This window comes from Scaptodrosophila lebanonensis, unplaced genomic scaffold (assembly GCF_003285725.1).
Source record: "Scaptodrosophila lebanonensis strain 11010-0011.00,11010-0021.00 unplaced genomic scaffold, SlebRS2 tig00000122-arrow-arrow-pilon, whole genome shotgun sequence".
In the NCBI taxonomy this organism is placed as follows: domain Eukaryota; kingdom Metazoa; phylum Arthropoda; class Insecta; order Diptera; family Drosophilidae; genus Scaptodrosophila; species Scaptodrosophila lebanonensis.
The window spans coordinates 813296-885384 of NW_022060580.1; positions in this window are offsets into that span (position 1 = coordinate 813296).

Here is a 72089-nt window from a genome sequence, read left to right on the forward strand (position 1 = left end):
GCAGGGGGGACATTGCTCCCCTTAGAAAGAATTTCGCATTATGAATTACACCAGCACCATATGTATTACATACGTACATACATACATATGTACATACGTCTGTATGTATAGTATGTACATATGTACATCAATAAGTATGTATGTACGTACATACATTCTTATATACATATATAGGTTTGTATGTATGCAGTGGGCCATCGAACACTGTTATTTAATTGTAATAAATAGTGTTCTATGTTTTCAAATCAAAATTTTTAAAACAACAACAAGTTATTGGCTCGCAAATCTTCTTTCGTTTTGATAATTTACTGCTGTTAATTGCATACGCAAAATACCAAAAGTTTACAGTTACCGTACACATGCAAATACATTTGTATGTATTTATGTACATATGTGTACAGTGAATAGTCGAATACAGTATTATAATCAATAACTCTCAAACGTTTTTTTTCGTTGTATTTGTATTCGACATGTATTACGATATATCAACACAAGTATCGATATTTTCGATATATCGCACTTAATTTTATTATTGGGGTTTTTATATTTATTCACTTTTTCAAATGAATAGTTTGTGTTATACATTTTGTCCGATCGATTTCAAATTTGGGTAGTGTTATCAACATAACTATATCAACAAATTGGCATTCAACGATTAAAATATAGCAATATGTTTTTTACTTGCCATATGTATATCAAATATCAAATAGTTGGGGACATCCCATACACACAACAAGCAACAGTTCGTGTCTATGTGTGCCCATGCATATGTACATACATATGTACAAGCATATGTATCTATGCCTGTATATGTATGTAGCATGTACATACAAAACAACAACAACAACTTCAAGTTGTTGGCTCGCACATCTTTCGTTTTGACCATTTAATGTTAATTGCAAAGGCAAAACGCCAAAAGTTTACAGTTACCGTCGCTAGGCAACGACTGCGTAAGCGATAGTAAAGCAGAAACCGAATAACGGAGCTACGTATATTCTGCTTCGCATTGCGGTCAGATGTATGTATGTATGTATATGATTTGTTCTTATTGATGTCAATAAATAATTCGATTTTGTTATTTAAATATTCTGCTTATTGCATTCAAACTTCGATATTTTCATGGTATCGGGGGCTTCAACTATCGAAAGTTTTACTCTAGCAAATTAAGATGAGAATTGTTAGTGCTTTTTGATCGTGGCTCATCGCTGCACGGCATTGACACGAGTGCCGTGTTTCATATTCCGAGTTTGTGCGTGACCGTATTGACTCAATATGGCACAAAAGACTCAAATGTGAATTTAAAATTAGAATACCCTTATAATTATTCCCCTTTTTTGCACATAGTCTATCTTAAAACGTTGCGTTATCTCTATATATAAAACAGTTTGTCCTGACTAATTGGTGATCAACGCACAGCCCAAACGGTAAAATATGAAATTTGGACTCAAGTATCCTTTCATGGTATCCATCATAGTGTAGGAGCACACTAAGAAAGGCTTTTGGAAAATTCTAGCTCCAAAAGGAGGAAAACGAGCTTTAAAAAATATTAGTTATAGTGGTCATGTTCGTTGAACGAAATAGTTTGGCAAGAACAAAAATGTAACGGACTACTGAACAATTTTTTGTCAAGAACAGAATGTTCATTTAAATACCTTAAAAGCCTTCCTACTGGTAATTTATAAGGTGAAAACATATTGGTAGGTTATGCACACACAAAATAAATACAATTGGAAACATTATATTGAGCCGGGTTAAGACGGGCAATACCTGCTAGTACAAATATAAACGAACATAACTGAAAAATCGCTAGCTTTTTAGCGAAACGACAACAAGATTTAACTATTTATTAAATGAGACGCGGTGTTCTTTGATTATTAAAATGGCTTTTAATGGCTTGGTAATTGTGCAAAACGATGTTGAATATGCGAGAATTAGATAGCAAGTGATTTTGCCTGCTGCCGCTACAAGTCAGCGGGCCGGCATAAAAAAGGTAATGCACAAAGAGAGCGCAGTAGAGAGCGCAGTAAAGGGCGCGATAGAGAGCGCAAAGAAAAGGCTTAGAAGCTAAGTAGGGTGCTCCAACATTCCGGCCCCTTTGAAGGACTCCCGGTCTTTCAAATCCACACGGAGCACCGCCAACATCGTGGACTGGTCGCCTAGCAGCGCCGCTGCCTCCAACAATCCTCCTTGGCGGAGGTCGGGGAAGAATGAATCACCAATCGATTCGTCGCTCTGCCGCATAGTCCGTCAGGGCGTCCTTTCTCCGCTCGAAAGCCGACGGCATGTCCCTCAGCAAGCCGCTTGTTCCCGCGAAGTTCGTCACGTTGTCGCTAAAGACCATTTCCGGCAGGCCGCGCTTCCCGATGAACCTTGTAAAGACGTTAAGGACAGTATCAGTGGATAAATTAGCTACCAGTCCGAGGTGAACGGCCTTCGAGGCAAAACAAACGAATACCGCTACGTAATTTGTAACGGGCGGTCTTCCGCGTATGCGATAGCTACCATGGAATGGGCCGCAAAGTTCGAGTCCACAAACCCTGGAAGGTCGACCTTCTCGAATGCGATCACCTGGCAAATTTCTCATTATTTGCTCAACTAACTTGGGCTTGCATCGAATGCAGTTATGTAAAACTGCTGAGCAAAACCTACGAGTATTTATCACCCAAATATGTTGCTTTAGCAGCCCAACTAACCTCTTAAATTGCCACAGCTCTTGCCACAGAGTTTTGGCCGCTATGACGATGGGGCACAAAGGTCCAAGGTGCTCAGACAAACGAGATAATATATCCCGCTTTGTCGGCTTCAACGAAGTAAAGCTATCCTCATGCAGATGATAACGAAATACATCATTATGAGGAGCCAGCATGTCGTCAACATAAGAACAATTTTTAATGACATTTAACGCGACATGGTGACATCAAGCATAAATATTTGCCAATTCAAACAACAAGCGCACAGCAAAAAATGGCGCTGATGCAGTCCCGTATGTTACAGTGTTCAACTTAAAGGACTGTAGCTCATGAGAGGCGCTTTCTCGCCAGAGAATGAGCTGGTACTTTTTGTCTTTTTCAGACACGTTTATTTGCCTGTACATCTTGGAGATGTCGGCAGTAATTGCGTATTTATTCAACCGAAAATTTACAAATGTTGAACAAAGCTCCCTCTGAATAGTCGGCCCAACCATTAAAGTGTCATTTAATGATAGGGCCGTTGACGTTTTACTAGAAGCGTCAAACACCACACGCAATTTGGTTGTGGTGCTTTCAGGTCTCAGGACACACTGATGAGGAATGTAGTAGTGCTGTCCTGGAGGAGGAGATTCAAGAGCAGACATATGCCCAAATCACGATACTCTCTCATGAAGTCATGGTACATGTCATGGAGAGTTTTGTCTCTTGCGAGTTTGCGCTCAAGTTGCAAAAATCGTCTTTCAGCAGTTTGAAAGGAAAGCCCTAGTACAGCGGGATCGGATTTGAACGGAAGTTCGACTTGAAAACGTCCTGTAGACAGGCGCTGTACTGATTTGGTGAAGTGAGCTTCACAGGCCTTTTGTTCAGCTGTCTGGCGCACAGCCTTCGACTCATTTGGGCTCCGATCGAGTTCCCAAAAGCGTTGAACTAAGGTGTCGAGAGAACAATCATTAACTTGAGCGACAACGTTAACGCTGAATTGTTGAGGAGGTATTTGCCCTGTATATCTTCCAGCAACAACCGATCCCAGCAATGTCTTCTGCAACAATGGAAGACAAGAATTGAGCTCGATTTGCCCAACGCATAATAACTTGTAAAAAAGTTCAGCGCCTAGGAGAATATCAACCTTGGCTGGCTTATAGAATTCTGGGTCAGCCAACTCAAGGTTTGCGGGTATTTTCCAATTCGATGTGGGCACGAAGTTACCAGGCTGACAAGTAGATATGGATTTAAGAACCCAAAAATCAGTGCCAAAGCTGTGAGAATTCAAACGAGATTGAATATCAGCGCACACCTTGTGCCTACTACCAGTAGTGGTTCCACCTGCCATTACAATACTCACAGCTTTGTCTTTACGCTTTAATCGAAGGCGCTTCGCAAGATTCTCAGTCATGAGATTCAACTGTGAGCCGCCATCAAGTAACACACGAGCAGGATGGTAATGACCGAATCTATCTTTAATTTTTACAACTGCTGTGGCAAGAATTACTTGATCGGCACTTAAAACGTGACCTAAGTACGCTTCTGGAGGTGCGACTGCGTGTGGAGCGGGTGAATTTGGCACAGCTACAGAGTATCTGTGCAACAACGAATGGTGTGGTTTTGAACACACCCGACACTTGGAAGCCTCGCAGCTGGAAACTATATGGCCCACATTCAAACAATTGAGGCACATTTTTTGAGTCTTAGCAAACTCAAATCGCTGCATAACAGATATAGAACCGAAGGAAGGGCAAGAATAAATATTGTGATCCGCAGAACCACAATATGTGCACTTCGAAACCGGTTTTGAAGGCTTTGAAGGACCCTTTGTGCAAGAAAACGAAGCTTTACTATTTCTTGCAGGTTCTACTCGCGGTTTATTTGGAACCCGAGTTGTCTCTTCAGCCGCTAAATATTGGTAACGCCTGTTTAACTGCTTAGCGCAATCATCCCAAGAAGGCAACTTGTCATAATCGAGCTGTTCCTCAAAACGAGATTTGGTTGCATGATCAACTTTGGCCATAACCATATGTATGATCATTGCATTCGAAATGTCCTTTTCACTTCCCAACGAAGTTAAAGACGCATAAATGGCAGAAACAGTGTCAATGATGGACCGCAAAGTAGACGCATTAGGTTTGGTCATACTTGGGATGTCAAACAATTGCGAGATAGTGTCGAAAAATATCAAACATTTGTTGTCGTACACAGACTTGAGGCTAGCAATGGCTTTCGAGTAATTGCAGACCGTTAACTGAAACGGTTTCACAACTCCTAGAGCCTCACCTGACAAGCACGACACCAAATGATTAAACTTCTCGACGTTGGTCAACGAAGGATCGTCATGAACTAGGCTTTCAAATAAGCACAAAAAATTCTTAAATTCGGCATGCTTTTCACTGAATGTAGGCAGCCGCATTTTGGGTAACTGGGACCGTTGACTGGCCATCATAGAACAGTCATGAGAAGTCTGACTTTCAACTTTTTGTTTCGTTGCCTTCACATACAACGCCTTAGTTGAAATGCACAAATCCTCAAGTGGCCCTCTACTATCGTTACTTGGATTGAGACTATCCAAATCTGCCTGAAGCGCCATAGCTTTCTTTATGTAATCTTCTAACAGCTCGAGACGACACTCAAGTTCTGTTTGCTCAAACGAAATTGTCTTTAACTGAAATGCTGTTCTCATACGAGCAATATCAGCGCTAACCTTACCAAATTTCTGCAAGCATTGTACTAGTTTAGAACTAGATTTAGCTACTACTTGGTGCTTCTCAGATTCCGACATGGTAGAGTATAACCAAAATAACCTCTAAACAAGCTGCGAATCAAAGAAAATGAAAGCCGAACTTTCCTAACAGCCCTCGCAAATAACAACGCGCTAAAACAGCAAGAGACAAACTGAAATGCACGCAGATTACGTACACACGCACTCAATACAGTATGCACGCAAGCAAAGTAGCAGTCCAAGCGACCGCACAAACAACAACGAAATCTGCAAGCAGTCTCAGCTGTACTCAGAAAATAGGCGTTGATTACCGCAAGCACGCTTGTAGGCAACGCTAATCCAAACGGGTAGCGGGGGGAAGTTCGTTGGCCCAGCGACAAGTGTAGCCGAAAAAGGGCGCGCACAAAGGAGAGAGCGACAAAATTCTTTTGCTACGCTAGCGGCGCAAGCAACAACAAAGCTATGGTTGTATGTGTGCAGCTGATGCAACAAATCTTCACCAAAAAACCAACACAATAGAAACAAAATAACTTTAAAATATTTGTTTATGTTAAAAATCATCTTAGTAGCCCTTTTTTAATTGTTGTGGTTTGTTTTGCCTCGAGGTTTTGTTAGTAGTTATGTTTATGAGGGTGTATAATTATGTTAATTTATGCAAGGTGTGGTGTATGTGTGTATATGTATGTATATAATATAATTATATATGTATTATATACTAGCAGGTATTGCCCGTCTTAACCCGGCTCAATATAATGTTTCCAATTGTATTTATTTTGTGTGTGCATAACCTACCCATATGTTTTCACCTTATAAGTTACCAGTAGGAAGGCATTTAAGGTATTTAAATGAACATTTTCTGTTCTTGACAAAAAATTGTTCAGTAGTCCGTTACATTTTTGTTCTTGTCAAACTATTTCTTTAAACGAACATGACCATTATAACTAATATTTTTTTAAACCTCCCCCCTTTGGAGTTAGAATTTTCCAAAAGCCTTTCTTAGTGTGCTCCTACACTATGATGGATACTATGAAAGGATACTTGAGTCCAAATTTCATCTTTTACCGTTTGGGCTGTGCGTTGATCACCAATTAGTCAGGACAAACTGTTTTATGTATAGAGATAACGCAACGTTTTAAGATAGACTATGTGCAAAAAAGGGGAATAATTATAAGGGTATATCCTAATTTTAAATTCACATTTGAGTCTTTTCGTGCCATATTGAGGCACGCACAAACTCGGAATATGAAAAACGGCACTCGTGTCAATGCCGTGCAGCGATGAGCCACGATCAAAAAGCACTGACAATTCTCATCTCAATTTGCTAGAGTAAAACTCTCGATAGTTGAAGCCACCGATACCATCAAAATATCGAAGTTTGAATGCAATAAGCAGAATATGTAAATAATAAAATCTAATTATTTATTGAGATCAATAAGAACAAATCATATACATACATACATCTGCCCGCAATGCGAAGCAGAATATGCGTAGCTCCGTTATTCGGTTTCTGCTTTACTATCGCATACGCAGTCGTTGCTTAGCGACGGTAACTGTAAACTTTTGGCGTTTTGCCTTTGCAATTAACATTAAATGGTCAAAACGAAAGAAGATGAGCGAGCCAACAACTTGAAGTTGTTGTTGTTGTTTTGTATTTACATGCTTCATACATATACAGGCATAGATACATATGCTTGTACATATGTATGTATGCATGGGCACACATAGACACGAAAGAAGATTTGCGAGCCAATAACTTGAAGTTGTTGTTGTTGTTTTAAAAATTTTGATTTGAAACCATAGAAAACTATTTTTTACAATTAAACAACAGTGTTCGATAGCCCACTGCATACTTGTACATACAAACCTATATATGTATATAGGAATGTATGAACGTACATACATACTTATTGATGTACATACATACATATGTACATGCTATACATACAGACGTATGTACGTATGTAATACATATGGTGCTGGCGTAATTCATAATGCGAAATTCTTTCTAAGGGGAGAAATGTCCCCCCTGCCCAACCTGTGTACGCCCTTGTAGTCCGTTGTCCTAAAAACCCCTTATGCCAAATGTACTAAACAAAGAAAAAATAGCATAAAAATGTTTATGTTATAATATTAATAATTTTTAATTAATTAACATTTCTTGCCCTGTCAGTGCAAGACGAATGTACTTTTGTACATACATATGTATGTATGTATGTACATACATGTGTACAAATGAACATTCACACATTAGTGTCTCACATTTTGCTTTGGCTACTTCAACCGTTTACACGCAACTACACGAACAGCTGCTTGTATGTATGTATGTGTGTGTGTGTGTATGTATACTTAGTTGTCCCCAACTGTTTGATATTTTGTATTGTTTATATTGTTTGTTCTAAATTTATAACACAAACTTTTCATTTGAAAAAATGAATAAATATTAAAACCCCAATAATTCAAGCTCCAACACAAACCGAGTATGCAGTTTTGTTTGTATTCTTTTATAGATTATAAAACCTAAATTTAAAGTTGATCGATTCAAAAATGCAGAATTTTCAAACAAACTTTGGAGCTACTTTTCCCCCCTTTGGAGCTCGAATTTTCCAAAATCCCTTCTTCGTGCGCATCTACACCATGATAGGATACTTGAGCCCAAATTTCAGTTTCCTAGCTTTTACCGTTTGGGCTGTGGGGTGTTGATTGTGTTTCAATTTTTCCACGGAAAACCCCCCTTTTTTCATGCCCCAGGAAAAATGGTGAAAAACCAAGTATACAGTTTTTCTTGTATTCTTTTTGAGAATATACAAACTAAGTTTGAAGTTAATCGGATAAAAATTGTAGATTTTTCATACAAACGTTGGAGCTCGTTTTCTCCCCTTTGGAGCTCGAATTTTCCGAAACCCCTTCTTAGTGCTCACTTTCACTATAAGAGGGATCTTGTGTCCAAATTTCAGCTTCCTAGCTCTTACCGTTTGGGCTGTGCGTTGATTGCCAATCAGTCAGTCAGTCAGTCAGGACAAACTGTTTTATTTATATAGAGATAATATATATATAATTTGTGTATGTAATGTTGTTGCACAAAATAAATCAAGTGCCAAAAATTGAGTCGGCAGCACACACGTACTATATGTACATACGTATGTATGTATGTAAATAGATTTTTCTCCACTTTGCACTTGCACGAATTGCAGCAATTAAACTTGTTAATGCTTTATGCTCAATTGTTGGCACAGAATACCTGCAAGCTCTCAAAAGAGTCCACCGAAACTTCCCTGGATTCCGAGCGACGATCACCCATTAGCCAAGCGAAACGATGCACAAGTAGGGCAGACAGCAGCTCCACAGTCCAAACGAATGTATGTATATGGTATCCAGATCCAAATCCAAATCAATTGTTTCACTATAAGCTAAGCTTTTCATTAGACTGAATACTTTCAAAAACTTATTGGGCTCCCCGAGTCGATTAGGCATTCTGTTGGGAAAATTGGTTTACTCTTTTCTATCAATTTTAATTCAAAGAATCTTACGTAGTCATTTGTTGGGTTCTTTCTTTCGGTGCAGGTTAAAATTTGGTGCTCCAAGCTTCCACAACCATAGCGGGCCCCACGATCACGCTTTGGTTTGCGACATTCTGCTACAAAATTGCCCATTGAGTTACAGTTGAAGCACCGCACTGGAGACTTCTTTTCTAGCCCTGCTAAACTCCATGGCTTCTGAGGTGCTGCCTCGCTAGCTAGGCGAATTTTCCCAATAGCTCGTAACAGATGTGATACCTCACCAAAACACTGCATATTTCTAGACCTATGCCTACTGACACTTCAATTTTCCCCCAAAGGAGGCAGATGCGCCTCCCCGCAATCGATGTCGGTAAAATTGACAATAGCGCAGGTATGAAACGAGAGCTGCTCACGCTCCATGCTCCATTTCAGCTGACCGGAAGCCAGGAAAAGCGATGCCCATGCCTGTGTTAATATGTCGAGGCCGATTAGTGAATAGCGATTCCACCTAGCGAACGCCCCCCAACGCCTTATGAGGGCGGATGAAATTTTTGGAGGCACCCGTGTCGATGTACCCAAAGGGTGAAAGGCTATACTAGTTTTGTGCGCATGTATGTAACACACAGATGGAGGCGTGGCAGACCCCACAAAGTATATATATTCTTGATCAGGATGAGAAGACGAGTCGATATAGCCATGTCCGTCTGTCCGTCTGTCTGTATGAGCGCAAGGATCTCAGTAAGTACAAGAGCTAGCGTTCTATCTTGTTTCTTCTGACGGCCTGTACGCTCGGTTGTCCACCACCGCGCTGATCCGAATGGACCTGCGCCCTATACAGCCTCTTAAAATGCGGGTTTTTTGCACCGCTTATTGAGTCTGTCTGCTGAGGGCTTTTGTCCCGCTGACGACCTTGAATCTTAATATTCGGCCTATGTTTCCTTTCCTCCTGGCTTCTTGCAAAAATGGCTGCAAAACTATGCCTTTCGTGGTTGGCCTCAACCTCCTGCGCCAATGCTAACGCTGACGGCAAGTCCTTTGGCTACGCCGAAAAAAGTACATCCGTGAGGCTGCCTTTCAGGCCGGATATGAAAACCCTTAACGGGTCATCACGGAATTTCTCACATAGGCCCTTTGCCATTGTTGGATTGTAAGACCAGTTGGCCTTGTTGGTCAATAATGTGAGATTTTTTTCTACTTCGTTGTAGTATTGTAAAAGGGTTAAGCTACCCTGTCTTAGAGTGCCCAACTCCTGTTCAATGACGTGCATCGGACGCTTGTCACTGTATGTAAAATCAAGGCGACTTATAATCGCGTCGAGGTTCAACACTGCCAAACGAGGCCAACACGGCATCTGCGGGACCGAATAATTATAACAGCCTGATAATGGCGTCAGCCAGCGTTGTGCCCCCGCAAATTCGCGTAAGCACTTGACGGCATCAACGGCTTGTCACAACGAACACCATCCCCAATTTCTATAGCTTGATATACCCTAATTCCCTGGGCCAGGTCCGCGGCCGGAGCAATGCGTACTGCGGCCACTTCGCTGGCCAACGTCTCAATTCATCCATGCCTCCGCTTATTGGGGGGTCTATATGTGTGCGTGTTGGTGTCGAAGTTCGAATGCGTTCGTTACCATCAGATTCTGAGTCGCTAGAGTATTGGTTAGCACTCCTATACTGAAAGAAGGGAGAGCTCTTTGGCAGCTGGTTTCAACTGCACAGAAAAACACATGCGTCAGAAGTCAAGATCCAAAACACCGCGTTAAAACAAAGCAAACAAAAAAATACCTAGACAAAGTCAGCAAAGACAGCAGGGCTCGTACTTCTCTGCAATGTTGAACGGGGCATCAAAAACAGCAAAAATAAATCAAATACAAAGTGAAACAATGTATACGCTACTGCATAACTATCAATGTAACAACAATATAATAATAATAAAAATAATAATACTATAAATTCCGCGGGATGTATAGTAAGGATAATAGTAGACCACCTAAATGCCTCTTTTCATCAGGCACTAAACAAAAACAAACTCCACTGAGATACCTTATCAATCAAATTCTGAATTTCACAGCCCGAAGCCTGAAGTTTCACTTATTAACATGTGCATTCTTACTATGGAGCTGCAGAAGGTAACCTCGCAGTGCACTGATTTCCCCCCCCCCCCCACTTCCCCACTATGGGGGTTTTCCCGATTTTCCATTCGTATAATCGCCTATATCTCGGAGACTATAAGACCTAGGAACACCAAATTTTAGTCCCAGATGCCTTGTGTGAATACGCAGAAAATGTATATTTTGGAATTTCCCTCCCTTCCCCCTCTCCCATGCAAATGCGATTTTCTCTAACTCCCGTAATTCTTGGAATTTCGAACTAAAATACCCCCAGTTGGTTATTATGTGTCCGTGTGTCAAGTTTCACTATGATAGACCGATTTAACAAGAAGTTATAGCCATAATTATATATTTGCTGCTGCAGCGCTGCCCAAGCGCTGCCTAACGTGTTGTTGATTTTGCTGTTTAGTTGACTGCGAAAATGCTTACACAGACACAAATAGACGCACATAAACATACATACACTCACCCTTTACGTGAGTTCGAATACCGAGAAAGGTAAAATCGATCAAATTTTTTTAAATTTTCTTATTTTTTTTTTCTATAATTATTGTAAACATATGTACAGAGTATTTCAAAGTCGGGACACGCGACTTTATCTTTTTTACGTGTTATATATAGGAAATTGTTCGAACACACAAACTTGAATATATTTTATACAGATCTTAATTTGTTTGGAAATGTTTAGTGAAAGGGCTCACTTACATGAATTCCATATTATTCTAAGACAAGATTCGCTGAAGAAGTACGTGGCAGTGGTGTGGTGGTGGTGCGGTAGTGACGTGGTAGCAGCGTAGTAGTTGTCCGCTGCTGATGATTAAATTGATGATTCTTTAACTCGCTCAACACTTAGTGCCGGGGCTTATTATTTATTTTTTTTACAGTTTTGTAAAGGCATTTCACTTAGTTTTAAGATAACTTAAGAGAAAAATAATGAAATTAACGCACTAGCCCTAAGAGAAAATTGTCATACACTGCAGCTGTCTACGAACAGCATAATTGCAAGCCGCTCTTTTGTTCGTGCTTACGGCGGCCGTTTGTCTGTAGCGTCGCGATAATTAAATCACTTGTAAAATCGAAGTCTAGCTGTGCATACGTTTGTTTCTTTGAGCTAATAAATCGTGCATAGGAAGACACCAGTTTTTCTTGATTCAAACTAAAATTCGTGAACCATTTTGCTTTTGCCATACCGGCAAGTTACCGGCTTAAAGCCGTAGATTTTGGCGCCCCCGGGTGGACTACTGGAGTCTACTCCCTCGTTGGACCTCACATCGGCTTTCGACTTGCGATTACCGTCATGGTGGTGTCTACTGGTCCTACTGGTATCTTCGATTTGCACGAGATTATTGGCGGTACTTTCCTGGACAATTGGACATTTGGCATACACTCCCAATCGATGAATTGCCACAATTTTCAGGGAAGTTTACATCAGGTAACGAGTGCGAAAAATAAATTGCGGCCGCAATCGTCGACTTGCGTGTATATTTAAACGCCAAGTTTGTACATACATACATACATACATACAAGTGCAATATATGTACACATATAAATGTGTGTAATTCACAAACTAACTTATAAGCACAAATTTATATGCAAATACTCATTTGTAAATTTAGCAAAGAGTGGACCGTGATTTATTTGGCAGTCGGCATCTTACTTAAAGAAAGTTACTAACGCATAGCTATTGGAGCTTTATACAATAAATAAAGTGAAAAACATACATACATATATTTGCGTAGACAATTGCATTTATTTATTTCTTGCTTTCTTGTACATACATACATCCATATGTACATGCTCGTACATATGTATAAATACTTACGCACATAACCAAACGTTGGTTAGAATTTGTCGCGCCAAATCAGTGTATGTAAAAGGTCACTGCACTGCGCTAAATCGCCGTTGCTTAATTTCTTCGTACTTGCTTTCTCACTGCACTGGTCAAGCCGTTGCTAGCGGCCGTTGTACATAGGTACATACAGGTACAAGTGCAGTAGGAAAACAAGATAGAACGCTACAGTCGAGCAAGCCCGACAGTAAAATAGCCTGTACTCTCCACAAAAAGGAAAAATTAAACAATAAAAAAAATTAAAAAAAAATTAAATTATTAAAAAAAATGAATGAATTAATTAATTAAAATAATTAATTAAATTAAATTAGAATACATGTTTATGTTCAGTTTAAGCAGCATACATTTACATCACGTACCTATGCGTGTTCATATGCGTGTATGTATGCAGCACAAAGTTGAACAAAAGCAGTAGCAACAACAACAGCTGCGGGCAGCGCTGCCGACAGAGCTGCAGGCAGCGCATGAGCAGCGATTTTACTTATGGCTATAACTTTCTTCAGAAATGACCTATCATGATGAAATTTGGCACACGGACACATTAGTACTAACTGGATGTACCTACCAAATTGATTTTAAAATTCCGAGAATTACGGAAGTTATAAGAAAAAATACGAATTGCGGGGGAGTGGTGGGGTGTATCAGAAAAAATAAACAAACTCGTTCTGCCTAGGGCTTATAGGAACCTTGATACCAATTTTGGTTATCCTAGCTCTTGTACTTACTGAGATCCTTGCGCTCATACAGACAGACGGACATGGCTATATCGACTCGTCTTCTCATCCTGATCAAGAATATATATACTTTGTGGGGTCTGCCACGCCTCCTTCTGTGTGTTACATACATGCGCACAAAACTAGTATAGCCTTTCACCCTTTGTGTACAGGCTATAATTACAGTTGTATGTACATATATAAGCAACAGGCGAGACTGCGTTTGCGTGCACTGATTTAGGCAGTTTTGGTTTGCCTTTCCGTTCTGCTAATTTGTTCGTTTCTTTATTATTGTTGTGCTGCTGTCACACTGCAGCAGCGTTGGCTCGTCCGCATATCGCTGATTCTCTCCCGCTCTCTTTGCTTCGGTGCCCATATCGTTGGTGCACTACTGGCTCCCTGCTATCGTGTAGCTTGCATTCGTCGTCGACTGCGCTGTCGGCGTTGGTAGAGATCAGCTGGACAGTTCGCTGTTTTGGTAACTTAAGCGTTTGGTACGCTATTTGTTTGTGCGCGCCAGCTGCAGTGTACACATAAACAACAACATAAACACTTTCGTTTAGCAGAACAGCAAAGGCTAGCAATATAGTACCACTGTACTACAATTGAAATACTTTCTTACAACCTTTTGCATACCTTTTATTTTTAAATATGCCTGGCAAAAGAAGCAAGCAAAACCGAAGCAGGGCATTAGATGACTCTGTCTCAAATAAATTTGACTGCTTGCTTCAGTCACATGCCAATGTCGTTCGCGATATCGAACGAATAAAAAGTTCTATTCAGGCAACTTCTGGTAGTATCGAGCCTTTTGAAGTTGAGTGCCGATTGGAAATTTTGTCCCGGTACATTGATAAAGCCTTTGACCTACAGGAAGAATTAGATAGAATTGATCCGGCCTTAGTCTCAAGGGCAGATTTGGAGATTCTCTGCGTCTCAACTAAGGCGCTTTTGATGAGCAAAGGCGGACGGCCAAAGCCTCATAGGGACAGCGTAATGAATTCCACAATATTTGGATCCTCGCATAGCAAACAGTTGCCTTCAATGAAGTTGCCACGGTTTGGTGGTAGCTATTCGGATTATAAGAATTTCATTGGGCTGTTTGAAAATTTAGTGGATAGTGACGCATCACTTTCAAATATTGAAAAGTTTAATCATTTGCTGTCATGCTTAGAGAAAGAAGCACTAGGAACGGTCAAGGCTTATCAAGTTACCGAGGAAAATTATCCAAAGGCACTGGCAGCTTTGAAGCGCGTTTACGATAACAGCTGTCTTATCGTATTTAATAGCATTGCCAAACTATTTGACCTTCCGAAAATGCAAGGCTCGTCTCCTAGTTCTTTGCGTTCGTTGATTGATAACGTTCGCGCTAGCTACGAGTCACTGCTCTCCTTAGGCAATGACAAACAAATTTCTAACGTCATGCTCATACACTTGGTCATGAGTAAAGTTGATCCCAATACTCGTTCAAAGTGGGAAGAGAGCCTCGACTATTGCAAACTTCCGTCTTGGGAAGATTGCGAGGCATCTCTCAACAAACGCTACCATCACTTATTTGCTGAGGAATCATCTTCTGGTCGCTCCCGGACTCAAAAACAAAATTTTGATGCGTCAAAGAAAGGTGGCAAAATAGCACTGGCAGTTGCACAAGCCAGTCCGCCACCGATTCCGAAGTGTTATTTCTGTCAAGCGATTGACCATTTTATACATTCGTGTACTCAATTCGCAGCACTTAACCGCGACGAACGATTTAAGTTCGTGAAAATGTGCCCTTTGTGCATAAACTACCTAAGGAAAGGTCACACAACAAAGGCATGCAAATCGACTACATGCAAAGTGTGTTCGAAACCACATCACACACTTTTGCATAAATATTCTGTCGACTCAGCGCAAGCTGCAACTGCCAGCCAATCATTTGTGGCGCAAGCTGAAACGCCAGTCCAAACTTCGGCTGTTAATCACGCCACGAGCGTTTCTGACCAACTCATACTGGCTACGGCAGTGGTCCGTGTAATGGATCAATCGGGCTCCTACCACTTTGCCAGGGCTTTACTCGACTCAGGGTCCCAAATTAATTTCATGACAGAGGAGCTAGGAGCCAAAACTTTGCAGCTTAAAAAGGAGCGCAAAGATATTAATTTGCTTGGCATTGGTAAACGCAAGTCTGCAGTGCGGCACATTGTGCAGACGTCAATTGCGTCTCGTAGTAGCAATTTTGATTTGATGACTGAGTTCGGTGTACTGAGCACTATTTCGTCATACCAGCCTGAAAAGGTAATTGTCAACGTTGACGTGCCAAAAGATCTGGAACTAGCAGATCCTCAGTTTCACAGGCCGCAACGCATTGATTTGCTTCTTGGCGCAGATGTATTCTTTGACCTATTAAGAGAAGGCCAAATTAAACGAACCAGTGAGTCGCCGACTTTGCAAGCTACAGCACTCAGCTGGATTGTAGCTGGGCGTTGTCGGTCTGCTGCCTCATCTGCTCTTTGTTCACTCATTAGTTTGAATCAAAGTGGTCCGCTTGATAATGAACAATGTTCCTTAGATGCATTAGTTCGCATGTTCTGGGAGTTGGAAGAAGTTCCAAATTTGTCTGAATCACATCTATATACTCCAGAACAAATGCTTTGCGAGAAGTCATTTGTGAACTCGATCACTCGCTTGCCCTCGGGCCGTCTTAGGGTATCGTTGCCGTTTAAGTCCAGTCCGCAGTCACTTGGCAGCTCCTATGAAACAGCTAAAAGGCGCTTTCTAGCCTTAGAAAGGAGATTGTCCAAGCAGCCAGACGTACATGCCATGTACAATTCATGACTGAATACATATCTTTGGGACATATGAACGCAATCGACAACACGGTCCCGAGAGAGCCGCACTATTTTATTCCGTATCAGTGCGTGCTAAGACCGCAAAGCACCTCAACAAAGTTGCGAGTTGTTTTCGACGCGTCGAGCAAGACGTCGTCCCAAGTGTCGTTAAATGACATACTCATGGTTGGACCGACTATCCAGCCATGTTTATATTCAACTTTGTTGAGGTTCCGACTTCGACCATTTGCTTTGTCCGCTGACATTGCCAAAATGTATCGGCAGGTAGAAGTCATGGAAGCACAACGCAACTTCCAATTGATTATTTGGAGAAAAGATACCACAGAGCCACTTAAAGTATACCGTCTAAATACGGTAACATATGGTACTGCTTCGGCACCGTTTTTGGCTATTTGATACCTTTAATACTTAAGTGAGCTGCACGCAGATTCGCATCCATTGGCTTCTAAGTCTCTGGCCAGCGATTTTTATGTGGATGACCTGCTGTCTGGTGCAGAAACTGTGGAGGAGTTGCAGTTGCTATATACTAAACTAAACTCAGTTTTAAAGCCATTTGGATTTATTCTCACTGTTGGATCAGGAGTTCCTAATTATAAGTTTAATTATAGATTGAATTGTTAGAAGGTAGTTATACTTATTGTAAACGTAATTTGTAAGCCAATGAATTTTAGTATAATAGTAAACGTAGTGCATAAGCTTAAGTTAACATTGTAGCGTAAGGCGCGCTGTTAGAATGTAAGAAAAGCTCGCATTGTCGTAGGCCTAAGCACATGAAAAAACGAATATAACTGGCACTCGTGAAGCAACATCGAAGTAAGCAGCACGAATTTGTCAAAAATAAATTTCGCCTTTTCGCCAGCAACCCAACTGTCTCATTACCGCGGTCGAACTAAAATTTCGTTTGTATGTACATAAACATTAAAAGTTTATGTATATAAAATTGCAAAAACGCTTGCAATTTTACATTGGCGCCCGAGCAGGGACTTCGGTTTTGAGTGTTTCTCGTTGTAATAATTAGTGCATTCGACACTTATTTTGCATATTTCGTTGTTGTTGGGTTTGCTGGTCGCGAGTGGTTGCTGTTTCAACGCCAAGCTTGCTGGAGTGGACGATTATCTGGAATTTCCACTAACCAAGACGATAGATGTCCCGTGTTGAGCCAAAGGCTAAGAGGGAAGTGTCGGAACAATCCATGGACAGTTCACAGGTATTTCGTACTAAAAATTGAATGTTTCCTCGAGCAAAAACGACAAACAAATACTTAGAAACAAAATAATTCAATTTTGGTACTGTGAATTTTGCATGGTCATTATCGCACATATATACATATGTATACGTTATATACGTGTATTATAATAAATTGAAAAGAGGTTTAAGCCTGACGTTGGCACACTAAACTGCTAGCCCCTTCACCCCCTTTTCTTTTCGCCGTTATATGCACGCATAATTGTCGGACGGCCGCTAAGTACATTGCCCTTACAGCTGTACTTGCCGTCGTTGTCATTTCGTTCTCTTTGCGCGAGTACCGTATGGTTAGCTGTTGGTGCTAAACGTTGGTAGTTGTAGTTGCCTTTATACATTGCGTACAAGAGAGTCGCGTTCAAACTACGTACGTACGTTTGAGAGCATAACCGCGCGCATTGCTATAGCTTGCACTTCTGGGCAGTTCTCTTTTTGCGTCGTCGTGGGTAGCTTAAGAGATCGATCAAGCGCTCTATTTTCGTTGCACTTGCAAATCTCTTTGGCTGCTAGCGCGCTGCATAAGGTTTAACTTAGAAAGCTGCAAACTAGATACATACGTGCCTAAACAAACATAATTGTATTTATTCTTGCTCTTAAATCAACGCATAGGCGCGTAATTATTCTTGCAATGCTAACTCACTGTTTTCTTCGTTGGTTGCCGGTACAGTGAAGGCAATATAAAGCGGTCAGTATGGATCCGTCAAAGGTTAATGCCAAACTCACGTTAGTAGTGCAAAGGTACGACAAGTCGTAAATAACATTAAAAATCTAAAAAATGGCTTTGAGCAGAAGACCATTTCATTTGATAAGGTTCAATTGAAGTGTCGTTTGGAAATTCTGACTGATTACATTGACAAAGCAATGGCAATTCAGGCATAGATAGATACGCTAGATCCCACCAATGATAGTAGGTGTGCACTTGAGGATATTTGCGTGACTACGAAAGCGTTGTTTCTTTCGGCAGTGCAGCACGATGAGTCACGCATCGAACACAATTGTTCGGCGAGCATTTCCCATGGCCACCATTCTCAGTTGCCAAAGATGCGCTTGCCCAAGTTCAGCGGCAAGCACGCTGATTTTAAAAGCTTCGTAAATTTATATGAAAATCTCGTGCACAGCGATCCGACGTTGACAAATATTGAAAAGTTCAACCATTTAGTTTCATGCCTTTCCGATGAAGCGTTAGGTACAATAAAGGCATTCCCAATAACAGACTGCAATTATGAAAAGGCTCTTGCATGTCTTAAATCAGTTTATGACAATAAATGTCTAATATTCTTCGACACAGTGTCCCAACTTTTCGAAATCTCTGCAATGGCCAAACCGTCGGCATCTGGATTAAGACACATTATCGATACAGTTTCAGCTGTATACGCGTCTCTATTGTCAATTGGCGACGATAAAGAAATCCTGAACGCAGTCTTAATCCATTTGGTGATGTCTAAAGTAGACCATACCACCAAATCACGGTTTGAGGAGCAGCTCGATTATAATAAGCTTCCATCTTGGGCTGATTGCGCAGCACAATTAAATAGGCGCTATCAGTATTTATCTGCAGAAGAAGCAACTAAGAGCAAAGGCAAGCCAAAGCCAGAATTAGTCAAGGGTCAAGCCAAATCGGCATTTTCTTGTGCAAAAAGTGAAACAAGATCTGCGCACAAGTGCAACTACTGCAACTCAGCAGACCACGACATAGCTGATTGTCAGCCTTTCGCAGCAATTCCTGTTGCAGAGCGATTCACTTTTATCAAAGCGCAAAAGTTGTGTATAAATTGCCTAAAAATCGGTCATGGTGTGTCGAAGTGTAAGGCTTCCAAGTGTCGAGTCTGTTCAAAGGCTCATCATACGCTGCTTCATCGGTATGAATGGCAAGGTGCCAATAATGCGGCAGCATCGCATCCGGCCAGTGAGGCGTATGTTAGCCATGTTCAAAGCAAGGATCAGGTAATCCTTGAACTGGCCAATCCTAGAACTGGCCAATTTCAAGTCGCTAGGGCATTGTTGGACTCTGAATCCCAAGTCAACTTCATGTCGGAGTCGCTGGCTCAACGCTTGCGCCTACGCCGAGAAAATGGTGCGCTAAACATTTTAACAGTTGGCCAGTCGAACACTTCAGTTCGGCATAAAGTCAATACTTGTGTTCAGTCACGCACCACGGCATACAACTTCGTGGCAGATTTTTGGGTACTAAGCTCAATATCTGCTTGTCAGCCAAGCGATGCCGTGCGTCTCGACCAGTGGAAGGTACCACCAAATGTCGAACTGGCTGATCCTGAGTTTTTCAGACCAGCTAAAATAGACCTGCTGCTGGGAGCTGAAACATATTTTGAGCTTTTGTGCGTTGGTCAAATAAAACTCGGTCCTCGCTTCCAATTGTACAAAAGGCGCTGTTAGGTTGGATTGTGTCTGGAATATGTCAATATGTAATATTGCCATCAAAAACAATGAATGTTCTCTCGATTCTCTGGTTGAACGTTTTTGGGAGTTAGAGAAAGTCCCAGAGATATCGAAGGCTGGGTTTTACTCAGCTGAACAGTTAGCCTGTGAGCAAAGCTTCGTTCAAACAGTCCGCAGGCTACCTTCTGGACGTTTCGAAGTAGAACTTCCTTTTAAACGAAACCCTGATTTGCTTGGTCATTCCTTTGAGACAGCAAAAAGGCGTTTCTTATCATTAGAGCGTAGGCTGCTTAAAGATTAAAGCTCGCATGACATGTACAACAATTTCATGAAGGAATATTTATATCTCGGTCACATGTCAGAGCTTGTTGGTACTCCTCCAGAACCACACTGTTATATTCCTCATCAGTGCGTTCTGAGGCCTGAAAGTAGCACCACTAAGCTGCGCGTAGTTTTCGACGCGTCTAGCAAAACTTCGTCACTAGTGTCGCTGAATGACATTCTTATGGTAGGTGCTACAATTCAGAGGGAACTATATGCCATTCTAATTAGTTTTCGGCTGCATGGATATGCAGTAAGTGCCGACATTTCTAAGATGTACCGGCAAGTCGAAGAAGTTGAATCAGATCGCAACTTTCAGCTGGTTCTCTAGCGACAGAATGCCTCTAAAGATCTGAAAACGTACCGTCTGAACACGATCACTTATGGAACTGCTTCGGCGCCATTTCAGGCAATTCGATGCCTTTTCGAACTGAGTGATCGGTACAGCAGCTCGCACCCAATTGGAGCGCACGTCATAAAGAACGACTTTTACGTCGATGACATGCTCACAGGAGCTGACACCTTGGCAGACCTAAAAGTCATCTGCAAACAAGTTTGGAATCCGGTGGTTTCCAGCTAGCCAAGTGGGCAACAAGTCACGCTGAGTTGCTTGCCAATGGTGGCGACGAAAAGCCGCTGCCGTTCGATATGTCAGAATCGGTAAAGGCATTAGGTATGAGATGGACGCCCCAACAAGATACTTTTTACTATTGTTCGGACAATACCTTTGAGTCGCTGAAACCCACTAAGCGCAATATTCTGTCAGTCGCGTCCCGTCTATTTGACCCGCTTGGGCTGCTTTGCCCAGTTGTTACAAAAGCGAAGATATTGTTGCAAGAGTTGTGGAGGCAGAAACTTGATTGGGATGAGGCAATCCCAATGAGCTTGCATACGCCTTGGGACACGTTCAAGTCAAATCTGCTTAAGCTCGACCAAATCGTTATACCCAGATATGTAGGTCTCGCCGGAAGTCGAACCATCCAAATACATGGCTTCGCAGATGCATCCAGCCACGCTTATGGCAGCTGCATCTACACTCGAACCGACAATGGCAGCAATGTGGTTTTTGTCTTGTTGACGTCAAAGTCTCGCGTTGCTTCTCTAAAAACGGTGACAATTCCACGCCTTGAATTATGCGCTGCGCACTTACTTGCTAAGTTGTGGGCTCAAGTGTCGCCTTTATTGTCACAATTTGATATAGAGAGCGTTAATTTTTGGTCAGACTCACAAGTTACGTTGTACTGGATCAAACGAGATCCGTCTTCACTGTCCACATTTGTCGCCAATAGGGTTGCGGATATACAGGCAACTGCAAGTCAAACGGTTTGGCGTCATGTACCGACCGAATGGAACCCCGCCGATTTAGTGTCTAGAGGCACTAATGTTGACGAGTTGGTATCGTCCATTTGGTTTAATGGTCCCGAATTTTTACTACAACCTGTTGACCATTGGCCAAGCTTACATCGGTTTGAGTTAGCACCAGATTTAAAGTCGTCTGAGGATAAAAAAAGTGTTTCGGCCTACACTGTCACTGAGACGAGCTTAAGCCCTATTGAGTCCCTAATTGAAAGGTGCTCAAATTTTAGAAAACTGGTTCGTATAGTGGCATACGTGAATCGGTTCTGTTTCAGTTCGAAATGCAATAGCAGAGGCTTGCTTACTGCAAGTGAGCTAAAGTTGGCCTTCCTGAAACTAGTAGAAGCAGTCCAATCAATAGAATTGCGCCAGGAGGTTGAAAATTTAAAGGAGTCCAAATTGCTTCAACCGAAATATCAGCGTTTAAATCCGTTCTTGCATCAGTACAAGCAAAACGGAGTTAACTTGTACGACACAAAATTTCCTTTGCTGATGCCACGAAATTCACGCTTTGTAATTCTTTTCGTTCGCGCCTTGCATTTTGAAAATCATCATGCAGGTGCCAAAGTCATGGTTGCTCTTCTAAGGCAACAAATATGGCTTATTAATGCTCGAGAGGCATGCACAAGGGCAGTAAAAAACTGCATGCATTGCTTCCGCTACAAACCAAAGTTGCTGAGTCAGATAATGGGCAACTTGCCAGCCGATCGCGTGAATCCTGAGCACGCGTTCGCGGTTTGTGGCGTTGATTATTTTGGTCCTTTCCACGTGAGCCTCAGAATTCGTGGAAGAGCCCCTTTAAAGTCTTATGTCGCAGTATTGTGTTTTACGTGTGTGTGTGTGTTTTACGTCAAAGGCAGTCCACCTCGAACCTGTTGAAGACCTGTCAACTGATTGTTTTTTTAATTCTTTTAAAAGGTTCATCGGCAGACGGGGTCTTCCACAACGCGTGTACAGCGACAACGCGACAAATTTCGTGGGAGCAAGCAACGCTCTGAAGGAGCTTCGGGCAGCATTCAGCGACCAGAAGGACAGGATGGTGTCGTACGCCGCACAGCGAGGGATAGACTGGGTGTTCATCACGCCGCGAGCACCCCACTTCGGAGGACTGTGGGAAGCAGCAGTGAAGGCCGCCAAGAGTCATCTTCTGCGAGGAGTCGGGAACGCCAATCTGACGCAGGCAGAGCTGAACACGCATCTGGTGGAAGTAGAGGCTCTACTCAACTCCAGGCCTATCGCCCCCCTCAGCAGCGATCCAAGCGACGGCGAGGCCCTCACTCCAGGCCACCTGCTAATAGGTCGGCCTCTACGTTCGCTGCCGCACGAATCCGAGCCAGGAAGGGCTGGCAGCAGGACCAGTTCCGGGTTGTTGAAACGGTGGCAGCAACTTTCGGCGCTCAAGCTGCAGTTTTGGCGCAGCTGGTCCAGGGACTACGTCCTCAGCCTACAGCAGCGAACTCGGTGGGACAAAGGAGAGCCCAACGTGGAAGTCGGCGCCCTCGTTCTCATGCACGAGGACAATCTTCCACCCCAAAAGTGGCTGACAGGGCGCGTGGTTCGCACAACCGTCGGGCAAGACGGTAAGGCGCGTGTGGCAGAAGTGCGCACAACAACAGGAGGAGTGAAACGGCCAATTCACAAGCTGGCCGTACTGCAAATATGTTAAAGCCTATCGCTTTAACGGGGCCGGAATGTTGGATCAGGAGTTCCTAATTATAAGTTTAATTATAGATTGAATTGTTAGAATGTAGTTATACTTATTGTAAACGTAATTTGTAAGCCAATGAATTTTAGTATAATAGTAAACGTAGTGCATAAGCTTAAGTTAACATTGTAGCGTAAGGCGCGCTGTTAGAATGTAAGAAAAGCTCGCATTGTCGTAGGCCTAAGCACATGAAAAAACGAATATAACTGGCACTCCTAAAGCAACATTGAAGTAAGCAGCACGAATTTGTCAAAAATAAATTTCGCCTTTTCGCCAGCAACCCAACTGTCTCATTACCGCGGTCGAACTAAAATTTCGTTGTATGTACATAAACATTACAAGTTTATGTATATAAAATTGCAAAAACGCTTGCAATTTTACACACCAAATGGTCATCAAATTGCGAACAGTTTCAAATTCAGCCTGCTGACGACCTTCTCATAGGCCATCAGGAGGATACCAAAACGCTAGGACTAGTTTGGAGTCCTCGTGATGATGCGTTTAGGTACTGTGTCGAACACCTTTCTGTTCAGATATCGCCTACTAAACGTTCGATACTTTCGTTTATTTCGAAACTATACGACCCACTTAGTCTGCTGTGCCCAATAATTACGCGAGCAAAAATTTTAATGCAGGAACTTTGGCTTCAAAAATTTTCTTGGGACAACCAAATTCCCAGTTTTCTATTAAAAGACTTAAATTCTATTACTAGTTCTTTTGATGCACTAGAGTCGATTCGCATACCCCGATACGTCGGCGTCTCCAAAAATAAAAAATGCCAAATCCATGGCTTTGCTGACGCCTCAACGAGAGCGTATGGGTGCTGTCTCTACGTGCGAGTAGAACAGGAGCAGAACGTAGCTGTTTATTTGTTGACAGCTAAGTCCAAAGTCGCGCTGTTAAAAACCAAGTAGGTTCCGCGATTGGAACTTTGTGCTGCACAGCTGCTAGCGACGCTGTGGGACAAAGTTAGGCAACTTCTGCATATGCCAATAGAGCGAGTCGTTTTTTAGTCCGATTCGGAAGTAGTTTTGCACTGGCTGCAAAAGCACCCGGCTCATTTGAATACTTTTGTGGCAAATAGAGTTGCAAATATTCAAGAGCTTACGTCTGACGCATTTTGGCGTCATGTTCCGACAGCAGATAACCCAGCAGATCTGGCTTCACGTGGCTGCACCACGGCCGAACTGACTGATTCGCACTGGTTTAAGGGTCCACGATTCTTAAAACTAGATTGTTCCCTTTGGTCTCGTAATTCTCATATCGAGCTGACCAAAGAGCAGTCAACGCTGGAGAAGTGGAAGAACGCGACGGCTCTCATCGTGGCCGATAAGTGCTCAAATCCCTTTATGGATCTTATTGAAAATTCGTCGTCGTCGTTGTCCACATTGTACAACACACAGCTTTTGCAGACGAGATCTCAAAGCTAAACAGGTGCTCGATCCTGCAGCCTTCGTACCAAAAATTATTTGTCCATTTCGAACGGGAAATCATCAGTTGAATTTGGTACGAGTTGGCGGTCGCTTGCTTAAGGCACCTATGCCTCATAACGCTAAATTTCCATTGATTATGCCAAAGGGATGCCGATTTGTGATGCTATACTCGCAGTATTTACATCGCACTAATTGCCACGCTGGTCCTCGTGCGCTCATTAGCATTCTTCGCCAACAAGTTTGGCTTATCAATGCGCGACAAGCGTGTAGCGCAGTGGTGCGACAGTGTATGCATTGCTTTAGGTATAAACCAATCCTAGCAAGCCAAATAATGGGACCCGCTGACCGATTACATGGCTGTAGGCCATTTGAGGTGAGCGGAGTGGACTTTTGTGGTCCAATACCTGTCTCGATGGGAATTCGTGGCAGAGCCCCGGTCAAGATGTATGTCGCGGTTTTTGTATGTTTTGCCTCCAAAGCTGTGCACATTGATGTTGTGACAGACCTGACTGCTAACTCGTTTATAATGTGTCTGTCTAGGTTTGTCGGCCGCCGTGGACCTGTCAAGCGGATATATTCGGACAATGCCACCAATTTCGTGGGTGCTGCACGCATTTTGGAGGACCTCCGCAACAGCTTCAACACCAGCAACGATGCCATTGCCACATTTGCCGCCACAAAGGGAATAACGTTCCAGTTCATCCCGCCCCGCGCGCCGCATTTCGGCGGCCTATGGGAGGCGGCCGTAAAGTCCGCCAAGACGTTGCTACTAAAGGCCATTGGAAGCGCAACGCTGCGGCAGGACGAGCTGGTAACCGTGCTGGTGGAAGTGGAGGCGATCCTCAACTCGCGACCGATCGTGGCAGACAGCGCCAGCCCAAACGACGGAGAGGCCGTCACTCCAGCGCATCTACTCGTCGGAGGAACGCTGGTAGCGCTGCCTACAGGGTTAACGCAGCCCGTAACAGACGTCAAACTGACATACTTAAAACGCTGGCAGCTGATCTCAGGCATCAAGCAGCGGTTTTGGGCCGATTAGTCCAAAGATTACCTGCTGAGCCTGCAGCAGCGCCAGAAGTGGTCAGTGGAGCGTCCAAATCTGGAGAAAGGAGTCGTCGTAGTCGTCCACGAGGACAACGCTCCTCCTCAGCAATGGATGCTGGGAGTCGTCGAGGAGACGACAAAAGGCGCCGATGGCAAAGTGCGCGTGGCGACCGTCAGGACGAAGGCGGGGCTATTTAATAGAGCGATACACCGCCTTGCGCCATTGCCCACCGATGTTCTTTGAAGCACTTCGTGCCTTCAACGTGGCCGATGTAAAGGCATTTTACTTAGTTTTAAGATAACTTAAGAGAAAAATAATGAAATTAACGCACTAGCCCTAAGAGAAAATTGTCATACACTGCAGCTGTCTACGAACAGCATAATTGCAAGCCGCTCTTTTGTTCGTGCTTACGGCGGCCGTTTGTCTGTAGCGTCGCGATAATTAAATCACTTGTAAAATCGAAGTCTAGCTGTGCATACGTTTGTTTCTTTGAGCTAATAAATCGTGCATAGGGGACACCAGTCTTTCTTGATTCAAACTAAAATTCGTGAACCATTTTGCTTTTGCCATACCGGCAAGTTACCAGCTTAAAGCCGTACAAGTTGTACACATGTGTTTTCTCAAAAATTCTTCACAACTTCTTGTGGTGAGTTATGTTGCCAATTGCCGTGGGGAGAAAAAAACATTTTCCAATTACTTTATTTTCAATGCAGTTTCCAAAATACTGGCGTTGGCGGTCAAATGCTGTGTCAGCTATTGGCCGGTGTCTGGTTGCGGACATTCGGTCATCGACTCTGGTCCGGTTGACTTTAGTTAACTTACATATCAGCGTTGCCAGACGTCCTTAAATGGCGGGACGTCCCGATTTTGACAACCATTTTAAAACTTCTGTTCGGTTTGTTTCGAATGATGTTTGATTCTTTTATAATCTTATTTATTTTTAATTTCAGGTGTACCAGCGGTGGCGGGAAGTGCTATAATCGGCGGGGTGTTACTAGCCCTTATTGAAGGTATGGAATTTTATTCACAAGAATTTCCGCTGAACAATTTCGAAACCCTTCACCTCCAATAGATGATCCAGCTGTATTGGGAGATCCTGTAAATAGCTTCACGTTTAGAAATCCTCCGAATCATGAGCAATATCAGTAAAAAAAAAGTAAATAATAAAAATCGATAAAATCACAAATTTTATATCTCGATATATTTAAAATAGTTTGTCCTGATTGACTAATTTTTTATCAACGCAAAGCAGTTGCAAGCAATTTTGGAATATTCGAACTACTTAGGGGGAAAATGGGCTCCAAAGATTGTTTAACAATTTTGCAGTTTTTATCCGATTAACTCCAATATTGCTTTGTAAACTCAAACAAAAAAGTGCTCATTTTATTGTAACTTGCTCAGCGCAGCAAGCTGAGCACTACTTTGAAACATTGCGTAGCAGTTACGTCATTGTTAATTCGGTTCAGTTTCTTTCGTTGTTGCGTTTGGTACGGAGAGGCTATCTTGCCGTCTACCAACAACAAATCTTGCAATTCGTGCAAAATATAATAATTGTATTCGCATATTGATTACCATTTAAAACTACAATTGTGTAATAAATTTTGTCTGATCAACTTCAATTTCAGGGTACTTATTCAACATAACTAAATCTACAACTTGGCATTCAATGATTTTTGAATTGTAGAAATAGAATTTTTTCACTTCATACTAGAAATAGTCATGGGCCGGCTATTTTCGGCCCGACATGACACGGCCACGAAATGAACCATTGGAAACACGCACGCGCACGCACGACGAAAAAAGATTTCTAAACACGGCCCAACACGAACATGTTATAACTATTAAACGTAAAAACGATAAACACATATATCCGTATTAAGAACTTTAAATTTATGTTTAAGAATATGTACTCATCTATATTTGAGCTAAAAAGCCGAGCTCGTCGCTTATTTAAAATTTCTCCAGAAGTGAAAAAAAAAACTGGTTGACTTGTTTGAAAAGCTGTCAGGGATATTGACTATATATCTTGCTTGATATTTGCCTTAGCAATTCCAAATTTTTTTTTGCTTTTTATAGCCTGTACCCAAAGGGTGAAAGGCTATACTTGTTTTGTGCGCATGTATGTAACACACAGAAGGAGGCGTGGCAGACCCCACAAAGTATATATATTCTTGATCAGGATGAGAAGACGAGTCGATATAGCCATGTCCGTCTGTCTGTATGAGCGCAAGGATCTCAGTACGTACAAGAGCTAGGATAACCAAAATTGGTATCAAGGTTCCTATAAGCCCTAGGCAGAACGAGTTTGTTTATTTTTTCTGATACACCCCCCCCCACTCCCCCGCACTTCGTATTTTTTCTTATAACTTCCGAATTTTGGTAGGTACATCCAGTTAGTACTAATGTGTCCGTGTGCCAAATTTCATCATGATAGGTCAATTCTGAAGCAAGTTATAGCCATAAGTAAAATCGCTGCTCATGCGCTGCTCATGCGCTGCCTGCAGCTCTGTCGGCAGCGCTGCCCGCAGCTGTTGTTGTTGTTGCTGCTTTGGTTTAACTTTGTGCTGCATACATACACGCATATAAACACGCCTAGGTACGTGATGTAAATGTATGCTGTTTAAACTGAACGTAAACATGTATTATAATTTAATTAAATTAATTATTTTAATTAATTCATTCATTCATTTTTTTTAATAATTTAATTTTTTTTAAATTTTTTTTTTTTTTAATTTTTCCTTTTTGTGGAGAGTACAGGCTATTTTATTGTTGGGCTTGCTCGACTGTAGCGTTCTATCTCGTTTTTAATACTTTATTTGGCAATTTTTGTTTGTGTTTTTTCGTGTTAGCTCGTGCGTGTTTTGTCGTGCCTTTTTAGCACAATACGGTCACGCACGAAATCGGAGTTTGCCACGAAGTGCCACGACCGAAAATACGGCCCGTGCCCAACTCTACTTCATACATGAAACAACAAGAAGCATAAAATATCGATCAGTTGGTAGATACACACTCCACAAACAATCAAGTTCGAGCTGTGGGGAACTGCGAGTTCGTGTTTCATATTCCGTTTTTGTCCGTAGTCTTGACCCAATAGAGCACGAAAAGACACGCACGATAAAAAAAAAAATAACGACTAAAACAAAATAAATGGAAAACCTAAAGTCGGGTGTTCCGACTTTGAAATATGTGTAGAACAATTATGTAAACTTAAACAAATTTATGAAATTTTAATAATAAAAAAATGTTTTGATCGAATATACTTCCATGAGTAGTCCAACTCACTTAAATGTATACAGTACAGAGGTGCTTTAGAGCTCTGCGGGCAAGCTTGGGCAAAGATTCCACTTATGACTATAACTTCAATTCACATTAATCCATTATAATAAAACATAGCGACACCAGCGAGACACATGCGCACCTTTTGTGTTTCATAAATCGACTGACTTTATTTTACACTTTTGCTTATGTCTAGTTTATTCTATACCATGTGTTGCATTATGATATATACATGTTGCTTAAGATGATGATTAAGATGTTGCTTATGGCTAATATGTACATTTTGCTTATATTCTACTACTGACTGGAGTGCTCCTGAACTCCTCCAGCCTTTTCATTTTCTTTCGTTTTGTTGTTTTCTAGCTATGGCTTCTTATTTGCAACTGCCCATACTCCTTTATAAGGGATTCGTGTTTGTTGGAAACCATCAACATCTCCTAGCACATATCTATCATTTCTTAATACTCTCGTGATCTTGTATGGTCCTTTGAATCTGGATATTAGCTTTTTATACGTTCCTATATGGGTGTCAAAATTCTTAATCATCACCAAATTATGAGCGTCTTGCCGTTTTGTGTCTACCCTTTTCTTGTTATAGTCCTGTGTTTTCTCTTGATTAATTATTGCGTTATCTTGTATCTCTTCTATATCTGGATATTCAACGCTATCATTAATTTTTCTCAATTCTTCGCTTAGTACGTCTATCTGTTTTCCTCTTTGTGAAACTCCAAACAGTAATTTACTTGGATGTTGATTTACCGATCTTTGGTTCGTATTATTTATCGTATATGTTTAAATAAATTAATATGTTAATTTGCTCTACCTTTGTCAACCGGCCCAAAGTGATCTACATGTATTACGTCAAAAGGGGCAGTATCTTTTGGAATATTATGTAGCATCCCTTCCTGCTTTCCATTTTTTTCAGAATATGCAATACTTTTCAAACAGTTATCTATGTGTCTCAGCTTTTTCTTTGACTTTGAGAAACCAATATCACATGATTTTCCATTTCCTCTGGAACCATAAACAAGAGAACCCCATTATCTTTATTCCTATATATGACTCCATTTCTCATTTCATATCGTGTGTGCTCATTTTCTTCTAATTCTTCTTTTAACATCTTGAACTTGGTATCTCTATTCTGACAAATAATTAAGGTTTCTTCAAATGTATTTGTATCTAATGTTAATATCTGTGTATTTCTGCTAAGAGCGTCGACATGTTGCATTCGGATTCCCGGTCTGTGTTCTGGTGTAAAATCGTAAGTTTGCAATTCCAGTATCGTATTGTATTGTAGGGCTTGTAGTGGCGCTTGTAGCTATATTTCTCATTAAGGCATAGTTTGAGAAGCGCTGCGCGCAATACCGCCACCTAGCTGACGATAGCGTAATTTGCTGTGGGTTGCAATGGGAGTTGGATGTGTTGCAAAGGGAGAAAGCCTCTCTCTGGAATTTCTAAATTCTCCAGACGCTGTCCCATCATAGTAAGCCGCCATCACAATTTCAGTGGAGCTGAAGCCATGAAACGTGAAAGTGCAGTTTCTATTTGTAATCCTAAAATTGTTTCAAATTTAACCAAATTACAAAATTTACTTCGTTAACCTACGTGGTGTAAATATTGTTGTTTAAGTGCCAACGTAGCGAATTTAAATTGGAACGAGGAAAATTTAATATTTTTCTTTACCTGCGCCAAGGACAAGGGGTAAGATTTTAATGCAGCGGTTACGGTGTAGGCAGTCCATATAAGTACAAAATTGGTTACAGGACTTGGCGCGTAATACCAAACAAATTTTATTGTTGGCCGGCAGCAGTTAATATTGCAAAAAAAAAAAGCAAATTCCGAAGAAGCGACTCGCAGTGGCTCAATTCCCTGAATTTGAATTTGCCCGCGCATGAGCAGCGGACTTTGAACCTCATTTGAGTAAACGGGGGGGAGGAACAAAAGAGCGCAACCACTTAGCGGCACCAGCGTACGGAAAGAATAGCGACATTGCCGAATTAGAGCAAGTGCAGCGTTACCGCCGGCAAACCGCCGCATATTTGTCGGTCCGCGACTAAGCGGAAATAGTGTTTAAGTTATAGTGTTAGTTTTTTTTGTTCAAAGAAAGAATAATGCACTACGTGTATTTATATATATAAGTAATCTAATGATTTTTTTTATTATTAATGTTATTTTTTTAATTTTTTTTCTCCATCACATAATTCTGCTATGCGAAGGCAGAGGTAAATTGTGCTTAGTTTTTTTGTGTTAAATTATTTTTGTTGTTGTGAGTGAATTTTCAGTTAGGCATAACTTAATGCCACATATTTAGCCCACCGCCCAAATGGAAGCGCTTTCATCACCGGCTAGGAGTGGGGTAAGTTTGTAACTTGTATTTTTTATCCAAACGCATTTAATAATGTGCAAGCTTCTGCGCTAAGCAATGTCAAGCCAGAAATAAATATTTAAAACGGCATTAAATATTTAAGAAGAGCTAATAGAGAGCGAATAGTTTTTGAAAGAGTACTGCTCTCACGCGGATAATATCCAGTTATTCTGATCGATTGCGTTAATTCTTACAATTATAAAAACTTCTCTTAAGTTTTTTTCATTTTTTCTTTCATACTTCTTTTTGCATAAGCAATAATCAAATACAGCTAGAGCATAAGACACAGCTGTTCTAAAATCTATTTATTTGTACTTATGCCATATGATTTGTTTGTCTGATTATTAGCTATTAAGTAACTATGGAATAAATATAAGTAAACATTGAACTCATGCTGGCCAACGCTTCTGTGTAGGGTTTAAAAAAAAGGGGTCATCCGTATATTAATAACATGTTTTCAGCTTGGCAATGATGACCATGGTTGGGTGGGCGAATTTTATCCACAAGCACAGCAGTGGTTATAGCACATCGTACATAAACGCCGTCTTCAACCTATTCTATCCCATATCTACTTTATTTTTCGGTCTGTCCCTAATTTTCTATTAGCTAGCAACTAGCACGCTCCCTTTATTTTTTTAATATTGTAATGTAATAGTTAGAGTAGCACCCGACATATTTATTTCTGAGCTGGATGGATTCCCACCCCAAAGCCGACGAGCTAGAGCCGGAAAACTGAGCGTGCGCCAGTCTCAGACAGTTAAACAGTCCTTGGTAGCCGCTGAGCAAGCGATTAGACGTTACACGCTACATTTATAATTATATTATAAATATTAAATGGCGCCCAACAGGTGTGGCCTCATTGTCTTAAAACATTTTGTTTATAACAATATGTTCACTTTTTAAATTTAATTCTTTACTCACTTTTCTTTCAATCGTACTTTCTTATAAAATCATTTGTCTTATTTATTAACTGTTTGGATGACAGGGTAGTAGAATATATAGTATTCTTTATTTGGCCACATTTAAAAAAGTAAAACAAATGATTATTTTTTATTGCATACGCGGTATATGGGTAATTAAGCGCTTGGAATATAGATAGAAGTTAACACTTAGTTTGTCACCTATCCACGATTATTCCCAATTACTAAGGAAGCAATACATTTCTTCTCTAAATATGTTATAGACGCATAGGACTTTTGGTTAAATGACTTTCGAGACATTACCTTACTACGGATATAAAACACAAAGGGTAAGAATTTCTGAGTTTTTTTCTTCGCCTCAAAGTCTATTGAGTCAGTGATTGAGCGCTTTGTACATCATAAAGAACATTTCGAAAATTCTTTTAACCACGACAAATAACTGATTTTATAGACTCTCTTGAATTAAAACAAGAGAGAACGCTACAGTCGAGCAAGCCCGACAGTGTAATACCCTGTACCCAGGTAAACTTCCGTCACTGAGTTATATGCGCCCAAAGCAGCAGCAAAAAGAGGAAGAAGAAGAGCGAACTTGTTGCTGCAGTTTGTGGGGGTTGTACTGGCGAGAATTTGTTTCGCTAATAACTTTTCTTAGAATCGACAGAATTGAATAAAATTTTAAACAACAGTAGATATTTATTTATAAATTATGTGTGCAAAGTTTGGTTTAGGTAGCATTTGAAATGTGGACGCTATTGACGAAATTCTGCAGCGTGGGAGGGGGGGGGGGGGGGGGGGGATGAAATTAAAAAAAAAAAAATAAACTCGTCCTTACTCGGATCTAGGAGAATCTTTGGTTATTCTAACTTTTATAGTTTCTGAGATCCTCGCGTTCATCCAGACTGACGGACAGACGGACAGACGGACGGACATGTCTAGATCAATTTCTCTCGTCATGCTGATCAAGAATATATATACTTTATGGGGTCGGAGATGCTTCCTTTTGTATGTTACATACTTTGCACAAACCTAATATACCCTTTTTACCCTACGGGTACAGGGTATAAAAATATAAAGCGAAATGATTGCATTGGACAAAGCTAAGATAAATTGTTTTTAGAAAATGTTTGCTTGCCACAATCATTAGTTTTAATTCTGACCTTTCAACTGTATTTTTCAAATCGAGGTTTCATGTGCAGTGTTTAAGACTTTACATAGAGGCCAGGTTAGCATGAGTTCAAATGCAATTTTATTTATTTTTCCTTTTATTTGTGTTTGGTTTTGATTATATACATACATAACATTCACTTTGCGTGACAAACTGTGAGCTGTTGAGCTTTATCAGCATAAATTAGTCTAACCAGTGCCGTTAACAATAGTATCACACAGCTGATCGTGCGCACTCTTTTTGTTCTCTCTTTGTACACTTATTGTTACAAATAGCAAGGTCGTTTGCTTAATTTTTGGCGAGTTAAATTGTTAGCAGCTGTTGGCATTCTAGTAGGTGTCATTTAGGATGGCAGTAAATCGTTCGTTTGATAATTCTGATGCGGTTTCAGAGCGCAATAAAACTGTGTGCGGACTCTGTGATGGGGAAGTGCAAAATCCAGCAGAATTTTATAAGGCAAAATGCAACCATAATTTTCATAAGGCCTGCATTTCCAATCATTTTAAAACTGTTAATACGTGTCCTAATTGTAATTTTGTCTGCTTGACCACAACCGCATCCCAAGTTCAAGGCGGTGCCTATAACACACGTTCACAAAGTCGTTCGCAAGCTCAATCAAGGGCTGGCAGTGAGCCAAATTCAGGCCGAGTTGGGGAAGAGATAGCCTCAAAATCAAATTCTGCGATCATGGGAAATCAGGAGGCCCTTAGGCAAATGCAAAATGAGTTGTTAACAGCTTTAACGGAGCAAATGTCTCGTTTGATCGAGGCAAACGTATCCGCTTGTGTACAGCGTCTTGGCTTAGAGACACAAAACGTCCAAAATCGTTCTGAACGCCCCACTGTGGATCAATTGTTGTCAGTCAATGAGCAGCCGCAGCTGCAAAGGGCACATTCAAGAATAGACACATCTCGTACAGGCAGCGCAACTTCTGATTTGATGCACAGACCTGACAAAGTGGGTCATATTATGAGTGCGTGGAAAATAAAATTCACAGGATCAGGATTGTCTGTAGACAACTTTATTTACCGAGTAGAAGCACTGACGCACGAGACTTTAGAAATGTGTAGAAATGCTAGTGCTTTGTTTGAAGGTAAAGCAAACGAATTTTACTGGCGACACCACAAAAGTGTAGGAGAAATCCGCTGGGATGTTCTGTGTACTGCCTTAAGAAAACAATTTCGAGACGGCAGAGATGACGGGGACATTGAAGATTTGATTAGACAAAGAAAACAAGAGTCAAATGAAAGTTTCGATCAATATTATGACGCTATTATTGCTTTAACGGACAAAATGGAATATCCATTAGGTAACAGCAAGTTGGTAAGAATATTAAGGAACAACTTGCGGCCTGAAATTCGACACGAGCTTTTAAATGTTGAAATAAGTTCTGTTTCTGAGCTACGAGAAGCGTGCAGGAGGCGAGAAACATTTTTAAAGGACATTAGGCAAACACAAAACTATATTAAAAATAATCCATTTAAAAGAGATCTGGCCGAGTTACAACAGGATCTAATTATGTCCGAAGGTGAAGACTCTGGTGATGAAATAGACGGCAATGTAGAGGCAATCGCACTAATCTGCTGGAACTGCAAGAGAGAAGGGCACAGGTACCAAGACTGTCTAGCAGAAAGGCGTGTGTTTTGTTATGGGTGCGGTGCTGCAAACACTTACAAACCGAGCTGCCCTAAATGCGCAAAAAACTCAATAGTGAGCGCACAGAGGCTTCAGAAAAAGGGGAGAGTCTCTCGTGTGCTCAGAACTCAATCAACAAACACAGAGTAAATAGCACTAGCGTTAATGTAGATTTAGTTAGGGACGAAGTTAATTCATCGCTGAACCCAGAATTTTTAATTGATACAGCATCCAATCTTTTACACAAAAAGTTACTACATTTACAAAACCTGCAAAACAATAAAATACAATTTGTTCAAACTTTTAAGAAATTTAAGTCACGCAGTAGCAAACGCATCAAGACATTTTGGGAAAAAAGGAAAGGTCTTGGACGTGATTTAAAGCATATTTGTACAATTGTCAGCAAAGGCAGCGACCCCAGACCATTCATTACAGTGGAATTGTTTAACACCACAGTCCGTGGACTGTTAGACTCAGGTGCAGCAATTAGTTGTATTGGCGGCAATTTTGCCGAAAAGGTTCTTAATAGTGAGGCAACAGTAAAACCAGTGCACTCAGTTGCTAGTACGGCGGATGGAGGCAAACAAATAATTAAAGGAAAAATGAATACTGAAGTAGTTTTCAATGGCGAGCGGAAGTCAATAACTATTTATATAATTCCGTCCCTGCGACTAGATGTATATCTCGGCATTGATTTTTGGAAATTATTTGGTCTGCTACCAGCTCAACTGAATATTTCAGAGTTGAATCTTAGCACTGTAGAACACGAGTTAAACGAAATAGAACGCTTAAAACTAGCCAATGTAGTTAATTTATTTCCATCTTTTGCTCAGCAGGAACTAGGAAAAACAAACCTATTGGCCCATGTTATTGATGTACCTGAAACGACGCAAAACCTATTAAACAGCATCACTTTTCAGTTTCACCAGCGGTCGAGAAACTAATATATGGGGAAGTAGACCGAATGTTGGAATTAGGAGTGATTGAAGAGTCTGAAAGCGCCTGGTCATCGCCAGTTGTTCTGGTGCAGAAGCCAGGAAAAGTGCGACTTTGCTTAGATAGCAGAAAAGTAAATGCGGTGACTTTGAAAGACGCATATCCGTTGCCTCAAATAAGTGGGATTTTAAGCAGGCTGCCAAAAGCTGAATTTATAACGAGCCTTGACCTTAAGGACGCGTTTTGGCAAATCCCTCTGGATATAGCTTCTAGAGATAAAACGGCGTTTACTGTGCCAGGTAGACCACTGTACTATTTTAAAGTAATGCCTTTTGGTCTATGCAACGCACCCCAAACTATGTCTCGTCTAATGGACAAAGTCATACCGCCTTACCTTCGTAATGAAGTATTCATATATTTAGATGATTTACTGGTGGTGTCCGACAGTTTTGGCAGGCATTTGGAGGTATTAAGGGAACTGTCATTACATATAAAAAGATCTGGCTTAACAATAAATATTGGCAAGAGCAACTTCTGCATGAAGCGTGTTAATTATTTAGGACATATAGTGGGCGATGGAGAAATTAGAACAGATCCCGCTAAAATATCTGCAATCACCAACTTCCCAGTACCGAAAACGCTGAGAACACTCAGAAGATTTCTAGGTTTGACTGGATGGTATCGGAAGTTTATACCTAACTATGCTTCTATCACTGCACCGCTTACAGATTTGTTGACTCCAAAACGAAAATTCATCTTTTCTGAAGACGCTAAAAAGGCTTTCGAGCTGCTCAAATGCAAACTGAGTGAAGCCCCAGTACTGAGAAGTGCTGATTTTTCTAAGCCCTTCTTTATTCACTGCGATGCCAGTAAGTCAGGTGTGGGTGGCGTTTTAGTACAAATGTCAGAGGAAGGAGATGAATGTCCGATTGCGTATATGTCCAAAAAGCTTAACAAGGCGCAGAGGAATTATTCGGTAACGGAACAAGAATGCTTAGCAGCCATGGTGGCAATTAAAAGTTTTCGAGCATATGTTGAGGGCCATGAGTTCACGGTCATAACGGACCACGCTTCATTAAAATGGCTAATGTCTCAAACGGATCTGAGCACTAGGCTGGCAAGGTGGGCTTTGAGATTGCAGGGCTATACATTTAAAATACAGCACCGGAAAGGAAAGTTGAATGTTGTACCAGATGTTTTGTCGCGGATGAATGAGGAGGAAGTAGCAGCAATAGATCTGAAAAATGGACTCATTATCGACCTAAAATCTGACTATTTTAAATCGGAAAAATATATTGAACTAGGCGAACGCATAAAAGGGATGCAGGACAAATTACCGGATTTAAAAGTTGAAGATGGTTTAATTTATCACGTGCTGAACATCTAACTGGGGACCAAATGCATGATGAGTATGCCTGGAAGCTCTGGGTGCCGTCGGAACTAATTAAGGAAGTTCTGTTTAATGCTCACAACAGTCCTTTGGCTGCGCATGGTGGCATACATAAAACATTAGAGCGTGTGAGGCGGTACTACTTTTGGCCAGGCTTGGTAAATGACGTTAGAACATACATAAATGCATGTGAGGTTTGTAAGTCTTCAAAGGCATCCAACCAAATACTAAGGCCACCCATGGGAAATTCGCCAGAATCGCACAGATTTTTCCAAAGGCTTTATATAGACTTCCTGGGGCCATACCCCCGATCCCGTAGTGGTCATATAGGCATATTTATTGTTTTAGACCACTTTTCAAAGTACGTCTTTCTAAAACCAGTCAAACAAATTTCTGCGGATGTGGTAATTAAATACCTAGAAGACGATTTGTTTCTCACGTACGGAGTACCTGAAACGATTGTTTCAGATAATGGGTCGCAGTTTAGAGCAGTTTCTTTTCATAACTTGTTGCAGCGGTTCCAAATAACGCACATGTTGACAGCAGTACACGCTCCCCAAGCTAATGCAGCCGAGCGAGTGAATCGTTCTGTAATAGCAGCAATTAGATCTTATGTGAGGCCTGATCAGAAGGACTGGGATGAGTATCTAAGCCAAATTTGTTGTGCCTTACGGTCGGCTGTAAAAGCTGGGAAATTCAATTTATGAGCTTGAGCATATGCAAGGTCGCAGTATAGGCAAATACCATGCCAAAGATATTCGGCAGTAGCAAATCGTGCAGCTACAAGCGGTATCAGCCTTTGGGTCGAACCGTTCCCTAGTCTGATCTTGGCAGGGGGGATTTGTAGTGGCGCTTGTAGCTATATTTCTCATTAAGGCATAGTTTGAGAAGCGCTGGGCGCAATACCGCCACCTAGCTGACGATAGCGTAATTTGCTGTGGGTTGCAATGGGAGTTGGATGTGTTGCAAAGGGAGAAAGCCTCTCTCTGGAATTTCTAAATTCTCCAGACGCTGTCCCATCATAGTAAGCCGCCATCACAATTTCAGTGGAGCTGAAGCCATGAAACGTGAAAGTGCAGTTTCTATTTGTAATCCTAAAATTGTTTCAAATTTAACCAAATTACAAAATTTACTTCGTTAACCTACGTGGTGTAAATATTGTTGTTTAAGTGCCAACGTAGCGAATTTAAATTGGAACGAGGAAAATTTAATATTTTTCTTTACCTGCGCCAAGGACAAGGGGTAAGATTTTAATGCAGCGGTTACGGTGTAGGCAGTCCATATAAGTACAAAATTGGTTACAGGACTTGGCGCGTAATACCAAACAAATTTTATTGTTGGCCGGCAGCAGTTAATATTGCAAAAAAAAAAAGCAAATTCCGAAGAAGCGACTCGCAGTGGCTCAATTCCCTGAATTTGAATTTGCCCGCGCATGAGCAGCGGACTTTGAACCTCATTTGAGTAAACGGGGGGGAGGAACAAAAGAGCGCAACCACTTAGCGGCACCAGCGTACGGAAAGAATAGCGACATTGCCGAATTAGAGCAAGTGCAGCGTTACCGCCGGCAAACCGCCGCATATTTGTCGGTCCGCGACTAAGCGGAAATAGTGTTTAAGTTATAGTGTTAGTTTTTTTTGTTCAAAGAAAGAATAATGCACTACGTGTATTTATATATATAAGTAATCTAATGATTTTTTTTATTATTAATGTTATTTTTTTAATTTTTTTTCTCCATCACATAATTCTGCTATGCGAAGGCAGAGGTAAATTGTGCTTAGTTTTTTTGTGTTAAATTATTTTTGTTGTTGTGAGTGAATTTTCAGTTAGGCATAACTTAATGCCACATATTTAGCCCACCGCCCAAATGGAAGCGCTTTCATCACCGGCTAGGAGTGGGGTAACTTTGTAACTTGTATTTTTTATCCAAACGCATTTAATAATGTGCAAGCTTCTGCGCTAAGCAATGTCAAGCCAGAAATAAATATTTAAAACGGCATTAATTTACTCCCTGCTTGTGTGCCTTCGCATCGGAAGAGCTAAATAGAGAGCGAATAGTTTTTGAAAGAGTACTGCTCTCACGCGGATAATGTCCAGTTATTCTGATCGATTGCGTTAATTCTTACAATTATAAAAACTTCTCTTAAGTTTTTTTCATTTTTTCTTTCATACTTCTTTTTGCATAAGCAATAATCAAATACAGCTAGAGCATAAGACACAGCTGTTCTAAAATCTATTTATTTGTACTTATGCCATATGATTTGTTTGTCTGATTATTAGCTATTAAGTAACTATGGAATAAATATAAGTAAACATTGAACTCATGCTGGCCAACGCTTCTGTGTAGGGTTTAAAAAAAAGGGGTCATCCGTATATTAATAACATGTTTTCAGCTTGGCAATGATGACCATGGTTGGGTGGGCGAATTTTATCCACAAGCACAGCAGTGGTTATAGCACATCGTACATAAACGCCGTCTTCAACCTATTCTATCCCATATCTACTTTATTTTTCGGTCTGTCCCTAATTTTCTATTAGCTAGCAACTAGCACGCTCCCTTTATTTTTTTAATATTGTAATGTAATAGTTAGAGTAGCACCCGACATATTTATTTCTGAGCTGGATGGATTCCCACCCCAAAGCCGACGAGCTAGAGCCGGAAAACTGAGCGTGCGCCAGTCTCAGACAGTTAAACAGTCCTTGGTAGCCGCTGAGCAAGCGATTAGACGTTACACGCTACAGGCTTAAGGCTTTTTTGCTAAATGCCAGATTAAGTGAATTGCAATCGGTTACCAATTTAAAATGTATTCCTTGTAAATAAATTTGAAACCGTTGTACCGCGTACACTATCGCCAACATTTCTAACTTGAAGCTTTCATATCTTGATTATACTTCCGAAAAAAAAAAATCGGAAGTAACTTGTTATCCGCTTTCCATTGCATTAAATTTGCCCCAAACCTTAAAGCGCTGGCATCGCAATGAAAATCTGTCTCATCCTTTGGGGTATACAATACTAGTACTGGCGATTTTAACAAGCTATTTTTCAACGACTCAAAACATTCTAACTCCACTAATCCAAACTTGAATTCATTTTCTTTTTTTAACTAAATCGCTTAGTAGTTTGGCCTTTGTTGAAAAGTTTTGTACAAACCGCAAAAAATAAGAGCACCGCCCAAAAAAAAAAATTAACATCATTTACCTTCTGGGGTATTGGAAATTCTTTTACTGTCTGCATTCCCTTATCATCTGGCTAATTTAATTTCCCGTCACTACTTACCCTAAGCACTTTACTTCCCTTTGTAAAAATTCGCACTTGTCCAACCTCAGCTCCAACTTGCTTACTACTAATTGCTTGAATATGAATGAATTGAGTTTCTCTGTCCTCTGTTGCTATTAATATATCGTCCATATAAATCAATAATTTATCCGTCCGAATCATATCCGAAAAAATGTTGTTCACAAAACTTTGAAATACAGATTGTGCATTTTTAAGGCCGAATGGCCTGTCGAAAGCGAAGTTTATTTTCTAGATTTCTCACTCATAAGATCATGAAAAATTGCATTCTTTAGATCAAACTTGCTTAAAAATTTCTTCCCGAAAATTTATCAATAAGGCCATCTATCAGAGGCGTAGGATTGTTGTCTTTTAACATGTTCTTGTTTAAAGTTCTGTAGTCAATACACATTATAAGCTCCCCTGTTTTTTTTGTCAACATTATTGCCGACGCATACTCTGACTCGCTTTCTTTTTAACCGATTTCGAGTGGTTGTTACCTCGGTTCACTCGACTGGGTGAACTGTTTTTAATGGTTCAAATGGTATATTGAAAGCTGGTGCTTCCAGAATGGTCCCATATAAATTTAGTCCAGTTCTGACAATGGCATCCATGAGAAAACAGCATAAGTCTTAAATTTGTATTAAGTATGTGAAAGACAAATGAACGAATAACTTTATATCACGATAACCGATTTCGACGATTGGAAAGGATGTACTTTAAGGGTACTTTGATGAGAGTTTGGTTAGGTTCTGCAAACGAGGACGTTCTCAATTTGACTGTAAGGTTCATTGCTACCTCAGAACTTTCGACTGTGTAAACCGATTTTGATGATTCCTTTTGTATTTGAAAGCTGATTATTCCCATGTTTCAATTTAGTCCAATTCTGACAATGGCATCCATGAGAAATCCATATAATTCATACAAAATGTTCATGGGTTTTAGATATCATGCGAAGGCACCCGGTAGATGAGTGTCAATTTTAAATGAGATATCATGTGAAATAGAATTTCAATTTCAGTATAATGCCGTCGAAAAAATCTAACCGTAACAATGCGTGTAGCAAAAATACACGACCCCAGCGTTCTAAAAGATCAAAAGTCAGAAGAACAAACTGCAACAAGAGCCGCAACTCAACAAATCAGAACAGAAGATATTCGCAGACGACAGACATACAGTGTGATGAACGTTTTCGACAAAATATATTGAGAACAAGAGCTGCGCGAAAACTGAATAAAGACACATCCAGTGAAAGAGACAGAGAGAGAGAGAGACAGCAAGGCCAGTAGTGCCTTTACACGTGCATCATTCCTTCGCCTTGCGTTAATTAATTCAATTTAATTAATTACTCTACACATTCTAGGATTACAATTGGTGCGATGGATAAAATATGTCATTAAAATTCCGTATTGAAGCAACCTGTATCAGGAATCTTGTGCTGTCACCTCTTCCCACGCCACCGGAACCTTTAAAATCCCTTCTTTCTGGATAACTATAAACGTACAACTAAAGCCACTATAACTTATCAATCCTTATTTTATTGGCATTGAGCTGCAGACTTACATAATATATAATGGCCATTTGAATATTTCCTCCTTTCCACACCACCGTAGAGCTAGAGGGTGCGCTTTTATATAATCAATAAAATGAAAACAAAATTATATGGTTACTAGTAGGTATTATTATTTTTATTAGTTATTTCTTTGATTACATATTCTTATATATAAATAGCATTTTAATTAAACAAATCAATCACATTTCCTCATTTCCACACCACCTTAGAGGTAGAGGATTCGATGCGCTTTTTTTAACGTGGTATCCCCTTTAGGCCTACTCCACTGTCTCATTTAAGTGTGATCTTCACTGTCGGAATACAGATTTCGTAGTCTCGTCATTTCCGTCAATGATCTATCATCGTGTGGTCTATTTAATAATCTCTGTAAAGATGGTTATTATTAACTAAAAAATGCTCGATTCAGTCTTTGTATATCCACGTCGAATTCTTTAGAACATGAAAAGTTCGCAAGACTCCTCTGTTGAAAGAGGAGTTTCTCCATGACTTCTTTTGCTTCATTTAAGCGGCGCTGTCTCATATGAGAAACAAGTTTATTAGGTCTACCCATATTCATACACATTAGTTAGTGTACTTCACATTTACTAAAAATCCAAAAATAAACAACAATTTAAACAAAAAAAGAAACCGATTTCAAACTATTAACATGCACTAAAAAGTAAAAAATAATTGCGTATTCTTCTACAACTTAATATTCAATATACTTGTATAATGTAGATACAATTATTGTTATTTTTGGAGTCGGTGTCAGCCAAGGAAACACTACAATATATCAATCAATCAATCAATCTACCAGTAATAATATGAGAATACTTTAAGAAATACTTTTTTTATAGCCTGTACCCAAAGGGTGAAAGGCTATACTAGTTTTGTGCGCATGTATGTAACACACAGAAGGAGGCGTGGCAGACCCCACAAAGTATATATATTCTTGATCAGGATGAGAAGACGAGTCGATATAGCCATGTCCGTCTGTCTGTCTGTCCGTCTGTCTGTATGAGCGCAAGGATCTCAGTAAGTACAAGAGCTAGGATAACCAAAATTGGTATCAAGGTTCCTATAAGCCCTAGGCAGAACGAGTTTGTTTATTTTTTCTGATACCCCCCCCCCCCTCACTCCCCCGCAATTCGTATTTTTTCTTATAACTTCCGTAATTCTCGGAATTTTAAAATCAATTTTGGTAGGTACATCCAGTTAGTACTAATGTGTCCGTGTGCCAAATTTCATCATGATAGGTCAATTCTAAAGAAAGTTATAGCCATAAGTAAAATCGCTGCTCATGCGCTGCTCATGCGCTGCCTGCAGCTCTGTCGGCAGCGCTGCCCGCAGCTGTTCTTGTTGTTGCTGCTTTTGTTCAACTTTGTGCTGCATACATACACGCATATAAACACGCATAGGTACGTGATGTAATTGTATGCTGTTTAAACTGAACATAAACATGTATTCTAATTTAATTTAATTAATTATTTTAATTAATTCATTCATTCATTTTTTTTTTATAATTTAATTTTAAAAAAATTTTTTTTTTTTTAATTTTTCCTTTTTGTGGAGAGTACAGGCTATTTTACTGTCGGGCTTGCTCGACTGTAGCGTTCTATCTTGTTTTTTAATCGAATGCTAATTTTTCCATAATTTTCTAAAGTCATATGATCGTCATTGTCTATTTGTCTACTTGTGTTGCCGTTTTCTTTGACTAAGCCATGGCTGGAACATTCAATTTGCATTAATTAAGAAAAAAGCTTAAATTTAAATGTATTCAGAAAATTCCTACCCAACACAGCTTCAAAGCCCATCGACTCATTTGGTACTAAACATATTTCAAACTCAATATTATTATTGTTAACAGAACATTTTTATTATTTTGCAATTTGAAGTTTAGTGTAATACAAATATAAACGAACATAACATTGATGTTATTCAATTCATAGTTACATCTAATTAGTTTTTTCAAATCAAAATTGCATTTTTCATTACATTTAATCTTTTCATACATTGTTTCACTATAAGCTAAGCTTTTCATTAGACTGAATACTTTCAAAAACTTATTGGGCTCCCCGAGTCGATTAGGCATTCTGTTGGGAAAATTGGTTTACTATTTTCTATCAATTTTAATTCAAAGAATCTTACGTAGTCATTTGTTGGGTTCTTTCTTTCGGTGCAGGTTAAAATTTGGTGCTCCAAGCTTCCACAACCATTTGCGACATTCTGCTACAAAATTGCCCATTGAGTTACAGTTGAAGCACCGCACTGGAGACTTCTTTTCTAGCCCTGCTATACTCCATGGCTTCTGAGGTGCTGCCTTGCTAGGTAGGCGAATTTTCCCAAAAGCTCGTAACAGATGTGATACCTCACCAAAACACTGCATATGAGCTTGGCACTAAAGATGTTCATCCGGTATTCCATCTATTATTTGGTTGATCAGTTCCTCTTTGTCGAGCTGCACTTGAGCTGCCAATAGCATTTTCTGGTTATAATAGGCGCCAAAGTCTTCTTTCACAAAACATTTGCGTTGCTCAAATTGGCGTCGTAGAAATAATTTATTTTGCTTGGTAACTTAAATGTTTGATGTCAGAGTAGAACCAAGACTGCGCCTCCTCTTTTAGCCTTGTCATTAGCAGCATGCGTAGCATATCAGCATTTAATTGATAAATGCTCGAGATCGCCTTCGCCTGAGTGGCAAACGTGTACGCAGCTGATTTGCTGTCAAAACTTGGCAGCATATCGCGCAACAAATTTGTGGGAATGTTGCTTGATACATTGCTGCCGGCAGAAACATTCACGGTGGCCGATGCAACATTCTGTTTTTCTGTCTCCGTCTTTCTCAACTCCTTGTTTTCTAACATCAGCAGCTGTAGTTGTTGATTGTAGGTCTTTCAATTTTGTTGCTTTCAGCTTCTACTTCGCTTGAAATCGTCGATTCATTGTTCATCGTTCGGAAACCATTTTCAGTTGCGCGGTCGACTGCTGCTGTTCTGTTATTGGCGTCGCTATCGGCTTCGTCGTTGACGCCACTGCCGACGTTGTTGTGTAATTTTGCGGATTTTCCCTTGCAAGTTTCGGCTGTTTGAGTTTTCTTCGGTTTCTGTAGCCGCTTGCTCTTGAATAATGTCCACCATAAGCCCTGCTCCCCGCACTTCAATTGGGACTTCACTAAGTAGAGCTGCTAAACTGGCCTTGGTGCCACCAACGTATACTTGTAGTCCCAATTGGTTAAGCCATTCTTTTAGTTTCACTGGTAAGTATTATTTGGCATCGATTTGCTCTATTTTTTTTTGTCGATTTAAGTTTTATATGTACTTTTTTAAACGTTTAATTTCGCTGGGCTTCACTGGCAAAAAAAAAGTGCGTTAGAGTTGTAGGCTTGGTCCCTATCCCACTTCTGAAAGATTGTAGTCAGCGAGACACATGCGCACCTTTTGCGAAGACAAATCAGCTAGATAAAGCTATAAGGGATAAAATGTTACGCGAACATTTCGCCTTAAAAAATACATACGACCCATGGCCTCTGCCGGACTGCTCAGACGACACTCTGCTTCAGTCGGCAGCAACAGAATTTCTTGTGTGTCCGAATGAGTTTTGCTCGCCTTTTACGAACCGTGGTTTGTATGCATGTATCTATGCAGTAACGGAATAAGACAATGCAGCAACAAAATCTGCGGGCAGAGTTACAGCAGAGAATATATTTATTTATATCTATATAATTAACCCCATGAATGAATGAATAATGAAACTTGGCATACAGACTCAAATTCAATAACTGGAGGTGTTTGGCAAATCTGAGTATAAAATTCCATAAATATAAACTTGTCCTTTCTCGGGCTTAGGAGAATCTGGATGCCAAATTTGGTTATCTAGCTCTTATACTTTTCGATATCCTTGCGTTCATACGGACACACAGGCAAACGGACAGACGGACATGGCTATATTATGACTCCTAATTAATATAATTGTAAAAATTCTGATAGATACAGGTTCGAACAAAAATTATATTCAGCCAAATTTAGTTAAAAGAGCAATTCAAAATGAAAATCCGTTCTCATCTAATTCTGTAGGGGGTATAGTACAGGTATCGCATTACACAATAGCTAACCCTTTCGGATTTAAATACAGGGACAAAAAAATCCTACATTTTATCTTCGCTGACCTCATTTCTTGCCATAATAGGAAATGACACTCTCAGAGATTTAAAACAAGATTTATACAAGAAAACTAAATCAAAATCTGTCACGCCTTAAAAATTCGTTTAATACAGAAACTCTCGAGAGAAGTCAATACAATAGATATAAGACTCTATCACGTAACAGAAGCACAGAGAGCCAAAATGAGAATGCGATAGTAAGCTATCCAAACAAATTCTGCGATCCGGATGAGAAATTAACTTTCACCACCAAAGTGGTCGTTGAGATAAGAACACACAATTTATTCGAGATACTATCCGTATCCAGAATCACTTAAATCCAAAATTGAGAAACAAATGAAAGAACTTTTGGCCGATGGCATTATTCGACCTTCACGGTCACCATATAATTCTCCTATTTGGGTTGTCCCAAAAAAATTAGATGCGTCCGGACAAAAAAAGTACAGAATGGTTATCGACGATGCATGCAAAAATTAAGAAAATAGTCAATGAATTAAAAATTTGTAAAGAACAAAAATACGAAAGACATCCCAATGAACCGATACTTCATAGCATACCAGCAATATAATACCCAGGTCATATCTCTATATATATAAAACAGTTTGTCCTGACTGACTGATTGGCAATCAACGCACAGCCCAAACGGTAAGAGCTAGGAAGCTGAAATTTGGACACAAGATCCCTCTTATAGTGAAAGTGAGCACTAAGAAGGGGTTTCGGGCTCCAAAGGGGGAAAACGAGCTCCAACGTTTGTATACTCTCACAATACAAAAAAAACTGTATACTTGGATTTTCAATATTTTTCGTGCGGCATGAAAAAGGGGGGGTTTTCCGTGGAAAAATTGAAACACAATCAACACCCCACAGCCCAAACGGTAAAAGCTAGGAAACTTGGGCTCAAGTATCCTATCATGGTGTAGATGCGCACTAAGAAGGGATTTTGGAAAATTCGAGCTCCAAAGGGGGGAAAAGTAGCTCCAAAGTTTGTTTGAAAATTCTGCATTTCTGAATCGATCAACTTTAAATTTGGTTTTTATAATCTATAAAAGAATACAAACAAAACTGCATACTCGGTTGGAGCTTGAATTATTGGGGTTTTAATATTTATTCATTTTTTTCAAATGAAAAGTTTGTGTTATAAATTTTGTCAGATCGATTTAAAATTTGGGTAATATAATCTACGTAACTAAAATTACAACTTTGCACTTAACGATTTTTAAAATATGCATTTTACATATGCAGGCAGAACAAACAATACAAAATATCATACAGTTGGGGACAACTAAGTATACATACACACACACACACACATACATACATACAAGCAGCTGTTCGTGTAGTTGCGTGCAAACGGTTGAAGTAGCCAAAGCAAAATGTGGGACACTAATGTGTGAATGCTCATTTGTACACATGTATGTACATACATACATACATATGTATAAAAGTACATTCGTCTTCCACTGACAGGGCAAGAAATGTTAATTAATTAAAAATTGTTAACATTATAACATAAACATTTTTGTTATTTTTTCTTTGTTTAGTACATTTGGCATAAGGGTTTTTAGAACAACGGACTACAAGGGCGTACGCAGGTAGGGCAGGGGGGACATTGCTCCCCTTAGAAAGAATTTCGCATTATGAATTACACCAGCACCATATGTATTACATACGTACATACATATGTACATACGTCTGTATGTATAGTATGTACATATGTACATCAATAAGTATGTATGTACGTACATACATTCTTATATATATATATAGGTTTGTATGTATGCGGTGGGCCATCGAACACTGTTGTTTAATTATAATAAATAGTGTTCTATGTTTTCAAATCAAAATTTTTAAAACAACAACAACAACAACAAGTTATTGGCTCGCAAATCTTCTTTCGTTTTGATAATTTACGGCTGTTAATTGCATACGCAAAATGCCAAAAGCTTACAGTTACCGTACACATGCAAATACATTTGTATGTATGTATGTATATATGTGTACAGTGAACAATCGAATACAGTATTAGAATCAATAACTCTCAAACGATGTTTTTCGATGTATTTGTATTAGACATGTATTACGATATATCAACACAAGTATCGATATTTTCGATATATCGCATTTAATTTTATTATTGGGGTTTTAATATTTATTCACTTTTTCGAATGGTCAAATGTGTTATAAATTTTGCCCGATCAATTTCAAATTTGGGTAATGTAATCAACATAACTATATCAACAAATTGGCATTCAACGATTAAAATATAGCAATATGTTTCTTACTTGCCATATATCAAATAGTTGGGGACATCACATACACACACTCACACATACATACAACAAGCAACAGTTCGTGTCTATGTGTGCCCATGCATACATACATATGTACAAGCATATGTATGTATGCCTGTATATGTATGTAGCATGTACATACAAAACAACAACAACAACTTCCAGTTGTTGGCTCGCACATCTTCTTTCGTTTTGACCATTTAATGTTAATTGCAAAGGCAAAACGCCAAAAGTTTACAGTTACCGTCGCTAAGCAACGACTGCGTAAGCGATAGTAAAGCAGAAACCGAATAACGGAGCTACGCATATTCTGCTTCGCATTGCGGGCAGATGTATGTATGTATGTATATGATTTGTTCTTATCGATCTCAATAAATAATTAGATTTTATTATTTAAATATTCTGCTTATTGCATTCAAACTTCGATATTTTGATGGTATCGGTGGCTTCAACTATCGAAAGTTTTACTCTAGCAAATTGAGATGAGAATTGTCAGTGCTTTTTGATCGTGGCTCATCGCTGCACGGCATTGACACGAGTGCCGTGTTTCATATTCCGAGTTTGTGCGTGACCGTATTGACTCAAATGTGAATTTAAAATTAGGATATACCCTTATAATTATTCCCCTTCTTTGCACATAGTCTATCTTAAAACGTTGCGTTATCTCTACATATAAAACAGTTTGTCCTGACTAATTGGTGATCAACGCACAGCCCAAACGGTAAAAGATGAAATTTGGACTCAAGTATCCTTTCATAGTATCCATCATAGTGTAGGAGCACACTAAGAAAGGCTTTTGGAAAATTCTAGCTCCAAAGGGGGGAAAACGAGCTATAAAAAATATTAGTTATAGTGGTCAAAAATGTAACGGACTACTGAACAATTTTTTGTCAAGAACAGAAAATGTTCATTTAAATACCTTAAATGCCTTCCTACTGGTAACTTATAAGGTGAAAACATATGGGTAGGTTATGCACACACAAAACAAATACAATTGGAAACATTATATTGAGCCGGGTTAAGACGGGCAATACCTGCTAGTTGTTCATATAGATTTATTTCTCACTCCCAGACAGGTAATTTTAACAGCCATTGAAAAGTTTTCCAAGTTTGCACAAGCAAAATTAGTCAGAGTAGCTCAAGATATTAAACAGCCATTACAAGAGATTATTTTAGGATTTGGCACAGCAGACTATGCTTTTTGGTACACAACGAGAAATCGCTAAGTTCGAGCCCCATACTTAGAATGCTGCAAGACCATTTTGATATAGAAATTTACGAAGCACCACTGTTTGGTTATGCAGTCGCCACAGCCAAAAGTCAACAATTTATCATAAATACATTTGTTTAATTCGATTATAAAATCACTCAATTTGTAATCTTGCTCTGCGCAGCAAGTTGAGCCATTTAACGTAATGTAACTCATTGTTTGCTATGTCGCTCAAATTCCTATTTTTCTTTACGCATTGTTCTTAAATTGCTATAATTTTGCCTAAGGCGCTGCACTGCTGCAGCGGCCGAATCACTTGCTTGTTTGTTAACCAATAGTTAAGTCGCATCGTTCGTTTTCGCTTGTGTCGGTACGGTAAACCCTAGTTTCCGTCTACTCGATCAATTTCTATATTAATATTGCACTTCGGCAATAGTTAATAAATTGAATTGCATTTCGGCAATATACATAATATACATTGTATATAATAGTTTTCTTTTCGTCGCTTAATATTGAACTTGTAATATGGGTTTCAATCGCAACCAAACAGTCGCAAATTAAATCGAACTATTTCGCACAGTTGAACAATAATTCTTGCGTATTATTAGTTATAGAAAAGCCTATAACTACACATTTTGGTGACCCCGACGGGATTTATATTCGTGCATATATTCGCTAAAATCGGTTGTAATATTAAAAAAATTGATGTGCAAATCAGCACGAAGTGACATACATACATATTCACATTACATGTGCAAAGTGCAAATCGCTATACATTCATATGTGCACTGTTGACTGTACCAGCATTTCGTTCGCACGTCAGGCAACAACAGACCGCTGTCGCGCGCGCATCGTTCGTTTTTGGTCTCTCTGTAAACACCTAACGGTGCCTGCAGGCTTAGCAGTAGCATCCAACATTATTGTTCGAGAAGTTTCTAACGCACGCATTAGTTCTCGTCGCACGCTTTGATCTTCACTTCCTCGTTGGAATGTCGCTGAGCGAAATGGAAAGTATCGACTCTCCCACTGGCTTTGCTGCTTAAGTCGCTGCAGAGTCGGCGCCTGCTTCGCAGCCGGGAGCAGCGTCGACGTCAATGTCGACAGCTGTAGACAGCGCGCTGCCTGCTGTTGATAAAAACATTTTGTTTTGCAAGCGCAAGTTGCAGTCACTTTATAAATGGGCCCAATCAATTGATGCAAATTTTACTGATGGTGAATTTTATTCAAGTGAACATGAGATTCGTGAGAAGCTGAAAATATTGCCGCGTATACAGGCCACGTTTGATTCGGTGCATGATAAGTTGGAACAGTTGGATTTTGACGAAATTGGAAGTCATCTGCATCGCTTTTTCTGAGCTTTTGGCCAGTTTAGACGTCCGCATGAGCAGTGCCCTAAATAAAATGCATGCGTCAGTGCCACCGTCATCAACACTACGGCCAGAGGCATCAGCAGAATCATCATGAGGTGCGGCGCACAACAGGTCTCGCCTCCCAGAGCTCAAGTTGCCCACGTTCAGCGGTGGGTACACTGAGTATGCGGATTTCTCATCGATGTTTACAGCTGTTATTGCCAACGACCCGAATCTAAGTGACGTGGAAAAGTTACAACATTTACGTTCCTGTCTTAAAGGATCTGCGTTGGACGCAATCAAATCGCTTGAGATAAGTAGCGCAAATTATAAAGTGGCAGTGGAGCTATTTGATAAGCGGTTCAATAATAAACGTTTAATTTTCCAGGCACACATTCGTGAGATTTTGGTCATTAAAAGGGCTGAGACAACTTCTAAACTTCGTGAAGCGTCCACGCTAACATGCGTGCGCTTTTGACATTGGGCTCTGCGCAGGATATTGCCGGCATCATCATTGTACATACGGTTTTGGAGAGAGTTGATAGCGCTACACAAGCTGGGAGGAGGCTGCACCGTTGGATCTCATACCATCGTGGACGCAGTTTGCAACTTTTCAAGAGGAGCGCTGCCAAAAATTGAAAAACATGGAACATGCTATGACAAGGTATACGCCGAGCTCTCAGGTGGGAAAGAAATATACTAACACCAAACGTTCCTTTGTCCTAACAATCTTTCGAATGGTTGTGCGTTTTGTGATAATTCAGGCCATGATATTTGTTGACGCCGAAAGCTGATATAATTTAAATTCACATTAATTCCTTATGGCCGGGAGAATATTTATGTAAAGAAGATGCCTTGTTAAAATTATTAGTAGTATTGTAAACAGATTTGAATTACTTAACCGATATTTCGTTGTTTATATAAATAGCTGACTGATAAGAAACCCACGAATGTAATTGAAATGTAACAGATATCGATGTATTGGAGTTGTATCGATTGTGTGCATAAAAGGCACACGCCCACACCTACAAGTAGGCTAAGTATCATCATTAGAATAAAAACTCGTTTCCGACTTAGTTAAATCAGTAGCCATTTATTTTCATACATTGAATTAAAGGATAGATTTCAAAGTTGCTTTTAGGTTTCTGAGGGGACAACATCGCGGTCGGTTATCAGTTTTCAAGTTTTTTCGTTTTTCTGCTAACGGGCAGTTCGTGGAATTTGAATTTCTCAGCAACTTTTTTCGGTTTTAATGTGCAACAGCACATTACTTTATTATTTGCAATAATTAAACTAAATAAAGGATTCGATTTCAACAGAAACGCAGCATTCGTGCGGAAACGTGCACTTCGAGGCGTTATGGCAGGCAGGAGTAAAGCTGGTCGTCCGATAGGACAAGTATGCACCACCGGGGTTTTTGGGTCCACCAGTCGCCGCGCCAACCCTAACGAGGTGCCCAAAAAGAACTAAAGATGGAAAGAACGACGCGCCAACCAAATGCGGCCCAACCAAAAGCGCGCCAAATACAAGTGTTGGTAAACAAGCAACTTCGGTAAATGACGTAAAAGTTGACAAGGACGGACTTTCATGTAAGTCGAAAAATTCTAAGAATACTACCACTTCTGATGAAATAAATGCGGGAAGCAAAAGTGTGGCCGGCAAGGAAATTGTGGTTCCCATGCAGTATGACGGGGACCACAAGGGTCCTTTTATTGTTTATGTTGACAAGGCCAGCGAAATGGGAGTACGTAAAGCGATTAACCAATTTGAATTAATTGAGCTGCTCTCCTCGCTGAAAATCAGTGGCATAGAAGAAGTAAGCAGGATAGGGCATGGCAGGTGTAAGGTCACTTGTGTGTCGGCGCAAAGTGCCAATGACCTGGCCTCATTGGAAGCTCTCGCTGTTCACGGTTTTGAGGCCAACATTTTCAAACATTTTACTAGAAAGGCTGGGATTATTTTTAACATTCCCACGCATATGTCCAACGACCACATGATGGAACTCCTGTCGGCTGACATTCCCATAGTGCAGGTGGAGAGAATTCTAAAAAAATCAAGGGACACAGGGGGCTTGGTCCCTACCTCCAGAGTAAAGATCTGGTTTAAGGGACATCAGGTGCCGAAAGAAATTAACTTTCTATATACAAAGGTGGCGGTACAACCGTTCATCCACTTCAAACAATGCTTCCGTTGCTTACGTTTTGGCCATATGGCCAAGCACTGCAAGGGGAGTGCACGGTGCTATAAGTGCGGAAAAGAACACGAGAGAGAGGACATTTGCACTGATATTACTTGTGCCAATTGCAAAGAAGGCCATATGGCAACATCACCCCATTGCGCAGCCAGACAAAAGGAATTCGCTATTCAAAAGTGTATGGCCTTGGAGAATTTGTCACGAGCAGAAATTAAGAAGACTCATCCGTCTCTCTTTAAGAGGACGGTGCCTGATCTAAGAGATCAGTCAGAATTCCCTTCTTTAAGAAGGTTAAATAATAGCTCAGGCAAGCGCGAGTACAGCAGTCACGAAGTGGCGAAGGAGGTGCATCCCATTGCACCATATGCCAGGGTAGCTAGGCTTCCAGGCAGAGCTCTCGGGGAAACATCCAAGCTCAAGCCGTCCAAATACGGCAATCCAACTAGTCATAACTTGGCAGATACCGCTCACAGAGCGGAGGTGCTTGAAGTGTCTTTAGCCCAAGAAAAACTTAATATAGTGGAAAAGAAAATATCTAACCTCATAACGGACCCAAATAGCGGAGCGGGTCCATCTCTACAGTTCTGGGAGGAAATCAGGGATCTCATAAATGCTGCTAATGCGGAGCTAGATGCAAATTAAATTTGCATCGCCTCGGCCTTGACAAGCACAGCAACAATATGAGAATCCTCCAATTCAACATCCAAAGCCTGACTTTCAACAACAACAAACAAATTCTTCACATGTTCCTCCTAAACAACAACATAGACATCGCCATTCTGTCGGAAATCTGGGTAAAAGACAACTCAGAGTGTGGAATTCCTGATTTTAACTTTTATGGAAAGCCAAGGGACGGATACGGTGGAGTAGGGATGTACATAAGAAGGGGAATCAAATTCAAAATCCTAAAGATTAAAAATGACATGGAATGTATGGGTATTCAGACCCTAAATCTAAAGAGAAATTTGTGCCTTTACGGTATCTATGCGGCCCCCTCATTATCAGTGTCTATCCTGAAAAAGGGGGCAAAAGAAATTTTCGAGTATGCGGCATCATTGAGCATTGCTTCACTAATATGTGGGGATTTTAATGCCAAATCCACAACATGGGGCAGCTCCAGTAGCGACGGCAAAGGACATGGCTTAGAACGGGCGGCAGCTAACTCGGGCTTTGTATGTTTGAACGACAGTTCCCCTACTTTTTCTCGTTGCCCAGGCCAAAGCTCGGTGCTGGATCTGACTTTCTGCAATACGAGTAATATGCAATATAGATGGCAGGCTCAAAGCTGCAAACTAACAAACAGCAACCATTTTCCAGTCTTAATAGACTTGGTCCAATTCCGCGCGAACACAAGTCACAAAAAGGTACTTCATAATAGGATTGCGAGAGTTTTCGCTAATAGTGACTTTTCAAACCTGGAATCACTCAATGGCAATGTTCGCCTTATCACAAAAACCAATACAATTACGGTCTCAGGCGAAAAAAAAAATGTACCCAAGAGATGGTGGAACGAGGAAGTTGACAAGCTGTTTCGCCTTAGAAACGCCTGCAGGAAAAAGTTCTATTTCACCAAAAAGCTGGAAGATGCGGAGCTACTCATGGTAGCAGAAGCAAAGCTGCAAAACCAAATTAAAAACTGTCGCAGAGCTAATTTCAGGCAGTATATTGACGAAATGACGACAGCTCCCACACTGTGGAATGGAACAAGACATTTAAAACGTTATAAAAGAATGAAAAGGACAGCAAACACCTGGTCAAAAGCAGAGGACGAGGAGTTCCTTATGATAGTAAAGAACACGCCAACCACAACATTCAGTTGTCCACGTATGGCGAGATCATTGGTCCAGGAAGGGGTCCCCATTTTGTTTAACTTTGAGGATTTTATGTCAGTGTTGAATGCGAGAAATCCAGATTCGGCATGTGGGCTCGATGGCATCTCGTATAGGATTCTGCAGGCATTACCGAGCCCTAAGAAGACTCAACTGTTTAATATGTTAAACGACATTTGGAGTCTTCCCAGAATCCTGGAGACAGATCAGGCTGGTGCCGGTACCAAAAAAGGGCTCAAACTCTGACCTCGTTTGTAATCACAGACCAATCTGCCTGCTTAGCGTTCTGTTAAAAACAGTAGAGGGTCTAATCAAAATGAAATTCGACGAACATATTGCCAGTCGCGACCTGCTACCGGAAAGATCATATGCTTTCAGGAAAGGAAGATCAACAGCTCTATGCATAAACGATCTAATTAACAAGATTCAATACCTTAAGTCTGAGGGTTTCCAAGTTGTGGCAGCATGCCTAGATCTAAAAAAGGCTTTCGACTGTGTGGATATTGAAGTCTTAGACCACCAGCTTCGTGCCGTGGAGTTTTATCCACACCAGGTAGGGTGGATAACTGATTTCCTTCGACGCAGATATCTGGTAAAGGGGTTGAGCAAAGCTGAAATAAATAGAGGAGTTTGCCAAGGTAGCTGCTTAAGTCCCACTCTTTTCAACATTTACACAGCCAAGTTGCACAACATAAACAATTCGAATTGTCTGCTTTTTCAATATGCAGATGATTTCTTTCTGATCTGTTTTCACAAGAAGTTTGATTTAGCCGTTTTAACGCTAAGTGAAAGAGTAGAAAAATTTGAAAGAGAATGCAGCAGGCTCAACTTATCTTTAAATCCAGCCAAATCCAAAGTCATTCACTTCAGCTCACGCAGAAGAGAACTAAATTTGGTAAGCCAAGGTTTCCGCATTAAGGAAGTAGCACAAATCAGCTACTTAGGCAGGAACATAACAGCAAACAACTCGGCCTGCACCCATATTAGTCAGGCTATCTCAGAGGCCAATAAATCATGTGCTTTCATCAGGCTCTTTAGCGGCTGTCAATACGGTGCCAGTCCTAGGCAAGGAATCTTGTTGCACAAGGCATTCGTCAGGAGCAGGCTGCTCCTCTTTTAGCAACCTATCCAAGACAGCCCTAGCTAAGGTCAAAAGCCATACTAATATGCACCTGAGAAAAGCGCTAGGACTAATAAAATGTAGCCCCATTCAAATCATCTACCACATGGCAGCAGAGATGCCACCGGATTTCAGGATTTTATTCCTCATAGCCAAAGAATTGGCAAAAGCATTTGCTTTCAATTTGCCAGTCTGCGATTTGCTGTCATCCACCAGCACGATAAACACTAGTTATGCGAGGGTTTACAGGAGGTTTGCCAACATACTAGACCACATTGAAGAGATTCCTCTAATACCTCTCAAATGCGCAAAAATGAAAGGAGACACGGATTTTTTGAAGGGCTCAGCAAGAAACAAGCAGTCCATGGATAAATCAACCATGCGCCTGATTTTTAATGAGAAAGCCTCCAGTCTGAGAAGCAGAGGCTTTAAGCTATATTTTACCGACGGATCGGTCACCTCCAGCCACTCAAGATCTGCTTTTTTGCAGGAAGAATCAGGGTTTGTAGATAGTTTCTTTACAAACAAAATCCTCTCGTCTCTCTCCTCAGAGCTTATTGCAATCGAAAAGGCGGTTGATCATGCCATCTCGTTGAGAATTTCCCATGTGGCAATTTTAACGGACAGCAGAGGCAGCGTGCAAACACTAATAAATCTTCTCATAACAATTCCATAGCAAACAACATAAAAAGAAAAATTAATAACTGTTCCAGTGTTTTAGCTCTAGAGTTACATTTCATACCGGGACATGTGGGTATTCCCCAAAATACCGCGGTGGACACGGCGGCCAAAAGAGCAACAACAGACGGCACCTTCATGGTGCTAAAATGGAGCTTAAAGGATGCAGTGCGTACCATGTAAAGTCTAATACATGACGAATGGGAACTAGAGTACTAGAGAAAAACAGAGGATACTGCGCTCTTTTTCCGACCACGCTTGGAAAACCGTGGTTCCAAAATAAGAGCTGCAATTTTAACGCAAACAATATAAAACTAATAAACAGACTGCTTAGTGGATACACATTCGATAAAGTCACTCTTTCAAAAATGCATGTTATCGACGATAACAAATGTAACAGCTGCGGCGTTCCCGATAGCGCATCACACATCATATTTGAATGTCCAAAACATAATACAAATCGACAACGCGTCCCATCGCTAACAAAATATAACAATCTGCACTCTTTCTTTAAGCATGAGTCGGTTCAAGAATATAACTCAATAGTAAACTTCATAAATGACACAAAAGTCAAACTGTAATTTCAAACAACATCCTACATTTATCTAGTGTGGCAATTTCCACTTCACCAATAAGTGGGCGGCCAAATAATTCCACAATACCCAAGGGCATCGTGGTAACTTAAACCCAAAAAAAAAATAAATAAAATAAATCAGTAGCCATTCGGCTTTTTATTTGCGAGAATTTTTGATCCGCATCTGATTTGGAAGTTGCGGAATCATTTGGCGCCCGAGCAGGGACTTCTTGGACAAAGTTCTATCCCGATTGGAGCTCACTGTTGGAGCTCTGTACATACATCATCCCGGAGATTGGATGCTGGTGCACATTGGAGTGCAGCTTCAACTCTAACATTCGACTGTGAGTAGTTTTCTGCATGGTGCTCCTAGTATTTTTGCACGGCATATACATATTCTCAGTTTGATGTGTTGAGTATTCAAATATTGTAAGTAAAACATAATTGAAATATTTACGCGGCATACAGTGGTACATTGGTGAGACACGTATTGTGAAAAATTCGCGAAGAGGTTAATTCATATTTGCTGTACATATATACATATGTACTAGCAGGTATTGCCCGTCTTAACCCGGCTCAGTATAATGTTTCCAATTGTATTTATTTTGTGTGTGCATAACCTACCCATATGTTTTCACCTTATAAGTTACCAGTAGGAAGGCTTTTAAGGTATTTAAATGAACATTCTGTTCTTGACAAAAAATTGTTCAGTAGTCCGTTACATTTTTGTTCTTGCCAAACTATTTCGTTAAACGAACATGACCACTATAACTAATATTTTTAAAGCTCGTTTTCCCCCCTTTGGAGCTGGAATTTTCCAAAAGCCTTTCTTAGTGTGCTCCTACACTATGATGGATACTATGAAAGGATACTTGAGTCCAAATTTCATCTTTTACCGTTTGGGCTGTGCGTTGATCACCAATTATTCAGGACAAACTGTTTTATATATAGAGATAACGCAACGTTTTAATATAGACTATGTGCAAAAAAGGGGAATAATTATAAGGGTATATCCTAATTTTAAATTCACATTTGAGTCTTTTCGTGCCATATTGAGTCAATACGGTCACGCACAAACTCGGAATATGAAACACGGCACTCGTGTCAATGCCGTGCAGCGATGAGCCACGATCAAAAAGCACTGACAATTCTCATCTCAATTTGCTAGAGTAAAACTTTCGATAGTTGAAGCCACTGATACCATCAAAATATCGAAGTTTGAATGCAATAAGCAGAATATTTAAATAACAAAATCTAATTATTTATTGAGATCAATAAGAACAAATCATATACATACATACATCTGCCCGCAATGCGAAGCAGAATATGCGTAGCTCCGTTATTCGGTTTCTGCTTTACTATCGCTTACGCAGTCGTTGCCTAGCGACGGTAACTGTAAACTTTTGGCGTTTTGCCTTTGCAATTAACATTAAATGGTCAAAACGAAAGAGGAAGAGCGAGCCAATGACTTGCAGTTGTTGTTGTTTTTAGAGCATTATTTTTTTTACAATCAAACAACTGTGTTCGATTGCCCAATGTATACATTAATACGAATGTACATACATGCTATATTCATACACAGGCATACATACATATGTATGTTTCTCTTTACTTTTTCAACCGTACGTAGAGAACCGCACACATAGACACGAACTGTTGCTTGTTGTGTGTGTGAGTGTGTGTATGTGATGTCCCCAACTATTTGGTATTTGTTGTTGCTGCATAAAGTTATTAATGAAAACCCTAATGCCAAATGCACTAAACAAAGACAAAATTACTTTAAAAAATGTTATATAATTTTCAATTAATTAACATTTCTTGCTCTGTCAGTGCAAGACGAATGTACATACATAGATGTGCACATATGTATGGACATTCACACATTAGTGTCTCACATGTTGCTTTGGCTATTTCAATCGTTTGCACGCAACTACACGAACAGCTGTTTGCATGTGTGTGTGTGTGTGTATGTATACTTAGTTGTCCCCAACTGTTTAATATTTTGTATTGTTTGTTCTGCCTGCTTTTGTAAAATGCATATTTTGAAAATCCTTGAATGCAAAGTTGTAGATTTAGTTACGTAGATTATATTATCCAAATTTTAAATCGATCGGACTAAATTTATAACACAAACTTTTCATTTGAAATAGTGAATAAATATTAAAACCCCAATAATTCAAGCTCCAACACAAATTTCGAAAATCCGAGTATGCAGTTTTGTTTGTATTCTTTAATTTTAGAAACTACGTTTTAAGTCGATCGGTTGAAAAATGCAGATTTTTCAAACAAACTTTGGAGCTACTTTTCCCCCCTTTGGAGCTCGAATTTTCCAAAATCCCTTCTTAGTGCTCATCTACACCATGATAGGATACTTGAGCCCAAATTTCAGCATCCTAGCTTTTACCGTGTGGGCTGTGGGCTGTTGACGCGGTTTGCTTTTGTGCCCCAACATTTTTTTACAGGAAAACTCCCACATTTTAGGCCCCAAAAAAAATATCAAAAAACCAGTTTTTCTTGGAATTGTTCTGAGAGTATACAAACTAAGTTTGAAGTTAATCAGATGAAAACTGTAGATTTTTCATACAAACGTTGGAGCCTGTTTTCCCCCTTTGGAGCACGAGTTTTCCAAAATCCCTTCTTAGTGGGCACCTAGACTATGAAAGGATACTTGAGTCCTAATTTCAGCTTCCTAGCCTTTACCGTTTGGGCTGTGCGTTGATAACCAATCAGTCAGTCAGTCAGGACAAACTGTTATATATATATATAGATGTATACGTAAATGCAGGCGGCAACTACTTACCGTTTAACCTTGAATTGATCTTGAGTGCACATGTACTGAGAGCATCAAGAGTAAGGCAACTTATTTCTTGCTGTTCTTCTTGAGAAACAGTTAGACCAGCTAATACTTGGTGGTTATCTTGAGCTGAAGCTGTTGCTGCTCTCAAACATTGTTGTTGTTGTTGGCGTAGATAAGAATTATTGCGGTATAATTAAACGCACATATATACATACCTACACGAACATTATATTTGGTAATATATTCGTCTGTAGGCTCGTACAGTTGGTACAGTGGGACTAATTCGTTGTTTGTTTGGCTCCAAAAAGAAACATGAAAGACATGGAGTTTCATTCTTCTCGCGAAAGTTTAATGAATTCTCTTAATCGTAATAAAGTTTATGTTATAAACAATTGCCAGTCAATGACTGCAGCAGAGCTAGAGGCGCGCTTGAGCTTAGTTGAATCAATTTTCACGCAATTATGTGACATCCAGAGCCAAGTTGAGAAAAAAATTGAAGATGCCAGCCAATACGAAACTCGTCAAGTTATAGAAGATATGTATTGTGATATAAAGGGGAAGATTTTAAGCTACTTGACACAAAGGGGGCGTCATTCAGTAGTCGGAACAGATCCAGCGGCCAATTCAACATTGCTAAATGGTGTTGCAGTCTCCCGAGTAGGTAAATTGCCAATGTTGAAGCTGCCAGAATTCTCTGGCAAATATACAGAGTGGACTAGTTGGTACAACGCATTCACTACCTTGATTGAGGCAGACCATGACATTGAGAGCTGTCAAAGTTTATTCATTTGAAGTCATGTCTAAGCGCTGTCCCATTGAGAACTATAGAGTGCTTGGAATTATCTGCAGTCAACTATAGGAAGGCCTTACAGTTACTTAGGGATCTTTTTGAAAATAAAGCTATTATCGTACAATCACACGTGAGTGAGCTATTCAATATTCGTCGACTTAAGAATGCAGACGCAGAGTAACTTGGCAGTTTGGTAGATACAGTGAATTCGCAACTTGTAGCCCTTCGATCTCTAGGCAATGAAGGGGAAATTCTTGAGGCCCTCGTGTTCCATTTGGTTCGTAGCAAGTTGGACGATGAAACACTAGAGAAGTGGGAGAGCGAATATGATTGCGCCAAGCTACCTTCTTGGCAGCTGCTAGCACAATTCTTATGCAATAGAGGAATTAATCTAGCCGGGCGAGAAGTCAGAAAAGCAGTCATTGCCAAATCAAATGCTAAGGGTGATAGCAAAAGGGCCAGTCTAGCTGCTGCATTGGGAAATACTGCAACTAACTTGTGTTATAGTTGTTCGAGTTCACATCACTTGAAGATGTGCCCAAAGTTTAAGTCATTGTCACCGTTGCAAAGATATTACGAAGTTAAAAAATTTGGAATATGTCTTGTCTGTTTTAGTAAGCGTCATCAAACAAAGGATTGCAGCGCGCAGCGTTATTCGGCTTGTAATAAGCCACATCATGATTTGCTTCATAGATCAGCAATGGAAGTGGAAAGTTCAAGCAATTGCCCTGTCAGTAGTCAAGCCAATCCTAGCTCACTGCATAGTGCGATACTGACAAGTCGGACAACAAGCTTTTTGGCAACGGCGCTAGTTCTTGTGCAGAATTCTAACGGTAAATATTCACAATGCAGATGCGTACTAGATTCAGGTAGTCAGTTGAACTTCATAACCACCAGTTTGGTATCACAGTTGAAACTCAATATAAAGGATGTTCAATACTCGCTAAATGGAATAGGAAATGCCAAGTCGAGAATTTTAGGTGAAGTTCAGACTACCATCAAGTCCAGGGCAACAAATTTCGTAGCCACAGACAAGTTCAGTGTATCCGGCAACAAGCGCGACAGCAGAAGGCTTTTTCGTGCCATCAAAAGTAAAGCTGGCAGATCCCTTCTTCGATTCAGCTAATGAAATATCTATGCTGCTCGGAGTTAATTTGTTCTTTAAGCTTATCGTAGCAGGCCAAATAAAATGGGCATTAATAAGCCATTACTTCAAAAATCTCTTTTAGGTTGGATTGTTGTAGGTGAATGTATAACAAGTGAAAGAAATGCCTCAATTGTTAATCGAGTACCAAGTTCCGACCAAGAGGATACAAGAAAACTGCACAAGTTGGTGCAAAGATTTTGGCAGTGTGAAGAGATTTCACATCCAGCAAACAGGTATACAGAGGCTGAGCAGACGTGCGAAACGCAGTTTGTCTCAAATGTGAGAAGGACAGCTACTAATAGGTTCGTGGTACGTCTGCCCTTTAAAGTACCCAAAGAAGAATTAGGAGAGTCTTATAGTATTGCTCTCACCAGGTTTTTGAACCTTGAAAGAAAACTCATTTGTAATCCAGAACTCAAAAGGAGCTACACAGAATTCATAGAAGAATATCGGATGCTGGATCATTTAGAGGAGGTAGGGTCTGAACAGGTACAGAATGTTAGATACGTGATGCCTCACCACCCAGTAATTCGACGAGAAAGCTCAACGACTAAATTAAGAGTCGTATTTGATGCTTCATGCAAAACGAGCAATGGGCTCTCATTGAACGATATCATGTTAGTAGGCCCTACCTTGCAGCCGGACTTATTCGATATACTCACTCGTTTCCGGTTCTACAAGTATGCGCTTACAGCTGACATCTCAAAGATGTATAGACAAATCTTAGTAGAATCTGGTGACTGTAATTATCAGTGTATTTTGTGGCGACAAGAGAGTACTGAAGCTGTAAAGACACTGCGGCTGAAAACTGTAACATACGATACAAATTCAGCACCATACCTGGCAGTTCGCTGCTTATATTATTTAGCTGAGCATGCTGGTCATCAATATCCTTTAGCTAGTGAAGCAGTGAAGCGCAACTTTTACATGGACGATATGCTCTGCGGAGCTGACTCCATTAATGAGCTAAAAGAGTTAAAACAGCAAGTGACAGAGTTGTTCAAGTTAGGGCGATTTGAACTTCATAAATGGCGCTCTAATTTCAAATTTGTCTCTCATGATGAGAGCACCGAGCCGTTGGAACTTAAAGTTACCGACGCTGCAAAAACGCTTGGGATACGTTGGGCGTCGACTAGTGACAAGTTCCAATTCGCTTACGGTGCGAAGTGCTCGGACGTGGTCACTAAGCGCGTAGTATTATCGGAGCTAGCGCAATTATTTGACACGCTTGGGTTTTTGAGCCCCATTATTATATTAGGTAAAGTTTTCATGCAAGAGTTATTGCTATTGAAGCAGGGTTGGGACGAGGATTTGCCACCCAGTCATGCCATATAGTGGAAAAAATATCGTAGTGAATTAAAACTCATATACGAATGTTCGTTGCCTCGAGCTGTCATCCCAAATTCAGGGGAAATAGACACAGTTGAGTTTTATCGATTTTCGGATGCATCCTGCCGTGCCTTTGGGGCAGCCATATACGCTCGGGTTACAGACAAGCTAGGAACCATATCTGTCAATTTGGTGGCGTCAAAATACAAGGTAGCACCAGTTCGTGTCACATCGCTACCTCGTTTAAAACTTGAGGGCGCCAGACTTTTGGTCCAGCTGATGGCCAAAGTTAAGAAGTGTGTTCCTAGATATGTTTCTTGCGTTAGGTATTTCACAGACTCTACCATCGTGCTTAATTGGATTGCCTCTCATTCTAGCCGATGGACCACCTTTGTTGCAAATAGGGTCGCTTTAATCCACGAATTATCTAGTATAGATGAATGGTTTAAGATAGAATCGAAACTTAACCCAGCAGACATAGTGTCTCGTGGTCTGCATACGAGTGAATTGAAAAACTCGTCACTGTGGTGGAAAGGTCCTAAATTCTTGCAGCAGCCAGAAGATCAGTGGCCCGCGGTGCATTGGAATCGCTCTGATTCACTTCCCGAGCAACGTAAATCTAAATTTATATTAGTAGCCAGTACCTAAAGGCTTGTGGAGGATATCGTTGGTAAATGTAAATATGCAAGGGATTTTGTTAAGTTGACTCGCGTTTTTGGCTATATTTGTCGCTGGCGACGGGTTATATCAAAAATTGAATTAGCTCAATCCAAGCCGCTGACAGCCTTTGAAGTAAAGGGTGGATTAAACTACATAATATTTAATTTGCAAAGTTTGAGTTTCCAAGAAGGGATCGTAAAATTGCACGATGGCAAGCTTATTCGATCCGCAAAAATACAAGCGCTCAATCCGTTCCTAGACGTAATTGACGGGATAGAAATTATTCGGGTAGGTGGCAGGTTGTCTCAAGCTAATGTACCATTTGACACAAAGCACCCAATTTTATTGCCGAATAATCACATTGTTATAACCGCTTTATTTGAATACACACATCGAACTAATATGCATGCCGTAGAGAATGCATTATGCGCTTTTGTGCACAAAAGTACTGGGTCATTAATGCTCGAAATCTAGCTCGCAAGACAGTGCGGAGTTGCTTGGCATGCTTTCGCCAGCGCCCAGTATCGGCAAACCTGATTATGGGCTCGCTACCAGCGAGCAGAGTAAAAACGGGTGTGCATCCGTTTCAACGCGCAGGATTGGATTTCGCCGGCCCGTTTTGGATGCATTTCCACCAGAGAGGACGACGTCCAACCAAGATGTATATGTAAAACTCGTTTCCGACTTAGTTAAATCAGTAGCCATTCGGCTTTTTATTTGCGAGAATTTTTGATCCGCATCTGATTTGGAAGTTGCGGAATCAATATTTACACATGCCCGCTTTTTGGTAATTTATCGCCGCCCCTTCGCTTGAAGGAGGTAAAACGGATGGCCTTATGCGTCAATTGCCTGAAGAAAGGCCACAGAATGCGAACATGTAACTCGGGATCATGTAGAGTATGTGGTTCCAAACACCATAGCTTACTGCATTTCCACAATGCAGCTTCGCAATTCGTTTCGTCTGAGCAGCCGTCTGTTTCTCGTTCACAGCCTCCTGCCCACTTGCAATCATTCTTGTCGCGCAGCGCGCTTACTGCTATTTCGCCATCGTTGTCATCAGAGCCTGCCAATAATCTCATTTCGGATGTTGTGCTCCAGGCTACTGCGGTTATTAATGTAAAAAATAACGCAGGCACCTGGGTTCCTTGTCGTGCACTGCTAGACGCTGGATCGCAGCTGCATTATATGCAGCCTCACGGTTTGCGCATCATTTGCAATTGCGAAAAACAAAATCGTCCACTTCAGTGTCAGGTTTAGGTGACACTTATTTCGTTTCTGATGGATATGTTGTGCAACTTTGCTTAAAATCGAATTCTTCGGATTATTCTACAGACATTTATGCGCTGGTTGCTCCTGCTATCACGGAAAATCAGCCTAATTTTTCGGTAGACATTACCAAATGCAACAATCCTAGCAACCTACGGCTAGCAGATCCTGCATTCTATCGACCTCAGCAAATTGACATGCTCATTGGTGCGAGCCTTTTCTATGAACTGTTGTGTGTTGGCCAAATCAAATTGGCTCCTGGATTGCCATTACTGCAGAAGACCAAATTCGGAGCATTTTAAGGGAAATTGCACGCGCCTGTCTACTGGGGAATATTCTGTTCGTTTGCCAACCAAGCTTAGTTTGGATCTGCTTGGAGATTCATACGTTCAAGCTCATCGCAGATTTTTAAACTTGGAACGAAAGCTTGATCGAAATCCGGATTTAAAGATTAAATATTCGTCATTCATTCAAGAATACCTGGACTTGGGACATATGTCCAAAGTTGGAACTGGATCGCTCGCAAATGCGGCAAACAACAGGTCTGTTGGAGAAAGGACGATTTATGCTTCGTAAATGGTGCTCTAGTGATCCAAATGTTCTAATGGAAATTCCCGATGCCGACAAAGAAACACTTTTAAAATTCGATGACGGCAGCGATATCGCTACGACACTCGGCCTTGCATGGGATCCTGCATCAGATTACTTCATGTTCTCGTTTACTCCCATTCAGTCTGTTACTAAGCCTTGCAAGCGATCCGTACTATCTACTAATTTCAGACTTTCAACAGACGCAGAGATTGAAGTTTCCCAGATTGGTTCTTCTCGCCGGCGGTGCACTTGAAATACACGGATTTAGCGACGCAAGTATGGATGCATATGCAGCTTGCGTATACGTCGTATCTGTTACATCAAAAGGTCGCAAGGTTGAGTTGTTGTGCTCAAGATCGCGAGTGGCGCCGCTGAGGACAATTACTGTGCCCAGATTGGAGCTGTGCAGAGCTGTCTTGTTGGCGCAGTTGGTCAATGAAATCTCGCAGATGGCATTATTTAGCTGCAAGTATTATTGCTGGTCCAACTCTGTCGTCGCATTATCCTGGATAAACAGCGAGCCGTCCCGATACCAAACCTTTGTCTCGAATCGGATAGCAACCGTTCAAGGGTTGACTTCGGACATGAATTGGCGATATGTACCTACTCATCTCATCCCAGCGGACATTCTCTCACGAGGAGTACTTCCCAGCGAGCTCGTCCAGTCAGCACTATGGCTTGCTGAGGACAAAGCTTTTTGGCCTACTTCCTGCGCACCAGTTTTGACTTTGCCGGAGCAGCGAAAACAGGTGCTTCTGAGTTCCTGCCCATTTCAGGACATCAGCCAGGAGTGTAAATATGCCAATAGCTTTGCCAAACTACAACGTGTATTTGGATATATCTACAAGTTCCTGCACCGAATATGGATTCCCGGACTAACTGTGGATTGCGTGCATCATGGCACTCAAATATTGCTTCGTTTGATACAGAGGGCACATCTTTGGGATGACTACAAGGCCCTCCAACAATCTCGATCTATTAAAACATCTAGTAACATCGCTTCGTTATCGCCTTTCATCGACAATTTTGGATTGATGCGCGTTGGCGGGCGTTTGAGCAACGCAACACTCGACTTCGACGCCAAACACCCAATTATATTGCCCAGGCGCCATCCCATCACGTTTGCACTCATAGTTCGAATGAGATATTGGCCAATCGGCGGTCGCAAAACAGTTAATAAATGCACTTTATGCTTTCGAGCAAAGCCACGTCTAATGGAGCATATCATGGCCGACCTTCCTGAGGATCGCGTCAGGTTATCCCAACCGTTCATGGCCACAGGCGTGGATTTCTGTGGGCCATTCTTCTACAGGAATGAAGTGCGTAACAGGGCGCCTGTTAAATGCTATATGAGCATTTTTATTTGTTTCTCCATGAAGGCCGTGCACATCGAGTTGGTTAAGGACTTAACCACGGGATCTGTCCTCAACGCATTAAGAAGATTTATTTTGACGCGTTGTCGGCCAACTCGCATATGGTCGGGCAATGCAACAAACTTCGTCGGTGCAAAGAACGAGATGGCTGAGCTTAAACAACTCTTTGAGAGCAGCGAACATTTGAAGGCGCTTCAAGAGTTTTGTTTGGCTGACTACATAGATTGGCGATTCATCCCTCCTCGTTCTCCGCATTTTGGTGGGCTTTGGGAGGCGGCGGTGAAGACTGCCAAGCACCACGTCTTCAGAGCTGTTGGGCGTTCGCTGCTTGATTTTTATGGGCTGCGCACGTTAGTTTGCCATATCACAGCCATTATTAATTCACGTCCTTTATTACCGCTTTCAGAACATCCTGGCGATCTCGATGTTTTGACTCCAGCGCACTTTATTGGCACTGCACCTCTGTCGTCCTACATTGAGCCGGACATAACCAAGCTCAATTTCAATCGCTTGGATATATGGCAGCAGGTCACCTACTATCAGCAGGTGTTCTTGGCGCGCTGGCGCGAAGAGTATTTGACTCTACTTCAGCAGAGATCCAAGTGGCGTAAGGACCAGCCTGGCATCTGCATCAACGATGTCGTCCACGTCAAAGACGAAAACCTGCCATCACTCCAATGGCCGCTGGCACGAGTCGTCAACCTGATCCCTGGAGCAGATGGCGTCGTGAGGGTTGCTGAACTGAAGACTGCCACTGGACTAATCAGAAGAGCCGTTCGCAAGCTGTGTCCACTGCCGAAACAGGATTTTTGGGCTCAAGTATCCTATCATGGTGTAGATGAGCACTAATAAGGGATTTTGGAAAATTCGAGCTCCAAAGGGGGGAAAAGTAGCTCCAAAGTTTGTTTGGAAAATCAGCATTTTTCAACCGATTGACTTAAAACTTAGTTTCTAAAATTAAAGAATACAAACAAAACTGCATACTCGGATTTTCGAAATTTGTGTTGGAGCTTGAATTATTGGGGTTTTAATATTTATTCACTATTTCAAATGAAAAGTTTGTGTTATAAATTTAGTCCGATCGATTTAAAATTTGGATAATATAATCTACGTAACTAAATCTACAACTTTGCATTCAAGGATTTTCAAAATATGCATTTTACAAAAGCAGGCAGAACAAACAATACAAAATATCAAACAGTTGGGGACAACTAAGTATACATACACACACACACACACACACACACACACACACATGCAAACAGCTGTTCGTGTAGTTGCGTGCAAACGATTGAAATAGCCAAAGCAACATGTGAGACACTAATGTGTGAATGTCCATACATATGTGCACATCTATGTATGTACATATGTGTCTACATATGTATGTATGTACATTCGTCTTGCACTGACAGAGCAAGAAATGTTAATTAATTGAAAATTTTATAACATTTTTAAAAGTAATTTTTTCTTTGTTTAGTGCATTTGGCATTAGGGTTTTCATTAATAACTTTATGCAGCAACAACAAATATCAAATAGTTGGGGACATCACATACACACACTCACACACACAACAAGCAACAGTTCGTGTCTATGTGTGCTCTACGTACGGTTGAAAAAGTAAAGAGAAACATACATATGACTTTGTATGAATATAGCATGTATGTACATTCGTATTAATGTATACATTGGGCAATCGAACACAGTTGTTTGATTGTAAAAAAAATAATGCTCTAAAAACAACAACAACTGCAAGTCATTGGCTCGCTCTTCTTCTTTCGTTGTGACCATTTAATGTTAATTTCAAAGGCAAAACGCCAAAAGTTTACAGTTACCGTCGCTATTCTGCTTCGCATTGCGGGCAGATGTATGTATGTATATGATTTGTTCTTATTGATCTCAATAAATAATTAGATTTTATTATTTAAATATTCTGCTTATTGCATTCAAACTTCGATATTTTGATGGTATCGGTGCCAGTGGTTTTTGATCGTGGGTCATCGCTGCACGGCATTGACACGAATGCCGTGTTTCATATTCCGAGTTTGTGCGTGGCCGTATTGACTCAATATGGCACGAAAAGACTCAAATGTGAATTTAAATTTGGACTCCAGTATCCTTTCATAGTATCCATCATAGTGTAGGAGCACACTAAGAAAGGCTTTTGGAAAATTCTAGCTCCAAAGGGGGGAAAACGAGCTTTAAAAATATTAGTTATAGTGGTCATGTTCGTTTAACGAAATAGTTTGGCAAGAACAAAAATATACGGACTATTGAACAATTTTTTGTCAAGAACAGAAAATGTTCATTTAAATACCTTAAATGCCTTCCTACTGGTAACCTTTAAGGAGAAAACATATGGGTAGGTTATGCACACACAAAATAAATACAATTGGAAACATTATATTGAGCCGGGTTAAGACGGGCAATACCTGCTAGTTTATCATAAATACATTTGTTTAATTCGATTATAAAATAACTCAATTTGTAATCTTGCTCTGCGCAGCAAGTTGAGCCATTTAACGTAATGTAACTCATTGTTTGCTATGTCGCTCAAATTCCTATTTTTCTTTACGCATTGTTCTTAAATTGCTATAATTTTGCCTAAGGCGCTGCACTGCTGCAGCGGCCGAATCACTTGCTTGTTTGTTAACCAATAGTTAAGTCGCATCGTTCGTTTTCGCTTGTGTCGGTACGGTAAACCCTAGTTTCCGCCTACTCGATCAATTTCTATATTAATATTGCACTTCGGCAATAGTTAATAAATTGAATTGCATTTCGGCAATATACATAATATACATTGTATATAATAGTTTTCTTTTCGTCGCTTAATATTGAACTTGTAATATGGTATTCAATCGCAACCAAACAGTCGCAAATTAAATCGAATTATTTCGCACAGTTGAACAATAATTCTTGCATATTATTAGTTATAGAAAAGCCTATAACTACACAACCACCTTACAATAGCTTAGCGAATGGTCAAATTGAAAGATTTCATTCGACCCTTGAAGAAATAATGCGATGTCAAAAGGAAAAAAAATTCCCACCTCAATTGGCGACCCCCTTGATAGATCTATTTGCAAATATAATTATTCAATACTTTTCAAAATACTCTATAGCCAAATCGAACTTTCTTCTTCTCAATTCTCAGTGTTATACTGAGTATCTTGAGCGCTGTAAAGCTCAATTTGTTCAAGACCCTAAGCAGTTTTACAATTTTGTGAACTGCAAACGTAAATCGTCAGCTTTGCCTTCATCTTTTTTTCTTCATAATGAAAATGCAAGCAATGATTCAACTATCGTTGACTTATTCGCTCAGTTTTTTCAGTCAACTTATTCATTTATTAGTTTCAATGGTGATTCATATAATATTCCTTATTCTAATTATAATTTTTCACCCATAATTAGCAGTTGCTGCATTCTGTCAGGTATTAAGGCAGTCAAATCTTCATACTCACCTGGGCCAGACAGCATTTCCGGTTGTGTGGTCAAGGAGTGTTCTACCTCCCTATGCCAACCATTGCTGAAGCTTTTCAATTTGTCGCTTGACACTGCAGTTTTTCTAACTATTTGGAAAAACTTCTTCATTATTCCGCTCCACAAAGGCACACATCCCACTATCGAGGTATCACTAAGTTGTCCGCCTTTCCTTATTTATTTGACAAAATAATTACTTTCACTTTGCAGCATCTGTGTAAGTCGGTTATCTCCCCTACTCAGCATGGTTTTATCAAATATCGTTCGACAACATCGAATTTTCTGGAATTTACATCATTGTAAATGCATTCCTATCTAAAATGCAAACTGATGTTATTTATACTTGCGATAGATGATCTGAATGCAGAGATGGTGCTTGGTTAACCAATTACACCATAACTGCTCCAAATGTAAGTTTATGTCATTTTATCGGGCCAGACCTCATCTTGTCACCTATACGATTGACAATAAATTATTGCAACGTATTTCTACTGTCGAAGATCTTGGAGTTCTGTTTGATTATAAAATAAACTTCAATCTTCACATTTCTTGCATCATAAACAAGGCTCTTGGATTCGTTAAACGTTAGTCCAAAGACTTTGAATTTGGTATGGCCTATTCTAGAATACTGCTCATGCGTTTGGTGTCCGCAGTACAAAACGCAGCAGAATCGAATTGAGTCTGTTCGGAAACAATTCCTTCTTTTTGCTCTTCGCGGTTTAAACTAAGATCCCAACCTTCGTTTGCCGCCTTACTCGAGCAGACTTCTGCTTATTAATCTTCCGTCATTGGCTAATCGGAGTACTGTCCTTGGAGCAGTATTTCTCCACCAACTGATTGCCGGTAGT